Consider the following 60,948-nt stretch of genomic DNA (forward strand, 5'->3'; position numbering starts at 1 on the left):
GTAAGTCCAAGCATACCTACAAAGAATATAAGCCAATTTTTATCCAAGAACATGCTCCTTGTGTAGACCACTCACTATAGACACCTCATTCCCTAGGCATCTTAGGTTATGGAAATAACCAAATAGGCAATTCTAGGTAACAAGTAGCCCCTAGGTGACTTCTAAGAGATGGAAATTAGCAAAAGAACAAAAATTAAATTATTGGTTAATTCGATGTATAAAACATGTATATAAATTGAAAAAAAAATAGCAAATCTCTCTATCAAATAACACTGTATTTTATGTTTGTCCACTAAATTTATTGTTAATTGATTAAATGTTGGTTGATACAACGTATAAGTTTTCAATCCACTTGTGTTCATCCATCATATAGAGATTTGAAATATAACCCAATGTTTTGTAATTGCAGGAGCTATGTAATTTGAGTATCAAATTACATCTCAAAATCAACACAAGTTGTTTTATATATACTTGTCTTGGGAAAGTTGTAAGTGCTATAACACCTTTACATGTTCTATGTTTGTGTTAATACTGATGTTTGAAGGATGTGTTCACTAGTATGTTGCATCCATGTAGGCAAACAAACCAAATGGGAGGTTGTGTGATTATTTTGTGTGGAAAGTTCCCTAAGGTCTTAAGGATAATGACACTTCATCCGTGCACAATTAAGATCTAGAAACCCGAATTGATGAACTTGACAAATTGGTGGCTGACATGGAAGGTCATCTGAAAATATTGAAGGGATAAAGGCCATATGTTTTATAATTGTTATATTTATGATTGGGTTTCTTCTCTTATATATGTATAAGAATTAGTCCCTATGTGCATGATAATTCAATGTAAGACTTGTAGCTTTTTGGATGTGGGAGGTGTTATACACACTTAACAGTGAGGCAACTAGGTATGTTTGTTTAGAGAAACTGAGAGGGTAACACCCTTATTGCAAGTCTCATTATATACCTTACCCCTAAGGCAAAAACCTAGAAGGTAACACCCTTATTATAAAAGAAATACGACTAAAACAAGCTATGATGATTTCGTTTTAAGGTCTTGATCAAAATGGAATGACAGAATAGGACTCGCTTTGCACCTCCTTAATTTCACAGTCCAACTCCATTTTCTAATTTATGGATCATATAGCGATGCTTAGTTAACTTTGCCTTCAGAGCTCCCTGAGCCTGCTTTGGGTATTAACTTTGTGGGTGATGGGATGCAGGAGAAGGATTGGTTGTCTTTGGTTGCAGTTCACAATGATGCTTGGTTGCTTGTCATAGCATTTTATTTTGGTGCCAGATTTGGATTTGATAAAAATGGTAGGTAATTCTCTCTGTTATGAAGTTATGGATATCTTCCTTATTTCTATGCATTTCACTTAGAACCTATCCTACATAAGAAATGGCGATTGTATTGGGAAATTGCTATTTTGTTTGTTGATTCGAATATTAGTTGGGACATAAAAATCTAGATTTGAAGTGTACCAAACAAGCAAATTGCTTCCAAAACTAAGAGCATTGCTCCCCCTATTGTACTAGGGCCCATTCATTGCCTATTTCCCCTGACAAATAGTTGGAGTAAGCCCTCATCTAGAGTTGCATAATTGTTGGGAACAAGAAATTAAGGTGAAGGACTCTATATACAAGAGGAAACTTTCCATTCAGGTTCATCTGCACCATTATTCTTGGCATTCTCACATCCCTTTAAGAATTTCTTGATAGCTTCTTCGTAGTACTTGGTGGCATCTTTAACCATCATGTTCTCTACTAACTTGTGGGGATAAATGTCCTTTCTATGGTCCCCATTTAGTGTAGTTGCCAATTGCACCAATTCCTCTTCAAACTTACTCATTTTAGCCCCTTCATTTGCTTCAACTTCACCAACTACACCAACTCCTCTTGTAAATGCAATCACCTGGGTAGTTTGTTCTTGGACTCTCCTTGTTCAAGACAGTCTCAAAAGAAAAATCATGGACATCTTAATGAGAAAATAAAATAAATGAATACCTACTATGTTGTAGCACAAAGAATCAAAAGAACGTTCATCAAGTTTAAAGGAGACATCATTGTAGCCTTCCCCTTTTATCTCATTACCCAGAATTTGAATATATAAAAAAAAATGGAGAAAAAGAGAGAGAGGAGACATCAGAGAGAAGGAAACATCCATAAATCCTAATATTCAACATCCATAATAAAAAACACATAAGTACTAATTAAAAGTTTTACAAAAAACACAACCATTAATGCACTGGTTAATCTCCTCATGGTTTTCATCCCTTCAAACTTTGTCATCTTTGGGCTGGTTTTCCTACATACATGGAAACACAAATCAGTACATCTAAAGAAGTATGCTTAAACCCCTCAATCCCCAATAAAGGCAAGATTTTATCCTAAGTCTCCACTATAACTAGCTAGAGACCTTATCAACAAGCTAGGTGCCACTTTCATTTACGCTATATTAAATCTTTTGGTATGAAAAGTCTAATATTTGTCAGCCGATAAAGCTCTAGCCTTTGGTTAAGATAATGAAATGAGAAAAACATGGTAATCAAAAAATGACAAATGGCACCACTTTTTAAAATGACAAAGAAATATAATTTGTTATTTCATTGTTCCTTGATTCTTACATTGAAGCCGTGCTTGTTTTGGATCTACTCTCCATTGACAAATATACGATTTTCTCCAATATTTTATATCAAGATACATGGTGCTAAGGAAATAATCTTTGTATGCAATTGCTTTACTGCAACCTCTATCTAGACTTCCAATTAAGGTTCAAAATAGGCTGTATCGGCCTGTATTGTGGCTTGCAAGTTTTTATTAGCTTTTCTTCTCCAATTTGTTCAGATGGGTCCGTTTAAGGCCCTTATACCCCTTGAACTAGACTCCAAAATACCCCCTGTAGGGGTGTATCGAGAAGCCACCAATACGATACGTATCAGCCGATACAACCTGATACGTATCAAAATTTTGAACATTGCTTCCAATTTAATTTCATTCTTCTAACATGCACGAACTTTTATAGGTTGGAATTGTTATGGCAATTTATTTCACTTGCTTTCTTATAAGATGCTTTCAATGAATACTAGGGTTCCAAGCATAATGTATTATATTCCTATATGAATAAGTAAACCTACTTTATAAGATAAGGCATAGAGATAATTGAGGACCATGGGGCATGAAGAATGTGTTTTTCCTGCCTAGTGTCTGTCATACATGTGATGGCATGCAACTAGCCTTTCGAATGATTATTTAGTGAATCAGAGGCAATAGATACATAGGTAAGAAATACCAAGCTTAGCATCCTACTGACATCCACTGAGAAAAGACAATGCAAAAATTCAAAAAGGAATTTTACAAGGGTTTTTAAATTTTGGTTTTGGTCTATTTGTTTCTTTGGGGAGGAGAGTGTGAAAGTGAGGAAAACCTAAAGTATGGAAGTTAGTCTTACCAAAATTAAATCCTAAAAATTTGAACAAATTTCCCCAAATTTTAACATGTGTTGTAGTTCCTAGTTCCATTAGTAAAATTGTAAAATCTAAACATGATATTTTGTGATACTCATCTAAAGAATGATGCTTTTTTTTTTGTTTGCCTAGTATTGTTAGTAGAGCTGTAAATTAACTAAGTAACTACATAATACGGATGAACACTCAATTATCTAAATAAAAACTTTTTTTATTATATAGGTAGTTTATTCCTTTTGTTGCGTTTGTTCAACAAAAGGCTGAAATTCTATATGAATCTTGGCAAGTCTAATTCTAAGTCAAAACATACATAATGCTATTAGCATTTCCAGAATAAATTTGGGTATATTTTTAGAACCCAAATTTCTTTTTAGTATCATTTCCAGAATAATGATGTTGAAATTGTGGTACTCCTTAAATTCTCTGAAAATCGTGGGAGTATAAATCTTTGCAGTTTGTTCAAGAATTAACACTTGTATGCTCAAATGGGGTTTGCTTTGGATCATCTTGAAATCCACATCAAATTCCTTTTGATGTTTATCTTTTACAACTCTTTTAAAATGGTCCAAGAATCAAGACATATTCAATGATGATTTCAAATAACCCCTTAACAAACTATTCATGCTTTTCACTCCTTAAGTGTTTCTCATGTTAGTAGAAAAGTGGTTCCTTACATAAATCAATGCCCACTTCTCTTTCACTACAAACAACCCTTTCAACCATGTATTTCCTTTCAAATCATAATGACAACATTTCTTTCCATGCTATTAGAAATTCATCATCTTCTTCATAATCATATATCAATTTGCTAAAATCCTTCTCAAATGTATTAGAAACACAAATAAGATGAGACAAGTGTTTAACTGCATTCTGATAAATGTGTCATATACAAATGTGATGATTAACATCTAGGAAGACATATTGTATGGCTTTTGCCATTGATACACATTGATCTATTAAGATCGTTATTGGTTTTTTCCCACTCATTTGCATTCAATAGTCTCATCATATATTAGTGTAGCCCCAAATATTGGTGATTAATACCAACAAATGGTGCAAGTGGCTATTTATCTCAATTGATTCTAAAGGTGGTGTTAAAGCATATTACATCCCCAAAAAAATTATAGCTAAGTATTGTTCTTGCATCAACCCTAAAGACATTTGTAATCTTTTTTTTTTCATAATCAAGTTGTATGGAGTGGAAGGATGGGGAATTTTCCATCTGCAACTTCTTAAAAAAATTTAAAATATCTCCTACACCCCCCATTTCTATATTTTTTTGTCTCTTTGTACAAAATTAATTGCAATAATCAACATGAGTGAATCATGGATTCTTAATCTCTCCAACTTGATTGGCCATATACTCCCATGATGGCTTCCAGTGTTATCCTTGACTTGTCTACAAGATCAGCTTGAGAAGTTTGGGTCACTGTCATTCTCCTATGTGACCTTAATATGTATGTCTTGCTTGGAGTTACAACCTCATGATTGTTTTTTTTCCAAATCGAATAATGGAATATTGACCACTTTCTTTTAAAGCAACAAGCATGCTAGCCTAATATCTAATTCTTACATTGTCACGATGATACTTCACATTATCTTGTGGTTTGTATTCACGAAAAACATTGTACAGAACAGTAAAATATCTTATATATTTTATTAACCCACTTTTTGTTTTATGTTTCATGCTCTTTCAAATACTAAACCCCAACCTTCTGGCATATTCATTATAAAAAAATATGCATCATCCAAATTTTCAAACATCATTCCCAACTTTGGTTCTTCTATTGTGATCTGTGTCCCATCATCCAACATTAACTTAGGTGTAGTTTGGCAATCAATATTTGCAAGATTTTCATCTTCACTATAAAACCTACTACAGCCTTCACCTTGAGTATCCATTTAAAATTTTCTGCTATAACAATAAGCTTCCTATAGAAATTCACTTCATGTTATAATAAGCATACAATAATAAAAACAAATCTGATACAAATATTTAATGCATTATCAAAAATTAAGGAAATAATGCAAAAGAAGTTGTGACTCAACATTATGAGTGGTTTAAGAACAATAGTGTGGAAATTCTATAAAACATAAAAGATCAAAGAATTTCATTTCAATACAAAAGGACAATGCTAAATAGGCTATAACATCAATGAGAAATGATATTAGGATAATTTGGATCAATTTAAAGCAACCCTTCATTCATTCATATGTATGTCAATAATGAAAAAAAAAAAAAAGATTGAGAGTCAACAAGTAGTTTTATATCAAATGCTTAGGGTGCCTTCAATTCACTTTCAAGAAAGGTTCCAAGGTTACAAAAAGAATACAACCTCTCTTGCTTTCAACAGTGGATTGAAGCAATGAAATTGGTGGTAAAAAAGTTGTTGAACCAGACAAATGATACTCAGTTTTTGGTGGCCTTTGCTGGAATTCAAGATTCAGTCCACCAATTTTCCACCCAACAGAGGATCCAGAGAGGTATGGAATTTATTGGTGACATGCCACTGGAAATTGCGTGCCAGTGAATATTAGTTCAGATTGACCCAAGATAGCTATCCTTTTTTCTTATTTCATTTTGCAAATAGCACAATGGGCAATTTTTGTAATATTAATTTGTTGTTTTTTAACTACTGTGAAATGTAATAGCCAAAGAAATGTGTGTAGTTTATGAAAATATGCATATGAAGGCATATTTCACACAACTGCACTGAAATGGAGTAATATGAAGTTGTATCCATGTTAGACCATTGGAAACTTATCTATTTGATAAGTAACACTTCATACCAAACAATCCAATGACCACCAAATGTGCCCAATTATTCTTTTGGAGAAATTTAATGCAAGAGAACAACCATTTATTCTTCAGAGTCTATCCATTTGATCCAAGGGTTAACAGGTCTTAGTTTCTATACTTGTCCAAAGTCAATCAACAGAAGAGGACTATCACAATTTGGGGCTAGAATTCATTGAACTAATTGGAAGAGACATTAACCAAGCAACAAACTAGACAACTGGCTTGGTTAGGCCCATAGAAGGAGCATTTAATTCTCCTCATACTTATGAGTGTTTAATAATGTGATCTCTATAAGAAGGGGTGTTTAATCTACCGTGTCCAATTGTGTTTAATCTATTGGAGACATTTCATTCTAATCGAAAACATGGGTTTTTAAAATGATATGATAATAGGTTAGGACTTGGGGAGACTACCTTTGTTTTGATAATTGATGACCGCCAGTGTAAGGAGCAATGGTTCTTCAATTTGTTGAGAAGAGAAGAACAATAATAACATAAGATTTGGAAGAAGAAGAAGAAGAAGATTCGTTAGGGAGAGTACCTTTCTATGCTTAACGTTGCCGGTGGATTCCATGTTCATAGACGCCGATGTGTAGTGAGATGGCTAGTGGGATGCTTTTGTGGGTTAGGGCTCGGAGGAGGGGAGGAAATGGGAGGGAGTTTCTTGAAAGAAGTGGGTTTAAGGTATTTTTGTCCTTTTGTGTCTAGTTGAATTGGGTTTCTTCAACTAACTATTGAATGCCCATTAACGTTAGCACAAATTTGAAATGCAGAAATGCTGACGTGCTTGATTCTTATTTGCGGGTTCACGCACATGGGATGCGAACTCTTGGAGTCTGGATTCAGTGGAGCATTAGGTTCACGAGGCGCGTGAACCCTCCAATAGTAGGCGTGCACATCGACTCTTTTGAACTAACTTCTAACATAACAGGCGTTTGCCACTAACTTCTATCCGTCCGGTTCACAGAATGCGAACTCTTGGAGTCCGGATTTAGTGGCGCATGAACCCTCCAATGGGAGGCATGCATGTCGACTCTTTTGAATTAACTTCAACATGCGTTTGCCATTAACTTCTATCCGTCCGGTTGAACCAGACACTAAAAGACAAAAAAATGAAAAATATCATTTTAAAATTTAGAATTTCATTCAAACTTCAATTAGTGGAACGCCTCTTGGAGCTAGGGGATTCCTTTCAGCTCAAATTTGCCTAGGAGGTTGTTGTCCTTGGTCATTGGGCGCTCACCTGAATTAGGACTCCGAGCTGGTTGTCAGCATAGGTCGAGAATATCTACTCCTTCTTGGTTGGAAAGGTTGTGTTTTGGGGAATCAAAACAGTCATCACACCTCCAGTAGTCTCGATACCGAGGCTAAGAGGAGTGACATCAAGCAACAGTAGGTCTTGGACCTTCTGGTCACCTTCTCTGCTAAGAATTGCAGCTTGGATGGAAGCTCCATATGCCACGGCCTCATCTGGGTTGATACTCTTGCAGAGTTCTTTCCCATTGAAGAACTCTTGCAAAAGTTGCTGCACCTTTGGAATCCTGGTCGACCCACCAACAAGGACAATGTCATCGACCTAACTCTTGTCAATCTTGGAATCCCAAAGGCACTTCTCGACTGGTTCCATGCACTTCCTGAACAAGTCCATGTTCAATTCTTCAAACTGAGCTCAAGTGATCATTGCATAGAAGTCGATACCTTCGTACAGAGAATCGATTTCGATGGTCATTTGTGTGGTGGAAGACAAAATTCGCTTTGCCCTCTCACAGGCCATCCTCAACTGCCGCAAAGCCCTCACATTGCCGTCGATGCCTTTCTTGTGCTTTCTCTTGAACTTAGAAACAAAATGGTTGTCGAAGTCCTCACCCCCGAGATGGGTATCTCCGACAGTGGCCTTCACCTTGAAAATTCCTTCCTCGATGGTCGGCAGTGAAACATCGAAGGTTCCACCACCCAAATCAAAGATGAGAACATTTTTTCACTAGACCTCAAAGCCTTCTTATCCAAACCATAAGCAATAGAGGTTGTCGTGGGCTCATTGATAATCCTCATCACGTTAGGCCCAGCAATGGTTCTGGCATCCTTCATCGCTTGCCTCTGTTAATTGTTGAAATAGGCCCGCATAGTGATGACAATGTTCTTGACTGTCTGACCCATATACGCCTCGGCAATCTCCCTCATCTTGGTCAAGACCATGAGCGAAGCTTGTAGCCTTGAAATGGAAATGCGCTAGATGGGTTGCTTGTCTCTACTAAGGATCAACAAAGAAACAAAGGGATTTAAAAGAAAACTACAAAAAATTACAAAGCACTTGTGTTAACTCAATTTGGAGTTCTTGATTTCAGCCCAAGTTTGGTGAGAAACGTTGCAAGGAATTTATAAGCCTGTTGATGAGGTTGTGTCGTTAATGTTGAATGTTCAAGAATTTTGTGAAAAAGGATCAATTGTGCAAGGAAGAAGAAAAAGGAGCTTACCACCATTTGATTTTTTTTTTTTTTTGTTGTTGATTGATTCCTCGCCATCTTATGTCTGGTCTTCTCACGGGCCAAGGTTAGGCTCGGATATGGGAGAATGGGAGGCAAATCGTTCAAAATGGGATTTTTCTTTTTCTTTTTTGTCTTTTAGTGTCCGGCTCAACCGGACGGATAGAAGTTAATGGCAAACACCCGTTATGTTGAGGTTAGTTCAAAGAAGTCGACGTGCATGCCTCCTATTGGAGGGTTCATGCGCCCCGTGAACCTAAGGGTCCACTGAATCCGAACTCGAACTCTTGATACATGCCCTGACGTGTTTTGACTTTTGAGCCAATGTCAAGTCGAGCTTGCTAGAATAATTTAATAATGTTATTCCTTTTTATAAAAATATTAAATTTTAAAATGCTTTATATATGATTTTATATTATACATATATATATACATGTATACTAATACCAAGGTTTTAAAAACCGACCAAAAAACGGAACCGTTCTAGCGACCGGTTTCCAAGCAGCGGTTCAACCGTCCGAGTCAAACAGTTTGAACAGTTTAAATATTATAACTGGTGATATGTCATCTTACCCATTAAATTGGAATATTAGGGTAAGATGCATATAAATACAAGAGAAAAAAAGGTTTGACTGTTTGAGAATGAGATAAATGTGAGAAGTTGCCATCTCTCTCTCTCTCTCTCATATCTGTCATCTAGCCTGCTCTCCCAGATCTCTTAGATCTCTTTCACTGTCTCACACATCCCTCAACTGATCTCTCTCTCCCTCCCTCTTTCTCTCTCTCTCTCTCTCACTCTCCAGCAGATCTCAAATCAGAGAGATTTTCTCTTTTCATTCTTGCTCTTACTTAATAAACCGATAACCATTCTCCAAGTCGAACGATTCAACGGTCAAACCGTTTGGATCAATAATTCGTTGACTAATTCAATGAATTTTAATCAAAGACCGGGTTTGGGGTAAAATGAAACTGGTCGCCTGAACGGTTTCCGATCCGGACGGTCTGACCGTCCGGGTCAAGGACGGTTCGAAAACATTGACTAATACTATACACTAAACTGGGTTGGGCTGCCATCCGGGCATAAGATTTTAGTTATTAGGCCCTTTCTGCATTTATAAGCGGGCTTGATGCGAGCCCGGGCAAAAAGCCCAGAACAATTGAGTGAAACTGTCTAGCCCGGTAAGGCGGTAACCCCTTGTAGTTGTAGCTTGTAGGAGAGGCTCCGCAGGACTGTTGACCAGAGGGGTTTCGTTTTGGCAGAACGCAGAAAGCAGAAGGTGACGGGCCTGGAGCATCTTTCTTTGCTTCCTTCGAAAGCGGGACCAAAATAGAATTCGGGAGGAAGCGAGAACACAGCAAACGGGCCGAGCGATGACCGAAGTTGATGAGGATTTGCTTCTCAAAAACTTCTTTGCCGAGGTTAGCGAAGTCGAAAGGGACAACGAGGTTATCAGGTCCCAACACACATTCTCTCTCTCTCTCTCTCAGAATTCTTTGCTTTAATTCCTGCAATTTCGTATTTGCACTTTCACCAAAGTTCTGTTCTGTTCTATTTGTTAATTGCACTTAGGGTTTTCCTGATAGAATTCGTTTTGCTTTGATTGCCTGTGTGGTTTTCTGATGGAAAAACCTTCAATCAGATGCTCTATGGCTTTGGAGCTTGTATTAAACTGAAAAAGTTTGGGGGCGATAATCGGAAAAACATGATTTTTTTTCTTTTTTGTTGACATCATATTTAATGGATATTTTTTAGTAGTCGTATTTATGTTTGTATTGCGGACTTATGAGGCAAAAGTAAAACTTTATAACAGATTTTCAGGTCGTATGGTTATACCTGTTCTGAATGCATAGCTGAATTTAAACTTAGGAAAGTTTTGAGTTTGAGCGCTTTATGCTGATTGAGAGGGATGGTGGGGTGATGATGCTCGTCCATATTGTTGTGGAGAATTTTGTGTTTATTTTTCTTTTTTCACTTCTAGCTCCATGTTTGGATTTAAGTTCCTTTGTATGAGAGAAGAACTGCCCAAGTTGTGAAATTACTTAAAGAGGTTTTCATCGTAATATTTCTGGAAGGGATATAGAAGGTAAACATGATTAAGGGTAAGGCAGCAGAGTGTCTCAACAGTTCTTCAAGAAAACAATAGAGAAGATGAGGACCATGATGGTTTCAGGACTGTTATATACCCCTTTCATGGTCGTTTTCTTGGATAGAATGGATAGAATACAATCAATTTGGTACAGTTTGGGGACTATATTTTTCTTGTTTTGTCGAGGTCAAAATGAAACAGTTAGGAGGAATTGTGCACAAAAGAAGAGTGAAAGGTATAGAATTTATGCTATTTTTGGGAGATACTCCAGGCTAGCACTGCCAGATTTGACATTTCTTACCAAATCAGATTTTAGAAAATTGGATAACAGTTCTGTACTGAATACATAGATTTTAACTTGTTTAATATACTTATCTCTTTTTTTCTAAAGGCTTTAGGAATTATATAGATCTTTTAACTTGTATGGTGTAACCTTTCTATGTGGAGGAGACATATCAACCACCTTTTGCATCTTTTAAAGCATTCATAGTTGTGTTGGTGAAGATTGATAATTGAAGATGGGAAGACAGTGGGAGAGATTGGTGAAGACTGAAGCAAAAAAAATTCATATTCAAATAGTTCAGAGTAGGGGGAAAGACATCCCTGAAGGTAGGGGAGTTAAAGAGGGCGGTGGTGTTACTAGTGGGTGGAGAAGTAGTTGCTTGGTTCAAGAGTTTTGTTGTTGAAGCTTTGTTTTTGAGCAAGGGAAGGGAATGGAAGAGGTTGAAGGGAGATAGAAGAAAGAAGATTTGTAGCTGAAAGAAGAAAGTATGGAAAAGGAAATTTCATTGCCTTGTTTGAATTTTTTGGGGAAGGAAAAAAGCAACTAGTCTGATTTCCTGAAGGGAGGGATAATGTAGGATGTGGATTAATATTTAATCTGCTACAGCAGTTTAATGCGAGATTGGGAAGGGAGGGACAAGGCAGATGACACTTTAAGTGAAAAACATTTAATCTCAGAAAAGGAGGTGGCTGCAGAAATTTTTACTGTGATGAAAGGGGCAGGTAAAAGCAAGGTGGAGGGAGGTACAGGGTGGAAAGAAAAAGTGGGAGAAGATGTTAATAGTGGAGTTGAAAGAAGAAGTTTTAGATTGGAGAAAGGTATCAGATGCAATAATCAGGGGTTTGAATCTGAAAGGGCTGAACTGTATGCAGTCCTACAAAGTGTACAGATTGCAAGAGAGATGGGTTTGGAGAATTTGGTGATAGAAGGGGACTCCAAGGTGGTGGTCAGTTGGCTTAGAGATCCAGATTCAGTGATATGGTGCTATAGAAATGAAATGAAGAAATTCAAATGGGCAACACAACATATGAATTTGACTATACAATGGGTGGGAAGGGAGGCTAGTGCATTTGCTGACTTTCTAGCCAAGCATGGAGTAACTATGGATCAGTTGTATTAGGCCCGATTGTAATCTTTGTGCTGTTTTTTTTTTTTTTTTTTAAAGAGTGAGGCCCTTGGGATGCTTGTAACAGTCTTTATCTTTTTGTTGATAATGAGTTTTTAATGAACTTTTATTTATCAAAAAAAATCTGAAGGGGACAATGATACTTACACCTTTTGAAAAGAGCAAAGCACTTATTGAGTTGGTGGATGGGGATTTGGAGTTAGAAGCTGAAAATATGGTAAGTAATGCATTTGCTGACTTTCTAGCCAAGCAAGGAGTAACTAGGGATCAGTTGTATTGGGCCAAATTGTAATCTTTGTGCTGTTTTTTACTTTTAAAGAGTGAGGTTGCACGTCATGTCTCCCTTTTTTTTTGATAAATACCTCACGTCTCCCCTTGGGATGCTTGTAACAGTTTTTATCTTTTTTGTTGATAATGAATTATTAATGTACTTTTATTTATAAAAAAATCTGAAGGGGATAATGATACTTACACTTTTTGAAAAGAGCAAAGCACTTACTGAGTTGGTGGATGAAGATTTGGAGTTAGAAGTTGAAAACATGGTAACTAATGCATTTGCTGACTTTCTAGCCAAGCAAGGAGTAACTGGGGATCAGTTGTATTGGGCCCAAGTGTAATCTTTTTGCAGTTTTTTTTTTTTTTTTCTTTTAAAGAGTGAGGCTGCACCTCACGCCTCCCCTGGGGATGCTTGTAACAGTCTTTATCTTGTTGTTGATAATGAATTCTTAATGAACTTTTATTTATCAAAAAAAAAAAAAATCTGAAGGGGACAATGATACTTACACCTTTTGAAAAAGCAATTCACTTATTGAGTTGGTGGATGAGGATTTGGAGTTAGAAGCTGAAAATATGGTATCTGAATATGGTAATATGTTGGTCTTGAGATGGTCCTCCTTATTAAATGTGAAGAAGTTGTAGGTGGAATATGGTGTAACTATTTGTATTCTTGGGCTTCCTTTTCATCTTTGGAAGCAAGAAGTTTTCACTTCCATTACTTTGATTTGTGGAGGGCATTTGGATGGAATCTTTCCTTATGATCTTCATTCAGCGGCCTTACTTTATTAGTGGAGTGAAGCAAGAGGATATACCTAGGAAGGTGAAGGTGTTGGTTGACTGTATTTTTTATTCAGTATGGTTGGTGACGTCCATTGAAGCAGCCCTTTGGAAGGAGGCTCACAGGGAAGAAGATGAAGGTGTTGAAGAAGAATGGTTGTGTGGTGCTTAAGGGATTGAGGTATTTCAAGTTTTCTGCAAATTTTTCAAAATGGGAGGAACTAAAACTGGGCAGAATTAAAGATGGAAGTTAGAAGGATGAGTTTGGTTGCATGGGAAAGGGAGCCAGACTAGCATGTTAATAGATGGGGAGAAAGGAGCTTGGGAAAAGAAAGTAATTTTAACAACAAATAGAGAAGTTAGAAGGAATAGAGTATCAGTGACCCATCTCCAATTTGCGGATGACATTACTATTTTTAGTGAGGGTGGCGACCTATGGAAAGTGAGGAATCTTAAAGATTTGCTTGACTACTTTGAGAGGGTCTCAAATCTGAAAATAAATATGAAAAAGAGTAGTGTGGTAGGGACAAACTTGGATGATGGGGTTATTGAGTCTATGGCAGAATGTTTGAGGTGTCAGGTTGCCTCTTGATCTCTGTCTTATCTTGGGCTTCCTTAGGAGCTAATCCGAAAGAGAGTGAGTTTTGGACCCCAATCTTGGAAAGATTTGAAAAAAGGTTAGAGGCTTGGAAAAAGAGCTATACTTCTTTAGGAGGTAGAGTAACTTTGATCAAAGCCAGGCTAGCTAATCTGTCAATTTATTATCTCTGTGTTTAGGATACCTTCTAAGGAGGCAAAGAAAATGGGGAAATTAATTAGGGATTTCCTATGGGAACCTGGGGAAGAAAAGAGGAGTCACTTAGTAAGGTGGGAGGTAGTATGCAGGTGTAAAGAAGAGGGAGGGTTGGGATTAGAGAACTTGGTTCTAAAGAATGTGGCTTTATTAGGTTATGGTGTGAGGTGATAGCTAGTATTCATGGCTGCTCGAAGAACAGCTGGGATGCTGGTGTATCTCGGCGGGCTACTTTGACTACTCCTTGGAAAGCGATTCACAGTATCCTTCCCCAATTTCTTAACTTTGTTAGGTATGATACTTGCTTTGGCAACTCTGTTTTGTTTTGGGAAGATATTTGGGTGGGTGCCTCAACCCTCAAAGACCTCTTTCCTTCACTCTATTTCATTTCCTTGTTTAAGCATAAGTTTGTTTCCCATTTTCTCCCCTCCCGCTTTTCCCCTTTGTCCCCTACTTGGAATTTTGGTTTTTGTAGGGGTTTGAAGGATTCTGAACTTGGTATTGTTGTGGAACTTCTTTGTGTCCTAGATAGTTTCTGTTTGGATCCTCTAAAGCTGGACAAAAGAATTTGGTCTCCCCACCCTAAAGCTTCCTTTACTTGTGCATCCTTATTCAGGGCCCTTTGTGCTACCTCCACCTAGCTTATTTTTCTGGTTTAGGAGTTTTGGACTAGGCCTATTCTCCCTAAAATCACTTTTTTTTGCTGGGAAGTGTTCCATGGGAAGATCAAATGATCAATACTTTGGATTGTTTGCAGAAGAAAAAACCTTTCTTGTGCTTGTCCCCTAATTGGTGTATTCTTTGCAAAGCAAATGGTGAGGATTGCTTCCACTTACTAAGTTCCTGCACTTTCACTGCAGCTATTTGTGTTTGGATTTTTGCCTTGTTTGGATGTAGGTGGAACCAACCTGCGGTTAAAAGCCCACTCTCTGATCCATCGACTTTTGTTTGGCCCAACAAAAGAGGGAGAATTATGTGGAAATGTATTAGAGCTGCGTCACTTTGGACAGTTTGGGGAGAAAGGAATGCAAGAATTTTCCAAGAAAAGGAACAAAGCCTTTTAGTCATCAAGGAGTGTATCTTAACAAGGGCAATTCACTGGCTGAAAACTTTGGATTCTTTCCATTTGTTTTCCTTTGATGACCTTTGGAGGAACTGGTTAGCAGTGGTAAATAGCTCCTCTAAGAAGGAAAAGATCATTGCCTCTTGGATCCTACCACCTGATGGTTGGATAAAGTTGAATTTTGATGGAAACAGTCAAGGAAACCCTAATCCCTCAGGCATAGGAGGAGTACTGAGAGATAAGGACAGCAAAATCTTAGCTCTATACTCTGGTCCAGTGGGAGTAGGAGACTCGGTCAAGGCTGAACTGTTGGCGGCTCTACAGGGTACTCAGATGGCAAACCATTTAGGAGTTGAACATCTTCTAATTGAAGGAGATTCTAAGATTATTGTGGGCTGGTTAACAGATCCGAGATCAGTCATTTGTTGCTACAAGGATTACCTAAAAAAGGCAAGCTAGTTAACAAATAACATGTCTGTTAGCTCACTTTGGGTGAGCAGGTCAGCGAATGCTTTAGCTAACCATCTTGCTAAACAGGGGGTTCTTGTAACATTTCTGATATATCATTAATAAATAATTTCTTATTCATAAAAAGATGAAAATGTTACAATTGGGGGGTATCTTGGAGGCAGTCGTGAAGAGATTCAACTTAAAAGATTTTGTGGTTATTAAGCCATTCGATGATTTGAAGGTCATGCTATTTGGAGGTAATGAAGAAGTCCAGCTCCCCACTCCTGAATTGGTGGAGTCTTCAGTTGGCAAGATTAGGGCGGAGTGCTGGCATATGTTGTGTAATCAGAATCCGATCCCTAAATGATTTTTGTGGCTTTTGCTAGTTTGACTTCCCTTCAATCTTTGGAATGAGGAATTTATAGAGAAGATACCACAGGTTACGGGTGGAAGGTTGATAGCTTATAACTTCCAGGACCTTCATGCCGTGAGAATCAGAATCATGGGGTTGAAACCTGAAGAAGTCCCTAGATTTCTAAACCTGTTTGCTGAAGGTCTCTGGTTCAAGGTTTGGGTTCTATTGGAAGTTGAAGTGTCATTGTGGACAAGGTATTCCAAGGAAGAACACAATCGCTTTTTTCGAGGGATGGGTCACACATGGTAAGGAAACGTTTGGCCAAAGGTCAATGGATGTTGGCCAATTGTTAGAGGTTAACGAAGAGGCTCCACACTAGTGATTAAAAGGCGTGGTGCACAAGCGAGGCGCATTTTAGGGTATGTGCCTCGCCCAGGTCCTAGGTGCACCCCTTTCAAAAGGCGCACGCTTGGTGCACCTAGGCATGCACCTGATGTGCCTTGCGCCTCAGCCCAGACATGCGCCTTTTTAAAATTTTGCGTTTTTTGCATTTTTTTGAGCCTAACGTTCAAAATTTTGAGCCTAAAATTTTGTGCTCCAAGAACCCCCTATTTGCTAATGTTGTTCATTCATTCATTCCAATAAAATATCTTCTGAAAAGGCAATTAAAGTTATAAAATCATTATTTTTTATGTGAGAAATAAGAATTTAAGACCCTACCATGGACTTGTTTGGGCTTGCCTTGAGGGGCATGGTAAAAAGGTGATTCAAAATCAAGAATGCAATATGTTTTACATCACATTAGCTACTTGAAGTAATGCAATTGAGGAAAAAAAAGAGATTGTGGGTTTTACATGCTTGACAATGCTTTATACGTTTGCTTTTATTTTTAAATTTTCATTTCAATACGCTTTACATGTTTTATTTATGTATTTTAATGTTAGATAATAGTTTTTTTTAAAACATTTATTTTAAATTTTAAGTTTATATTTTTTAATAACATTATGTTTAATATTTTTTGTTTTTTTTTGCATTTTTTGGCTTTTTTTTTTGAATTTTCTGACTTTTTTTTAGCATTTTTTTGGTAATTTTTTTGGCATTTTTTTGAATGGTTATTCTTTCTATAGTTGCTTGCTTGGATTTCTCTACTCCTTTAAAGATCCTGTTGTATCTTTCTTCCCAGACTGACCAGAGTATAGCTTCTCTTGTGGTTCTTCACATTTACCTCAGTAAATGTTTTGAAGGAAAATAACCTGAACATGCATCCAAATAAAGATATAGAAATGGGTATTGTTCCAATTGGATTATGGAAAATAACCTGAACATGCGAATAAAGATATCTTTCCTGCTGTGTCTGGTGTCTCAAGGTAGAAGCAATCCTGTTTCACGTTTCAGCAATGGGTAAAACTGTCTTTTCATTCAAACTGTCTAAGATAACAGTGAATATATTTAAGTCCATTTGAAAAACTTAGGGAATATTTAAGTCAATTTATGAAAACTCAAGGTATGTTTAAATCTTTTACCCTTTTTATTTTTCTATGGTTTTTAATCAATAACTTTCTTTCTATTCTTCTGTGATCCCAGTTGTAATATAATATTATAAGGGGGAAGGAATAAAAAATTTGATGTCTATGGGTGTATGAAAACTTTGTACGTATCCATTGCTGTCTATATTCAATACAATTTATCGTTACTTATTACAAAAAAAGGGTAATGGCCTTTATGATAGAGATCAGAACACCCTTTCAAGCAGTCCCTAACCCACTCATAGTCAGTTATCCATGTGTAAGTTGTTTTCTGGGTTGATATCAATGCAGCTTCTCCACGTGTCACTTATTTGATTTTCCTTAAGTTGAAATTAGGAAATCAAAGTAGATTTTATTCTGGACCTTCTTTGGTTCAAGCTTATAAACCAATACTAATACTGCTTCTAACCACTTAAAACCATTCACACTCTTGTGAAAGTGGATATTTGTATCTTGAATTTGTCCATTCATAAAAGTGGTACTTTGGAAAATTGCCGAAGCTGATTTAGTGAACCCGGTTATTTTCTTTTGAAATCATACCTAGAGATGTTCTGGTACATATCCTGAGATTGATATGTCTTTCTGCTCCATCATCTTATCTATAGGAGTTCCTTTTTGTTGTTATTCAGGTTATTATGGATTTGTTCTTTGTAACTACTTGAAGTTTGTGCTTTGTGGCCTAGTCCTTTTTTGATGTTAAGGTCCATTCTCTGAAGTTTGGTGCCTTTAGCAAATTGTTGGAAGTTTCTGGAAGGATGAAAATAAAACATTCTTAGAGAGGGGCAATATTGGTTTAGAACGATCTGTCCAGATACATGTTCTTTTATGCTGCATTATGCACATACTTGGATTAGTTCAAAGTTGTAGATTATGATTCTTTGTGAGGATTTTTTTATTTTTTTTTTTAAATCCCAGGGATAGGTTTTCCTTGTAAGAAAACACTTTTTCTATATTCAGATTTTTTTTTTCTGTTTGCCTCTTTTGTACAGTTTTGAAAACTTACTAAATTTTATGATTGATAAACTCTTTGTTACCTAGCAAAAAATGGTAAACTTGACAGGATGGTCTCTGCTGGGAGCATTATGATAAAATTAGATGTGGAAAAGGTGTCTTGTCTGTTATAATGGAATTGGAATTTTCTGTTACTAAAAGGTTTGGTTGCCGATAATTTACTGAACCTGATATTCATAAACAATTCTTCTTGGTTTTCATCAATGGCAGGTTCTTTGGTTTATGAATATAATGTTACACCCCACTGTACTCTCACATTACCTTGCATCATTTGGTAACAGTACACATGTTTACCTTGCATTCTACACTACATCATTATTGTTGTTTCTGTTACTGCTATTATTATTGTTGTCCTTGTTGTGATCGTTGTTGTTATTATTATTTATTACAGTGAGCTCAACCTTCATATACATGTTTTTCATTATTAGTTTCTCTTATATCTAAAGTTAACTAGCTTTTCCCAGATTTATCTTCCCAATATTAGTAATATGGACATGTTAATTTTCTTACACTTGCATAATTGATTCTTGATCATCTACCTGTATGTTATTTGGCTTTCCTAATTTCCAATTTAGATAATTTCTATTTGGAAAATCTGAACATCTGCAGGATCCTTTCATGTTTCAAGTTAAATGCATTTGAGTTTCTTAACCTATCTTTTGATTCAGCACCAGATGATGTTAAAAAGCAATATCGAAAGGTAAATTTTGAGAATGGATATTAATTCCATTTTAAGTGTCTTTTATTTTCATATGTTTGATGTTTGTCATTATTTGCTTTGCCTTATATTATTCAAAATTTGTAGTTGTCTTTGCTGGTTCACCCTGACAAGTGCAAACATCCACAAGCAAAGGAGGCATTTGCAGGTAAGGAAACTCTAAGCTTTTCCAGTCTACCAGGTGGAAGATAGAATGTAACTATTATTTTAAGTTACTTTTTCTCCCTGCTGTTTGGTTCTTAACTTTCTAAGGCATGTCTTAAGCAGGTAAGTGTTTTGGACGTCATAAGAAGTAAAAATGTGTTATCCATATTACCCAATAGACCTTCCTGAGTAGGCTTTGCGTATTTAATTCTTTTTTTAGTTTTGTTGCATCATTCCTTTATTTTTTTTCTTTGTTTTTTTGTGTTCTTTTTTTTTTGTGATGCCTTACTATATACCTTTCATCTTGTTTCCTATTAATTTAATGCATTTTGATCTCGTTGTTGATAAAATAAAATAAAAACAAAAGCATCTGTTAAACATTCTTGAAAGATGTTTGGGTAAGACCAAATTCTTCAAACATCAACTTGGCTGACTTTTGTGCTATTGTTATAGGATATAAGTGAAAAAAATTCATCCATCACAATTTCATGCAGTAACATAGTAGGTCAATATGGAATGAAACGTGTACCACAGGTAATGTTATATCTGATTTGACTCTATGCTTCATGACTGAGTAGTTGCTTCATACGGGCTTTCTAAGTGTTAGAGTATTTGTTGGTTTTGAAAATTTTCCACTGTGCCTTTTCTTCTTTCCTATGTTACAAAAGGATTCTATTCTTTTACTGCCTCTGCATTGTGTGGATGGGAATTAACCACTCTTCATCTTCTTTTTTCCCTCCCTATTCAGGCTCTGATGAGGTCTTAATATGGCAGAGTTCCATCTTGAGGATGGTATATAGAAATACAAAATCCATCATCCATCATCATCATCTAAGCCTTGTCCAAACTAAATACAAATCAGGAAACGTGCTTACAAATGGAAAAGTTTCTAGTGCTGGGTGCCAACCTGACACATCCCTCCTTTATCTGGGCTTCGGACCTAAAATGTAAGACAAGCTCACATGGACACTGGTGTAGTTAAAATCAATCATACATCTTGAACCAACAAAAAGAATATCTCTCTACATCTTTAAGCTCTGGAAGAGATAACACCTGATCCATAAAAGGATTTTCATCAGTGCATAGTTTATTGCATCGTGCTCTTTTCCATCAAAGGTTCTGTTTTCTTTCTAAATATCTTAGCAAACCACGAATGGAATAACATTCCAAAGGATTGTTACCTTCTTGCTACCTGCAAAAGATGGCCAGAAAGAAAATATATAATGAGGATGAACTAACTTGAACATTTCCTTTTAAACAACAAGGAAAGAATCCTCAAACAAATTCAGAAATCCTACAAGAAATAAATAGATATCGAAACATCTTCTTCACTGTTGTTGCACATATAATAGAGGTTAGAGACTAGTCATCTTGAATCCTCTACTCTTCAAATTGTTAACAGGAAGAATGCTGTCAAGAACAAGCAACCATGCAAACACCTGTGCTCTTGGTGGAATTGGATAACCTCAAATGCCCTTATTATTACCCCAAACGTCTTTTATTTGTTTTTGTTTGGTTTTCCCCAAAACTCTTTTTTTTTTCCTCTTAAAATAATCTTTCCAACTGGCAGTTTGCTAAAGCAGGTATTATTAGTGATTAGTATGGTTCCAGTGCTGACAGCAATGACTGTTTTCATGTCCATCTTATATGGGTAGATAATGGGTGCTAGTTAAATAACTGTTTCCAACTCAGTTATACATACTTATGTTGAACTTGTTTGTTTATTGAATTCTGTTTCATTATTGCAAGTATTTCTGTAGTTGAAATCATAATCTGTTTTCCTTTACTTCGTGCATTATCTATCTATTGAAGTCTTGCATATAATGGAGTTGCAACTTCTGATACATTTAAATACTGAATATTAATTCTAATTTGAAGAAATGTCTTGTAACTTCATAATTTGTACAATGAAACTTACATATTTCCTGTGGCAATTTAGTGTACACTAACAAGTGTTTGACTTCTCGGCAGCATTGGCAAAAGCTCAACAATTATTACTTGATCCACAGGAAAGAGAGTATCTTCTAAGCCAAGTAAACGCAGCGAAAGGTGAGCACAAATTTTGAATACCTTTTTCTTTTTGATACTGATAAAAAAATTATCTTTTTTTCCACTGTATACTATCTTTTCAACTTAGAGAATAGAGATTGTTTAACATTATCCAGAGTTTTGTCTCTCTTTTTCTTCTTTTTTTCTTTATTCTCTTATTGTTCCCATTTTTTCAGTTTGTTGTGCTCACTCTTGAATAATTGGCTCTAAATTGGTCTTTTCAAAATCTTCAACATTATCGGCTCTTTGTAAAATTATTTCATCAACCATAATGTTCAGTATTTCATTGTGGAGACAATATCTGCCATTTTGAAGGAGAATAATGCTGAATTTTGTTGGATATAAAAACTACTGTGTTGTTTTTTGCAACTGGCATGCTTGAATTTTGTTAGATATTCATTTGCATATAATGAATTGCAGAGGAACTCAGAGCAAAGAGGAAGAAGCAGTTGAAGAAAGACACTGCATCTAAGATAAAATCATTGGTTGATGAGGTAATACCAAGTGGGGTATCGTCTAGTCATTAATTTTTCAACTAGTTTGCTTTTTTCTCTGTTCCATTTTATTTCTTTTCTTATTTTAATTTATTTATTTTGATCAACTGGAAGCATGTAGAGAAATTTGCAAGTTTAATAATACTAAGATGTTCAAATTTTGACATATTCTTTTCATTTTAGTAACACGAGATTTTTATCTTTATATCTGTTAATCTTTCTTTTCATTTAGTTGTTTTTTAACTCCTTTCTGGTAGAGGTTAGAGTTTTAATGGCATTGCATTCCATGGGAACTTTCCAAACCCCTTGGATGCTTGGACTTTTCCAAAACTATGCAACTTGTCATGGGGTTTGGTTGAGGGGCTTCATACAAATATGACCTTTTGATGCATCTACTTCTGTAAATTGTATGTTTTCATCTTCTGGCAATTTATCCTAGCAGTTAATTTTCCCTTCAACTATCCCCTCTTTGCAATACAAGGAATTTATCCTGGCAGTTAAATACTAGAGCATGGTTTGTTTTACTAACTTATGAATTCCAATCAAATTATCAATACATAACTTGCATACTTTGCAATACAGGGAAAATCTGATAAGCAATATGAACAATCAGAAGAGTTTCAGCAGCAACTAAAACAGAGAGTGCGAGAACTATTAACAGAACATGAGTGGCGTCGAAGAAAGATGCAAATGAGGGTATACTTGGAGCTTATACAGTCTTATGTCTTTTATTCTGCGTAATCTACCGCCTTTTCATGTTTTTTTACATTCATGATCAAATGCATAATTCTGCTGTTTAGATATCAGAAGAGGAAGGAAGATTAAAGAAGGAAGAAGAAGAAGCCAAGGAAATGTGGAAAAGGAAACGTGAACATGAGGAGCAGTGGGAAGGCACACGAGAGCAGAGGGTTTGTTCCTCTTCATTTTAATTTTTAATGCTTTAATAACATACTTGGTATCTAACTATTATTATTATTATTTTTATGAATACTTAGTATCTAATTATTTGCTATGTTTCTTTTTGTTGTGGGGAGGTGCTGGAACCAACAAAACTTGAAACCAGTCCTAATCCAACTTTAAGTTCTGGAATATTACACATGCAGTTCAGAGAGGCTTGAGGCAGGGTGACCCTTATCTCCTTTCCTCTTCACCCTTCTCGCAGACATTTGAGTTACCTATAGATGTAGATTTGAGCCAGTCTTTGGTCTTTACTCTCTCTTCATTAGAATGTCAGAAATCTAATTCATTATTATCTCCATGTATTGGAACTGCTTCCATATACAACAAACTATCTGCCACTGGTAGCAACCTCACATATCCCAGGATGGCTGAACCTATTGCTTATACCTATGAACTTGCCCCAGGCCAAACTGATATGCCTGTCAATTGGCTAACACGAGATGTGGACCCTGGAAGCTGAAGTGTGATGTAAGAACTCCCAAGGCTCCTTGCTGTATCCTGCATCCATTCAATGACCACCTGTTATTAGAGGTGTAAATCAGGTCGGGCTGGGCCACCATGACACGACTTTGCAGGCTGCCCATGCTTTAGCGGGCCATGCCATGCCGACCTGCAGGCCTAAGTGGGCCATGCCTGCCTCCTCTGGGATTACTAAAAAATCAGGCCTGGGCTGGGCTGGGCCATGGGCTAGGCCATTGGAGGCATTTTTTTAAAAAATAATGAAATTTTAAAATAAATTAACAAAATAGACATGACATTGAAAAAAAAATCCTAAAGTTTTATTCTATATGAATTTTGATGTATACAATTGTTTATATATGAAGTAAAAAAAAATACAATACAATTAGAATAAAATAGTATAATAATGGACCTAAAAATCCAAGCCCTGGGGTATGTGCCGGCCCGTGAGCGGCACAGCCCGATTTACACCTCTACCTGTCATTCCCCCTTAACCACCAGCTTGGAAAAGCTAAACAAGTATATCAGCCACAAACCCTGAATGTATCCAACTATAGATCATCATCATAATCACCATTAATTGAGTTAGATAGGGTTTAGAGGAGGAAAAAAATGTCTGAGAGAAGAAGATAATGTTGAAAGGAAGACAAGGCTCATGCTTCAGCCTCTCTCTCTTGTTTCATTGAGAGAAGTAAGAGAAATTACAATGCTTCCCCTAAAAGATTAAAGTGTAGACAGTTCTACAATAATAGTGTAAAAATATTCCATCACCCACAATTCCCACTAGAATTGGTGTATAAATATCCACCATTACCCAACTAACTAATTAAATTCTCCAATTGAGTTTACTGCCTTCGTCAACACATCAGCTAGTTATTCACTGGTCTTCAGAAAAGGTAAGCAACTTTATTTGGAAGCCACCTTTTCTTCAATGAAGTGCCTCTTGACCTTAATATCCTTAGTCTTATCATGCTAGAGCTAGACAGGATTGCAAGCAATGCTGATGGCAGCTTTATTGAGGATAACCAAGCTCAGAAAAAATAGTTTTCAACCACAATAGTTCACATAAACCAAGAGCCATGGCAATATGTTGCTTCTGCACTTGAATATAACACTACAAATTTTTTCTTACCTCTCCAAGTGACTAAATTAGAACAACATGAGCAATATCCTTATTTTTGATATACGATCCAGGAAGTATTAGAATGGGAGTCATTAATAGGCAACTAGAACTATTGCTGGATCTTTGGTCTCAATGGTGGGTGGATTAAGAAATGACAGGTTTCTGGTAAGAAAAGCAGCAGGCTCTCAAAGAGTCCATATCAAGAGTCCAAGGCTAGCAGTCTTCTGGTATGAGAAAAATGTTGACCCATAATGGGGATGCTGGGGTGAAAAGGGTATTCTAGATGCTTATGGGGATCAACAGCAGGAGGACAAAGAATACCAAAGTAGTGCAGGCATTGAAATGGATATAGAAGGGTTTGTTTGCACAGATACCAAATTGAATTCCTAAAGAAGAGGGTTAAATAGGTAATGTTGTTAAAGAGGAGACGGAGTTATTATTTTGGGCTATTATCTTTTCTTTCTCATGAACTTACCCTGACTTTTCAATACCTATAATGAACCCCGTGTCTGACATTTGCCATTAGAAAGCTAACTGTGTTTGCAAGGTTACAAGCGATGCCCCTCTATTCAACTCCAATGCTTTGAACCATATTACAAAAATAGGTCCTTTCTTTTTTGAAAAAAGTAAAGGTCCATTCCTTCACTTAAATTGGACTGCCGGTGAGTAACCGGACCATTGGGGGTTGTGAGGTGAGCATAGTTGTCAAGGCGACGCCTAGGCAACAAGGTGCCCTTGGAGGCTCACCTTGCCCAGTCGCCAAGCAGTTTTGTGCATTGGGTTATAAAATACTTTTATATTTTTAATTTTTTGACTTTATAGTTATAAAATAAACATTATTAAACTAGAATATTCATTTTATGTTCTTTTTATTATTTTCTTATTTTGTTAGGGTTTAATCAACACAAACATTGCTAACTGTTGTATTGAACCCATGGTTCAAAATATCGATACACCTCTGTATTGGCAGAGGTGTATTGGTACTTATAACGATACTCCCCCTATTTTTTGTTTCTTTGGTTTTCAATTTCATTTAAAATATATATATATATATATATATATTATTTAAAAAAATGGGTCCCCGAAAACACCTGTAAACAGGTATCAGGATCCCAAAGATACAATATAGTACACCCGATACGGGACGTACTGTATCGAAATTTTGATCCTTGATTGAGCCCTCAATAATTTCAAAACCTGAACCAATAAGCAAGGGAAGAACTTAAAATTGTCTAATCAACACATTTTCTTCTTCCACACCTTCTTCCACCTTTTCTTTTCTTCTTTCCTATACAAAAGTAGGGGTTCAGCCCCTATCTTTTTGAATTTTCTTTTCTTTGTTCTTTTTCTTCTCATAAAATGTTGATTTTCTAGACTTAAACATGAAATTTATACTTATCTTATGAAAATTATGAATAATTATTAAGGAAAGATGGTTATGGAACCTAGGGAACTACCCTAGGATATATGGTTTTACTTAAAAAAAAATCCATCGCCTAGGTGCCTGCCTAGGCAACTAGACGACAAGGCGCCCCCCCTGTCGTCTAGTCTCGCCTTGGTGCCTTGAAAACTATGGGGGTGAGTGAACATGAAGTAGATGGTGAAATGGGGGAGAGGAATAAGCCAAGGTTAGTTTTCTATTAAAAGATAAAAATAGTACATGTGAATCTTGTCTATTATAATCACAACATAATTTTTTTAAAAAAATTATTGTATTAAGAAGAATAAATGAACAACATTAGCCAAAAAGGGGTTCTCAACCCTAACATGGAAACTTGTTTGGGCTTGCCTCAAGGAATTTGGTACAAAGGCAACTTATAAAATTAGGAATGAAAGATGTGTTTAACATCACATTAGCTATTTGAAATAATGCAAGTGGGAAAGAAATAAAGAAATTGAAAGTTTGACATGCTTGAATTGTTGTTGAGTGCTTGGATATGTTTTATATGTTATGTTTGATTTAGTAGAAATAACTAATTGCAGATTTAGTCGAGTTTCTTGTGAAAGGAAAGAGGGGGAAGATGAAGATTTCAGCAGTAGAGAAGAAAGGAGAAGAAGAAAAGAGTAGGAAGTTAACCAGGATTCAGAATTAACCCTAGCCGCCTACCTCTCATTATATTTATACTTAACTTAAAGGATGAGATATTACAAGGATGCCCTTAGTAGGGCGGCTACTAATATAGCTGAACAATCACAACTTATAAAAACATAAACTAATGGGCCTAAAGCCCAACAACTTCCTAACTAAATAAAAAACAACTTGGACCAACTCAACAGATTTTATTTTTGCATTCTATGATTTATGTTTGTGTATTTTAATTTGATCCAATAGGCTTTTTAAAACATTTAGAATAAAATTAATGTTTGCATTTTTAATTAATACTATTTTTAATATTTTCTTGTTTAAATTTGATTGTTTACAATTTTTTGATTTTTTTTTTTTAAATTATGCCTTCTTCAAAAAGGCACGCACCTCACCTTGCACCTTGGGCATGCAAAATGTTTTTTGTGCTTTTAAAACACTCTAATAATTAGACAAAAGGGTAGTTAAACTAGTAAACCATTAAAGCTTCACATTGTTGTGTTTATCTGTAACCATTTTAAAAAGAAACATTATATTATGTCTACATGTTTTTTTTATCAGTTTATATATGCCTACATGTTTACATGTGCTTGTGATGCTTTCAAGCATGGTTTTCAAAACCAGACTGGACTGGACGGTCAGACCGGAAAAACTGGGAACCGGTCAGGTGACCGGTTCCGTTTTCCCCAAAAACCGGATTTCCCCCAAAACCATTGATTTTGGTCAGCGAACCGCTGAATTGGGTGGTTAACCATTCGAACGGTTTTGACCTTTTATTTTTTTTGAATTTTTTATTTTTCTGTCAGAACGGGTCTAGCGTTTGGTTCGAATGGTCAGACCATTTGACCCAGTAACTGGACCCCTGACTGGTTCGGTCACTGGGCCAGTTTTAAAAACCATGTTTTCAAGTGTGATGGGACATGGTTGGGTGAGGGTATGCAAAACACAAATAAGTGATAAAACTAGGAAAACTGGAGTTCTTTGTTTTTTTTAATCTGCATTATACTGTTGTTGATAATTTTCTAGGAACAAGTGGACCACATCAGGCAGTCAAGCTCTTTGTTTGCCTAAGCTTTATTATATAGTTCTTAATTTCTTATCGAGCTGTGAACTATTGTGGTCTGCATGTGATTTTTTCCACAATTTTTTTTTCCAACTCTCACCAAATTAAGTGTACTTTCTTCATTGGTGATGATTTCCCATTGTTCTTCATTCACAGGTTTCCAGTTGGAGAGATTTCATGAAGACAGGAAAGAAGGTGAATATCTTGATTGGTTTGTTCCTATAATGTATTTGAAAGCAGATACAGGATTATCTGAATACAACTTAATCATGTCTCTTTAGGTTAAGAAAGGGGAAATTCGGCCTCCAAAGCTCAAAACGGAAGACCCCAACAAATCGTATGTCCAGAGACCAGTGAAGCGAGGTTAAATGACAAGATCAGGTTGATCGTTTTCTTGTGGTCAGACTTGGCAATATTTGGAGACCACAACTATCTTGTGGATGAAAATTTGCATCAACCACCGTCTAAGGGGTTTATATGATTATTATTGTCATCTATACGTGCAACCTTCTTGTAGTCCCTTAAAGGGATTAGTTTTTAATTTTAATGAGATTGGCTCAGAGATGGGAATTAATGTTGTAATTCTTTCTTGTGTTGTAATCGAAATTACGTTATTTGATTATTGTCATTCTAGTTAGCCAGTTAACAAAATGTTTTAAAAATCAACTCGGAACCGGAAAACTGCTTTAGCCATCACTCACCAGTTTTTGAGTCGGTGGTTCGATCATCCGGTTTGATTGGATGGTCCTTTCAAATTGAAATATTAAAAAAATAATTAAAATAAAAATGGCCAAAACCGGTGTTTGGGTCAAATGAGTTGATGATTTGACCGCCTGGGTCATAGGTTGCAGACCAAGGCAACATTCTTGGCCAAGAAACGGGTTAGGGGTGAAATAGAACGGGTTGCTTGAACAATTATCGGCGGGCCTAACAGTTTAAAGACAAAAGCACTAAAACTGCACATGAACAAAATACAAACGCTGAAGCGCATTAGGTTATGGCAATAAACTCAACTGAGACTCTAATTTGGATTAACTGAACGCGTATAGTACGCTGTGGAACCAATAAGAACGCAACGAGGTAGTTTGCAAATGTCTTGAATGGTGAATGGTGAATGGTGAAAAAGTGTAAGTTATACTCGACTTTGGATCTCTGACGTGCAATTATACTCTTCGATCCGTCTTCTAGATCAGCACCCAGTACGACAATTTCTGAGTTTAAATGTATGCAGGGTCAGAATTTGTAGGTCCGAAGTACCTTGGGGTAGGTGCCAGTTTGGAAATAATGTCAATTTACTGATGCATAGAATGTGGATTGTAGACATTTTGAATGTTAATAGTTCTGTAGTGAAAATCAGAAATCTATATTAGGCCTATTCATATTTTTCCGTTTTTTAAATGGTTTATGCAAATGTTCCCATGATGTTACCTGGATCAATTACTGCTTGGAAAAGATTCAAAAAGAAAAATTGATGAGAGCATCTGGTCTTTTGTTTGTATGCAATTTACTAATGGATAATCTTGTATAGATTTTGTAGAGGAAGGTAGGGTGTCTACACAAGGTTCAAAATGTTGATACATATTATATCGGGTGTCTACACAAGGTTCAAAATGTTGATACATATTATATCGGGAGTTTCCTGATATGCCTTTACAAAGGGTGTATCGGGGTTTTGATCGATTCAAAGGGTGGATGGACTTTAAACCGGCCCCTCTAAATCGAACTTGAAAAAAAAAACTACCAATACACTTCTACTGGTGTATCGATATTTTGAACCTTGTGTCTTCATCTCTTTGCTTCATTAGGTTTAAGTAAAAAGAAATAAAAGAAATACAAAGGATTTTACATTATCAACCTTCTTTCATGAGATTCTAAGTCATTAGACAAGGTATTGGGAACTACATCCAAGTTTGAACATTAACAAGTGTTAATGTTGTATACTTGTATCTACCGTGTCAATTGATTTTTATTTAAAAAAGGGGAATCTTTGTTATGTTATAAGTGGGTTTCAATAGATTTTCCCTTTAAAGAAACTAAAAATGTTATTTTATAAATCCGGATACTTGAAACACATTAGGCATTAGCATGATATAAAAGGTTTACTACTAACAAAAGTTTTAATCAAAAGAAAAAAGTGCTCCATCATCAGAAAGGCTTGTGATAATTGAATCTGCATTTTATGTTAAGTATAATATTGGAAAACCTGCCTCCCTATTTCAAAAGCAATGTTTCATTGGTAATGAACTTGTGTTCTTCTTTATTTCTAATAAAAGATCTGAAAACCGACGTTTTGTCATTACTTTAATTACCGTAAAGACATGAAAAACTTAGAAACCCTATTTTTCTTCCTTTCTTTCAAAGGAGAGCCCTCTTCAAATGAGGAGTAGAACAACCACTCTCCCCACTTTCAGCAACCAATCCATGATGAATGGCGACCTGATAAGATTCCCATTTGAAAGTCATTATTTTTGTTTTTTTTTTTTTACAAATTTTTATACTAAAATGATCTCGCTTCCCTTTGTCCCTTCCGATAACCTATCTTTGGTCGATGGCAACAAACAATGACCCGATAAGATCCCTCTCTAATCCACTGATTGTTGTTTCTCCTTTTTATTCATACTTCTATTTTTTCTATTCACATATTGGCATGTATATGACTTGTAAAAACAATTTTGTTCATTTTCGTTTTTATTAGTAAATGGGCATGTCAATTACACGTGGAAATTTAATTTACAACAACAACAACAATTATTATTATTATTATTATTATTATTATTATTATTATTATTATTATTATTATTATTATTATTATTATTATTATTATTACTACTACTACTACTACTACTACTACTACTACTACTACTACTACTACTACTAGGGAAGGCTCGAGTTTGAGCTCGAGCTCGGTTCGACCTAAAACCTTGAGCTTGAGCTCGGCTCGAGTAAAAAATTCATAAGCTCCAGTTCGGCTCGGCTCGGCTCAAGCTTGATTTTGAGAAAAAAATATTTTATAAAAATAAGAATTATATATAAAAATATTTTTTATTTGATATTTAAAAAAATAAGAATTATAATATTTTTATTATATATATTATTTTCTATAATTTTATTATATATCATATATATATTAAATATCAAATATATATATATTCGAGCCAGCTCGCGAGCCGAGCTCTAGTAGGCTTGAGCTTGGCTCATTTCATAATCGAGTCAATGAATTGGGCTCAAGCTCGAGCTCGAGCTCGATTGAAATTGAGCCGAGCCGAGCTCGAGCAGCTCGTGAAAAGCTTGACTCGTTGCCACCCCTAACTACTACTACTACTACTAAAATATTGATACGCCGGTAGGGGCGTATCAAGCGTTTCGATACTTGTTTTTTTACTTATTTTTTATTTTTTTTCAAAACTGGTTCAGGGGAGCCGGTCTAGGACTCCTCCATCCCCTGAACCGGTCAGACCCTCGATACACCCACTGTAGGGGTGTATTGGAAGGGTCCCGGAACGATGCGTATCGGCCAATACGAGCCGATATGTAACGATACTTTGAACCTTGACTACTACTACTACTACGAAATTTTGTATTCCATTTATGTCATAAATGAAATAATTTTTATTTAATATGATGAATAAATAACATTAGAAATGATCTCAAATATTTTTGACAAAATTCTCTATTTTTTCATTTTTTGTGTTCTATCATTTTTTAAATATTTATTATTCAATTATAACATCATGAATTTCTTTAAAAAATTGGATCATTGGCCCACCATGTAGATAGGAAAATAGCTTTGGTTTTGAATTAGTTGTAAATTATATATTTTCATCTACATTATATAAACAATATTTACTTATCACACTTATTTGTTTGACATAATTAATATATAATTTTTTTATATATCCTTTTAATTACTTATACTTTTTTATTTTTTAACAATTTATTATTTAACTATCATGTAATTGGTTAATTCATCTGACCCAAACCACGAACCCATCACCCAATAAAGAAAATAGTTTGATTTCTAGGTTAGCTCTAAATTTTTTATTACATTTCCATCGTTGATAAAATTATTTCTTATGTATAATACTTATTTTTGTTCCATATAATGGATGTATAATATTAGATGTGTACCACATATTTTATTTTTTATAAATATAACATTAGATATGTACCTAACATTTTCTCTATTTTATTTTTTATTTTTGTGTCTTTGTATTTTTATTTTTAAAAATTTATTATTTGACTATTACATCATTTCATTTTTAGGCTAATTTTAAATTTGGCATTCCATTTTCATCATTAATAAAAATATTTCTTACATTTCATACTTCTTTTTTGTTTAGTATAATGAATAATATACAATATTAGAGATATGCCCAATTCCTTTTTTTATATATTTTATATTTTGTTTATTTTATTTTTTTATCATTTAATTATGAAATTTTAACCCATTTGACCACAAATGGTTGAATTGCATACCCGCCACTAGGAGGGAAGAAAATGGTTTTTGTTTTTTAAATTACTTTTCAAAATGTTTATTTTTATACTATTAAAACCAACGTTGTGGATTTAAATAATATCATTTAATAATGATAAAATATCATAAATATAGGATTTAATAAGAGAATATACCTTACATATGAGATTTAATGAGAGAATAGAAAAATAGTTTTATTTCCAATTGGTTTTAAATTTTATATTCCATTTCCATCATTAATAAAAATATTTCTTATTTCCCATGCTTATTTTTATTTAATATGTCAAATATATGATGTTAAAAATGTTCCTAATTTTTTTAATTTTCATATTTTTGCATTTTTATCTATTTTTAAAATTTATTATTTAATTGTGGCAACATGGGTTGGCCCATTTGACTCAAAATGGTTTAATTTCTTACCCCACCTAGATGAAAACACTATTTTTTCTAGTAGATTTTAAAAGTATAAGTTTTTATGTTATTGGGAGTTAAACATATATGATTCAATAAGGGTGAATGAGAGTTAATACATTAAATGTTGGATTAATGATAGGGAATAAAATACACTGAATAACTAGTATTCAAACTACATTTTTTACCTTCACAATAAAGAGGTGATCATATTTCAAAAAAAGGGTATTTTAGTCAAGAAAAATTTCAAAAATTTTATAGGCTATTCGTACTTTTTATAGTAGTATAGATTTCACATATAAATATAGTGACAATATTCATCAACTAATAGCATTCTAAAAGTCTAGGAAAAAAACAACAATAGTAATGAAAATTTTTAGCAAGAAATAAATATTACAATAGAGTAAATAAAAAATTGAGCAACGTACAATGATTAAAAAGCTCAATTAAAAATTTTGGTTATAGAAAAAAAAAATAAGGTTTCATTTGCTTTAATGTAGGAGGATTAGAAGATCTCCATTGCAAAAATAAAATTCTTACCTCGAAACAAACATAGCACAATAAAAAAATGTTAACCAAGAAATAAAATATCCATTGAAAATGCAAAACCACACCAATACTGATTCATAAAAATTCATAATGCATCCATTGAGAATATTACAACAAAAGGTCAAATATGTAGCACATGTTCTATTGATGAAACCATCTTTATAGATAAAATAGTTACCTCCTTAAATGCAACCATCCTTATGGACATAAAAAAGAGTTACCTCCTTAAATGTTTAGAAGTAATATTCAAAAACCACATTAGTTCTAACATTCTCAAGACCCATAATATAAAAGAGCAGCTTAAAGTAGGGGTGCTCATTGTTTGGTTCAAATCGCAAAACTGAATCGAACCGAACCAATTTTACGGTCTGGTTTGGTTTCTTGGACTTTATAAATTGAATCAAACCGTAAGCCAAAATTATAAATCTATAAATATACAATATAATTATATAAATAAATGATGTATAAATATTATATCTATAATATAATATATCTAAGTTGAATTTATAAAATTATAAATACATAACAATTCTTTTATTTTATAATAAAATAATAAAATAAAAAAGTTTAAGTTTTAATTTTTAGGGGTGCTATTTGGATTTTTCTAATTGGGTTAAGCCCAATAGAATCAAAGAATGGTCCAAAGTTCCCCAAACTGTATTAAAAATCACACCCAACCATAATAAAGCAATTTGTTCTGGTAATTTCTCAAACCGTAATTTATTAGTTTGGTTTGAGATCTTCTCTAAACCGCACCGAACCGGACCATGAATACCCCTAGGTAAAATGAAAAAGAGGATTCTATGATTGCTGTGTTTACAACTCTTGATCTTGGTGAAAAGAATAATGATAAAAACATCATGATTTTTCCCAAATGATACAATTTTAGTTTTTATATTAAGTTAATACAAAATCAGAATCCATGTATAATAAGGTTTATACATTAGTATATTTTGTATTCTTACTCCGCAACCTTGATATAAGTCTGGGCAGCATGGTATAATTTGTACTCTCACTATTGATTACCAAAAAAATCTTGATATAAAGCATTGCAGTTATATTTTTTTAGAAAGGGACTACGATCTTCGCTATATTAAATTTCAACAGAATATTTCATACAAAGTAAAAGGCTTTAAAAGAGCAATAGTAATACCAAGATGAAAGAAAATGTGGGCAAGTTTAGTGGTCAAAGGGATGGATTGTATAATTAAGAATTTTGAAGACTAATAGATGTGTATAACTTGAAACTTTAACAAATAGCGTAAGGAATTGAATGAGGAAGTATCAATCAAATGTTTTAGTCAGTTCTATAATATACTAAAAAAATGAGTTCTAGCTAGAATAGAATAGCCCTCTCCCCTTGTGGTGCCAATGGACCCCGGTTTTGGATTGGATTCCATCCAAACCAAAATCCATTTGAACGGATTGGACGGACCAATAAGACATAATGAATTTGGATGGATTGGACGGACCAATATGACATATTGGATTGGACCTGATCCATCCATCCATAATGAATTTATATTGGATTGAGCCAATATGATAGAAGATAAGAACATAGGTGTCAATATGGACCAGGTTTAAGTTGAAACCAATCTAAATTAACAGGAATTTGAACAGATTGGACAGTCTCTAAACCGGTCCAAAATATTCATCGGACTGGATTGGACCAAGTCCATTTGTAATGGACTCGCATTGGACCGGACCGGATTGGATGAAAGTTGGAATGACAGTTCAGTATCCAACCATCCCAACTCTCAATTTTGAGAAGAATCCAATCCACCTAAATAGCCATGTTTTTTCGAAAAAACAGTTTCGCCAAATTTTCTTGACGTGTCAACCTCCAATTGGGCCCATATTTTACAGGTGGCAGAAGTAGCTTTAACACAAGTGGTTCTGATTTGCCACGTGGTTATATATGACCATATCCGAACAAGGATGCTAAATAAATTCACAGGAGCTGGACTATGAATTCAACGAGGGAAAATCTAAGTGGGGTCTAGTGAATTTGTTTTCTGCCACGTCCCACCAAAAGACACAGAAAAAGCTAAATCGTGCGTACGGTCATGGGCGACTGCCACTCTCTTTCTCACTCTCTGAGCTTTCTGAGAACTAGAAGAAATTTGAACCCAATAAGCAGGCGTTCCGTTGCGAAATGCTATTCGGTTTCATTCTCAAACCGAAAATGTCTCTTCTCTCCCTTTCAGATTTCAAATTTCCCTCACCGTCCGCCTTTCCTTTCCACTCTAACGCCCTGATTGAATTAAGGAAGAAAAGCTGAAGCTACAGACCCAAAACCCTATTCATGAAGAGAGCAGGGAGAAACGTGGCGATTCGGAGAGGAGAGATGATGATGATGACCGTTCTCCGTTCTGCCGGTGTAAACACCCTTGAAGCGTCACCGTATTCCGGCGTTATGGTCCGCCGGATCATGATGCTTGCGCTTCTCTGTGTTGTTGTCGCATTACCATGTGTTCTTATCTATAATGCTGCCTTTACTTTCCGACTTCTCTCTCGCCCTTTTGATGGTTATTCTATGTTCAACCACGTTTTCTCCTTTGATGCCATTGAGTCTGATTTATCTTCGGTGAGTTTCTCCTTTATTGTTTATTCCTTTTTAACACTGATTGTTTAACTACATTTTCTTTATAACTCATTTTTAGCTATCCAGGTAATTTAGAAATTCTTTATTTTTCTTGGACTGGGACTTCGAACGTTGTAGTGGGCCTTAGTATCAGCTAAATAGATCAGTGGAAGTTCGTTGGGAACGTCGATTTTTTAGTAATGTTAAACTATCAAAATGGCGTTCTAGATGTTTTACTGTTTTTGATTTTATAGTTGCCAAAGACTAAAAATATCATATCCCTTCATTATGTTTCCTTCATCTTGTAATCTTGCTAAAATTTTGTAGTAATTGTGGATTATTGATCATCCACTGTTAAGTTTTCACTATTTTCTTCTCTTCCCCGTTTTTAATCCCTTTTCTGTCTTTTTTGTTTACTTTTTTGCACTTATTTTGGCAGAAACCGATGGGCTTCTCATTCTTTGAAGATTTTGTTTTAATCTGTAACAGAACAGAGGGAATACTGTATTAACATATTAGTGTAAATATACAAGGATGTCAGTATAAGGCTAGGAGCCCAGTGCAGAATATTGAGTTTGGGGCTGTCCAATACCCACATCAGATTGCCAATCTATATTATAACCAATGTTTAAAATCCTAGAAAGAATATCAGAAAGGAAATTTAAGGATATCTTTGGCAGTATGCTTTGGATGCACATGGGTACGTTAATGAAATTCAAAAAAATCTTAACAAGTGACATTAAATCTAAGGTTGAAATTACTATAAATAAGGTATAAGGTGTAAACTCATAAAAATCACATAAGAAGTAGCACATTGCAATCAACATATAGGACATCTAGATGTCATACAATAACTTCACTGATAATACATAAATCAATGTCCCGACTCTTAATATACTAAGAACTCAATATATGACACGATAAATATGACAAGATTTAAAAGGTTGGTGTCGGTGAAAATGCCGGTCATCTAAATATAGGAAACATGTCAGAAATGTTGGAAATATTGTAAAAGTTATAGGCATGGTGGAAACATTGTGAAATATGCAAACATATAAAGTGATATTTTATGAAATGAAAAAAGCAAGTTTAGGCACACCTTTTTAAATTATTATCTTGGAGTAAGGGACTCTCCAAGAACAGAAATATCGGTCTTACATCAAGGATTGAATCTAGCAAAGCAACACAGTTTTAAGAATCTGGAGATTGAGGGCAACTCAAAGTAATATCTTGGATAAATGATGGAAGTCCAGGTGTGTGGATGTTCAGACATCTAATAAAAGAAATCAACTTTTTTGGGCAGATCTGTGATAGGGGCTGTAATAGCAAAGGAATTAGAGGCAAACTTCATTTGGGCAAAGAGAACAGCTACTGGGATGGCTGATGTTTTGGCAAAACAAAGGGTGTATAGGGGTCAACTTTTTTTGGGCAGATCTGTGATAGGGGCTGTAAAATTTGAAAGGTTTCTTTTTATTTTTCTTTGTATCAGAAACTTATTGTAATGTTTTTGTCTTAAGTTAATGAATTGGTTTACTGGTTACTGATAAAAAAGCTATGAAAGTATGAAACTAAGGTTATAGACAAAATAATACATTGTGAATCACTAGGATGGATGGGATTCTAGTGATTGCATGGAGATATTTGGCTTCGGGCCAAAGAGTGAATAGAAGCATCAAAACAAAAAACAGTTGGAGCTGTGTTCCATTAATTGTATGTTGGAAAACCTGGAAAGAAAGAAATAAGAGAATTTTTTAAGGCAAATCGAGAAGACAAGAGCAACAGAGAGTTAGGGGCTGTCATCAGTTCAAGGATTGTAGGCTGGGTCTTAGTTCTGCCAGAATTTGAAGGTTTAAGCAAAGCAACTTAGGAGATGACTTCTGGAACACTTATTACTAAGTCTAGTTTTTTTTTTTTTTTTTTTCTGTTTCTTCTTTGCTTCTCCTTTGCAAAAGTTGGGGTGACTTCTTGTCACCAAAACATTGTATTTTATGCCTGATTGAATGAATTTTTCCTTTATTGATCTTCAAAAAAAAAAAAAATACATTGTGAATCTCAAAATCTTTATAACCCATGAATATCTGTTTCAGCTCTTTATTATTATTTTTTTGTTTATTACTTCTTGTCATGCATTGATTATTTCATGCATGGCTTTATTTTCTGATCTCCGTGGGCTGATGCCACCTTAGGCCTGCAACCATACAACTCTTACAAAAGGACAAGTAAAAAAGAAGTTATTTTCTGTCTCCTTTTCTTGGTTACACATAACACAATCAATGCAAAAGAAAAGTTTTATTGAAAGTGGAAAAATTTGTAGTCGTATCTTAAATTGTAGAGAAAGTTGAATCGAATCGAAATCGAATCATGGATTGTATAAAAAATCATAAGATTATTTGCATTTTTTAGAAACTTGTCAAAAAATTAAGGGATTATAGCTGATAAGGGCAACTTTTGGGTCTTATTATCAATAAAAATAAATTTTTAACGTAATTTCTAGAATAGGGTAACTTTTTTTAAAAAATATAAAAAAAGGGTAGAAACACTGTTCATCTCCTTCCTCTTCAGGCCACTGAATCCACCTCTGGTTTCTATCTTTATCTTTCCTCCTCCTCCTCCTCCTTCTTCTTCTTCTTCTTCTTCTTCTTCCTCTTTCCTCCACACAACAAAATTAATTTCGTAAATTCCAAGTATCGATCTTCTTTTAATAAAAAAAAACAAAAAATTTGGAATTGGAAGCAAATCTCCATTACCCATGGATTAGGCGTGAATCTTTTTCAGGTGATAGCAATGCGTGGAATTTGTCTTACAAGCTTCCCTAATTTCACTGGTTAATTGGGCTGTGTTTGGTAACTTTGGTTATAGAAAATAGGAGAGAAATAGAAGGATGGAGTTCTCAACTCTCAGAGTTCAATAATCTACTACTGTATGGAATAGGGACTCCTGCTCATCCTCATCGACTCCCAAAACCCAGAATTCACAGATACAGGTTCCTCTTTTCACTTAAAAATAAAAGAATAAAATCCATATTATATATCATCTTTTCTTTTTAATCTGTTTGTAGGTTGCATATATCACTTCACTAGTAAGAAAGAAAAGTGAAAAATCGTTTCCTCACAAGGAGAAACATTAACAGAGCATATATGCTGGAATTCGATAATAGTTCTTGCCTTCTTAGTACAACGATAGAGAACTATTATGTAAGATGAAAACTAACAAGATGTTTTATTAAGTGGCAACAGGATGAATAGCCATTAGCTCTTTCAAAGGTACATAGTTTTTCATACATTTCAATTATGTAGAGCCACTACGCGCCCCTGCAATAAACTAGAGAGCACCTGGAAATTGGAATTTGGGAATCTAGAAACAGAGTAAAAGAGAAATGGCGCTCAGTTGCTTTCACTTGTTTCATTCTTTCATTTGGTTATATCATTTACTTTCTTCACTAAGTGATGGATAGATCGGAATATTTGAAACCAGTTGTTTTTCTTGGGATCTATTAGATTTAGAAGAGCCACCCCGGTTGTTCTTTGTGATCTAAACAACTAGAGATGAACGTCGGTGGTTGTAGCATGTTCAGTTGAATGAGAGAAAAGTGGGATACAACGCAGGAGAGAAATGAAAATAAAAAGGATGGAGGTGGGTTAGGTGCCTAAACACCGTTAGAAGAACTGAGATCGGCGATAGGCGCAGTTCCACGAGTCTTGGAAGCCTCTACTTAGAAGAGGCTGGGAAGAAAGTGTGGTGTTTTCAGGAGTTCAAAGTTCAAACTGTAAAAAGAGAGAAAAAGCTTTGGTGGTTGGGAGGTTCTATAAAAGAAGTACAGAGAGAGAGAGAGAGAGAGAGAGAAAGAGAGAGAGAGAGAGAGGGACCGGAGGTGGAGAGATTTGTTCGGTGGTCTAAAGAGGAAGGAGATGAACAGTGTTTTTACCCTTTTTTGATATTTTTTAAAAAAAGTTACTCTATTCTAGAAATTATGTTAAAAAAATTATTTTTATCAATAAGACCCAAAAGTTGCCCTTATCAGCTATAATCCCAAAAACTAAAAATAGATATGCTAAAAGGAAAAAATATATAGAAAAGTGATTGTACCCTATTTTTATTCCATATCTACCATATATGTACCTAAAACAATAGAATTTACCGCTTATATAATAGAAGTCTAAGACTCTAAGATGATATAATCAAGTTTGACTTGAAACTTGAAAGTCAAATACTCCACATACAATATGGAAAATAAACTCAATGTATGGTCTTAACAAACATAAATAAATCAATTTCTAGTAAGGTCTTGAAGAAAAAAAGTGACCCTTGATAAAACTAAATATAAACAAAACAAAATGATCAAGAAGAGAGCTAATTCTTAATTGAATTTATTTTAATCTCAAGAATTGTATAAATAGTAAGATTTATGAATCAAATCATATGATTTAAACAAAAACCGTAAGATTTTTGCCGAAAAGGATTCAAACATAAGACTTCAAGCTTGGATTTCAGCAGCAACATTAAAACAGTTACTATTAATGTGTAATTTGATAAATGATTTGGTATAGCATCTTATTTTAACATTGTAAGCCCATAATATGAAGGTATAAAAATAATATAAAGCACCACCTTTTCCATTTAGGTCACCTAGTCTCCCAGTTTGTTGCATTGGTGAGCACTTAGCATAGTGCACCTTATGTAATAAACACAAGGTGTTTGGTCGAGGTGGTCCTCCATAAGCACTTATTTGCCTAGTAGATATATATGAATGCAAATTTGAGTTTTGAGAACAGCCACTTTGTGCAGGATATGCCAAAGGTTTGGTTTGTATAGAGTCCATCCCTCCTAAGACCCCAAATAGCTAGGACCAATTATCAGGCCTCTTTTAATCCTTTTGCATATTTCTAGAAACCAATCACAAGTTGAATTTTGCCCTAAATCAGTTTGGTATCAGAGGAGTTGGTGTTACACCACTTACAGTTCCTGTTACTAAGTAGATTTATTTTGATCTATCATTTAGTTAAGTCAAAGAACTTCCAAATTCTTGCTTCTTATTTGTGGCACTAAACATGAAAAATATCTTTAGATGTTGGTGAGAAACAATTCATCTACTGCTGTTTCGACAAGGATTCTGAATGTGTAGAGTTTACCTATACAGTAGAATGTAGACTGTAGAGTTACTAGGAGCCAGGGATTGGTGTCTAGTTAGTCAGGTGAATACTTGAACAAACTCATTTTGCCACGTGCAATTTTAAATATGGTAGTGTGCCCATTTCGCCACCTTTAAATTCCAAATCTCTTAGCATTTCAGTAGATTGAAATGGAACGCTTATGCTTATGGATTCCTTTTTCTTCTTTCTTTTCCATTAAATTAATTGTCATTTACCCTAGATTACTAGTTTGTTTTCCTTAAGAGGAAGTTTCTAAGTTGCATTAAATTAATTTATAAATTCTCTTAGCCGTAAATCATTATGTTATACAACTCATAAGATGGATTGCTATTCATATACTTCATCAAGTTAATTTTTTAACAATATAGTTTTAACTCTAATTCTATATTTATGTCTCATCATGTTCTGCCTCATGGTAAGAAAGACATGAGGATCTGGCAATATGAAATAGCAAACCGCATCTCACTATCTCAGTTGTTGAGTGCCTGACAAAGGTGATTATATGATGGATACCTTAAATATACCCTCTTTGAGGAAAAGAAACTAATTTTTGTTCTTTATCTATTGTTGTGCTAATTAGAATTATCCATCAGAAGGCATTGTTTTAATACTTGATGAGGGAAAAAAATGAATTTAACAGATAATTCCTATCTATTAAAATTGGTCATTTTTGTAGGATAGTGAGGAACTGAGACTGGAAAGAGTTTTAAAGGCAGCAGCCATGGAGGATAGAACTGTTATCTTAACCACTTTGAACGAAGCATGGGCAGCTCCAGATTCCATTTTTGATCTCTTCCTTGAGAGCTTCCGGATTGGGGATCATACACACATGCTTTTGAATCACTTGGTGGTTATTGCCTTGGACCAAAAGGCATATACTCGTTGTTTGGCTATGCATACCCATTGTTTTGCTCTTCTCACTGAAGGAGTTAATTTCTCCGGAGAAGCATATTTCATGACCCCCGATTACTTGAAAATGATGTGGAGAAGGATTAATTTTCTACAGTCTGTTCTTGAGATGGGATACCACTTCATTTTTACAGTACTCTCTCTTTTGCTCTCTCTCAAATACACACTTAATCACATGCAATTTTGTCTCACTTGTTGAATAACACATGTTTGAGACCATTCTTTTTATGTTATGCATGTTTTGGTTAATAGGATCTTGCTTCATGAGTTAGTTTTAACTGTAAGTTTTTTACCTTTATATTATCTTTCACGATGTTGCTTAAATTTTCCTTTTTTTTTTCTTGGGTGGTGAAAGGTGAATATTTGAACTTTAATGTGAACTTGGTATAGGATGTGAAGGAGAAAGTCCTCTTTGGTTGTATATGGTGGTTAAAGAAAAGGAATCAAGGATCTATGTTGACTTATGAGAAAGAGATTTAACCATTGTAGAAGTGCAAACAGCATGGCTGATGCTTTACCTAGGCAAGGGTTTAATAGAACTCAAATGTATTTGGGGAGGTTCCTAGGGAATATATTGTATAAATCTATGTGGGTGTAGGTAACCTGCCAAGTTACACTTCCTTTCTGTACTTGTGCATGTTGTTCATATCCTCTAATAAAACTTCTGATTGTTACTGAACAAAAAAGTTGTCTCTTACTCACTGAAAAATTGGGACCTAGGTTTCGAAAGAGGCCTAAGGGAAAGTGAATATGCTTCTCTTACTCACTGAAAAATTGGGACCTAAGTATCTTCAGAATCCGAATCGTTACTATCTTCCTCTACAGACCAGTTACCATCTTCTTGTTTTTCCACCTCACGTCTCAAGCATCAAGGGTTGCATCTGTCATAAGAGGTACAAATCGTTTTCTTTAAAGGAACCCACTGCAAAGAGACATTAGAGCTCTGCCCTCCTTGCACCTTGCTGAGAAGAAAAGCTCGAAGAGGAAGATTATATATTGTTTTTATCGTCCATTGATTTCCCCCCTAAAATGACATGTGCATTTAAAGAGTTGTTCAAATTAGTCTTGGCCGACCCAGGATGATGTGGCTCAGAGTTTCTAAAATTGTTACCCTCTTCCTTAGAAAACACATCCATGGGTCCATTCAATCGGGCAGGCCCACTAGAATGATCTTGTGCTCCCATGTGACTACTTGAAGTGTCATGTGCCAAAACTTGATTCACTGGTTCACCCAGGCCCTCTTAATCTATCAATTCGCCCTTTCAACTCCTCACTGTTCCTCTCCAAATTTAAAATATTTCTTTTGTTTATGGTGCCATTAGTGACCACCTGTGTGAAGGATCTGTCACGTTCTGTATAACTTGCTCTAAATGTTTAAAACTTTCCACCTGCCCCATATCTTTTGCATTTCCCACGCCTAGTTTACCCATATTGGTGAAACTTCTCATCTCATTTGAAATTGCCAATACCTGCTTGCCATGCAAGGCTTCTTCTTCTTGAACCTTCTGATCTTCTTCCCTGTGAGTTCCCCTTCAAAGAGCTGCTTCAATGGAAGATGTTAACCACACTGAGTAAAAACACGTTAAACACCCATCCACTAGTACTTTGATTTTTCTGCGATTATCTTTGGGCTTCACTTTGTTCAATAACAGAGCTGCAGAGTGGAGATATCTCCAGAATACGCCACCAAGGCAACTACCACACACCATAGTGTTTGATTCTGCTAGTTCCTGCTTCCACGTATGGAAGGCAGCCCAATAAGACACACAGTCACCCCGTCCTCAACAAGGATATTCTTCAAGTTGGACAGTGGACACCATTTAGAAATGGTTAATGTGACACAATCAGTATGAAAACTCACAGCCTCAATCTCAATTATCTTACACCAAATCAAACACTGCTTTACAACTGTCAAAAGGGGTTAAGATTAATAAACCTTTTAGTTTCAAGTTCACTATCAAGAGATCAACAATTCTTCTCCAATCTTTGATCGGTTCCTTTTCTTCGATCACCGGTTTGCTTTCTTAATCTTTCTTCCCTGAGTTGAATACCATTCTGCAATTATCACAGACTCCTGTCCAACCACATCTGTGACCCCATTCTGAATATTATCTTCTAACTCATTTTTAGCCTCCAGTTGTGCACTGTCCATTTGATTCAGGAAGTCGCCCAACATTCTTCCAATTTCCTTCCAACCAAAGCACTTTCTCCCTTCTGGAAAGCACACTAGTTGCTTTCTCCCCTTGCCAAAGAATTCGTACAGCACTATGAATGAACCTCTGGCATTCCTCTTACACTCTGCCACATATCTTCTTCCATCTTCTACTCTCATGTCCTTTCAACCAGCTTGCCTACTCGAAGAAACCACTTCAAACATAAAGTCCCTCAACCATTCGTTTACTTCTTTCCCTACTAGCAGCACTATAGCCATTTTTTCTTTCCTAATCTTCAAGCTCGGCTTCCTCTAATCATCACAGCTCTTCTCCAATGTGCTACCTCCACAAAACTCTCCTCTATTTGCTGAGAGAGAGATGCCCAGCTGTTGTCACCACTGACCAGTTGCCATGTGCTACTGCCACAGGTATCTGTCTCTCCCTCTCCTGATTTCTCCTCTCTCTCTCCCTCTCACACACACACACACACACACACACACACACACACACATATCTGTCTCTCTCCCCACCCCTTCTCTCTTTCTCTTTTAAATCTTTTAATAAGATTACATTACATTTTTACAATGGATATGGCATTAAATAGAACAGAATAGTGAAAGAAGATTCATCTGTGAATGGTTTGAGCAGTATCAGTTTGACTGTCTGTGTTGATGGTTTTCTGACCGAGTGATGGATCAACTGGTTCGACCATCTAGGTCAATGATGGGTTGCAAACATTGCTTTTTACCCCTGAAAAAAGGTTTCAAGAAATTTGATGTAGCTTTCAAAATTCTAAAACCTCTAATATGATTCTTTAAACTACTTTGTACCTTTTACGACAATCAACTCAAATCCTAAAATAGCAATAAAGTAGGAAACAAATTTATAAAAAAAAAACTCGTAGTTACATACCAAAATCCATAAGAAATCTGATATCTTCCATGGTTTCTTTCCTTGCTCCCATCCTCAATTGGAAGTAAAAAACTTTTTGTTTTGTTTTTTTTTTTTTTTCAATTTTAGACTTTTAGTTGATTAATTTACTATAAACCTTGGCTCTGGTTACAACCTGCCTGATTTAACTTCATTTGGTAATTATATGATTGGAATTAACCAAGTTTCATGTCAGTTGGCTTTTCTTTTCTTTTTTCTTTTTTTTTTGGCGAAGTGGTGCATTGAGTTCTTTTGATGCATCTAGTATGTACTAGGCCTTCTATACATTATCTGTCCAAAATTAATATAAGACAGATCACTTGGGTACCAATTTGGTGTAGGTCTAATAGCCTCAATACCAAACTGATGTAAGGTGGCAATGATGTAGAGATTAGTTTAGCAAGGTATTAATTATCTAGGATAGGTTTTAGTTACAAATCTTAAGACTGGGTAGAGATTGACAGGGTTGGGAAGAGTTTTTAAACTGCCAGAGTCGCAGATTTATCCAAAAGCTAATAAGTTTCGAACCAAGGAAAATTGGTCTAGCAGCCGAAATTTTATATGAAGTTTTTCTGTGTAGCTTTAGCATGTATGGTTGTACTGTTGTACTTGTAGTAAGTATACAATCTTGGTAGGGTATGGAGTACGTCTTACTTGAAAGGACAAAAACAATTCTGAAAATTATGGAATCTGGGATTCTAGATGGAGTTTTGGGATGAAATTTGGTAAGATAAAGGGTAATAAAGATTTATGTAGGGTATCCAAATATGAGAGAAATTAGACATGATTTAGGTTAGCACAAAAAGACAAATTACTGAAACAAGAAATTTTAAGTTTTTATTTGAACTTGAACAAAAATTCCCTTGTCCAAATTAGCCCAACTCCAAACAATTGTCTTCTCACCATATCAGAACATGTCTTATTGATTGGCTTCCTTCCATCTAGAGTAGGTCTTCAAAGGCCTAGAATGATCCCCATGGAAAATTCTGAAGAAAAGTTTCATCCTCTTGTTTTGCTTGTTTTCAATTAGGCAGTTTGTTCTATTATTTTCTCTGATAATCATTCTATATTGGCTTTCATCAATATATAATATTGCACCTCACTATAAATGGAGTTATGTCTACTTTGGTTATGTGGCTATTATGATGGTCTAAACTAAAAGTAGTAGATGCTGAACTTAGTATTAAAGGTTGAGTTTCAATCATTTGTAGGAAATTGCTGGATGGCTTCTTTTTCACTAATAATTGAAGCCTCATGGTATCTTGGGTTTTCCTGCAATGATATGTTTGTTATTGCAATTAAAGTGTATGTGTCTGAAAATTTAGATTTTTTTTTTGTATTTATTGCCTTTCTTTTTCTTGGTTTCATCTTTATCATCATTGAAGTTCTTCTTTCATCATTGTTTGCAACTTTTTCAAAACCTTTTTGGTTGGTTTCTCTTTCAGGATGCTGACATCATGTGGTTCCGTAATCCACTTCCACACTTCTATTCAGATGCAGATTTCCAAACAGCATGTGATCATTTCATAGGTAACTCATATGATGTACAGAACAAGGCAAATGGAGGATTTAACTATGCCAAATCCAATAACCGGACAATAGAGTTCTACAGGTTCTGGTACTCCTCAAGAGAAACCTATCCTGGATATCATGATCAGGATGTGCTAAACATAATAAAATATGATCCTTTCATTATTGAGATTGGATTGCAGATGAGATTTTTGAATACTGCTTACTTTGGTGGATTATGTGAGCCAAGCAAAGATTTAAATGAAGTATGCACTATGCATGCAAATTGTTGTTATGGTTTGGATAGCAAGCTCCATGATCTTAAAATTATGCTTGAGGATTGGAGAAGATTTTTGTCTCTTCCAGAAGATTTGAAGCAGTTGAGACTATCATCCTGGAGGGTACCACAAAATTGCAGGTATGGTGGAAAACTTCCTATGTGTTCATTGAAATTCAAGCATCTTTTTTTGGTTATCATTAGTTACTGTTCTTTGAGGGTGGATCTTGGCACAAACAGTTGGGTTGCTCCATTGCGACCTGGGTGACCAGGGTTCAAATCTTGGAAACAGTCTCTGTATGTGCATGGGTAAGGCTGTGTACATCTCTGTCCCTCCCCAGATCTCATATTGGCAGGAGCCTCATGCACTGAGCGCCCTTTTATTAGTTACCATTCTTTTTTTCTCAAAGACATTGATCAGATATTCTTTTATTGATGTTTCCTTCCAGTCTTACATCTCTCCGCCATCATGGTTTGCCTCCAAAGAATATTGAACAAGAAGAAAGTGATTGACAGTATTAAGTCCAGTTTCAATATATTTGAGGTTTTCCTGGGACCAGTTTTCTGAAGGTAAAATCAAAGGTTATTTTGTCAAGGCCTTTCATTGATTCACTTGTGTTGTGTATACCTGGAATAGATGACAAAACTCAACATAATTTTAGATAGCCATAACCATACAATGTTTATGTAAATAATATAATTTGTAAAAGAAATATTGAGCAAGTATTGTTTGACAGTTAAATCTTTATCAAGTTGACTTTATTCATAATGAGTATTTGTAATAGAGGTACTACTTTATTGTAAATAAAATATTGTTAGCTTCATATACTTGTTTGGATTTGATGGCAATTGGAAAACTTGACCTCTATCAATAACTTCATGGGATTGGTTTCCTTATAGCTGATTTTTGAGTCATACTACTAACATAGCTTGTTGACTATGGTACATGGATACCTATTCAAGGGCATCAAAAGTTGTCTTGGATACTTCAATTTTCAGTGCAAATTTTGCATCCAATACCACATCCAGTGTTCATGCTGTTTCTGCATAATATAGCTGGTGATATGAAACCTGTAAGCAAAACTTGGTAAATAACCTAAGGCTGTGGTTTTCTCTGTAAAATGGGCATAAAATCCTGACTGAAATATTTTAACTATGGGTTCAACTATGATGTTAGAAAGACATGATACCTGAAAAGCTTACAACCAATCAACTGGCATCATAAAAGTAACCAATCAGGTAGGTTTCATCAAAATTCACTGGGGGTTTTGATTGATCAAAGCCTTTCCAGTATCATAGGTTTTTCCTTTCAGCTATTATTTTTGCCCTTTTTACAATGAATCCATTTTCCCACCCCCTTTTAGTTTGTGTTGGTTTATGTGGCAATGAAAAGATTATCATCATAAAAGAGACAATATGGCTGAAATGTTTTCAACCTAAACATCTTCCAATTCAAAATGAAAGTTGGATGTGCTGATTACTTCCTAGATTCAAATTGAAGTTGACCTCCGGTATGAAGTGCCAAATACTAACTTTGGCCTTTGCATCATCTTTAAATATCCCAGATGAATGACTGAGCCAAGTGATTTTGCCTTAAGAAAATATTAATTTACCTGAATCATGATAAATTCCATGTAAAATGTGCTAGATGACATGGTCAATTGCAGACCAACTTTCATGAGTTGTTATGGAATGCCATATCTGTCACTGTGTATGGGTCAGTGCAGTGAAATGAAGAAAAGTTTCTTCACTTACAAAACACATCTTTCATGAATCATGGATGAAGGAATTGTGCAATTCATTTCGTTCTACAATAATGTTTCATTTTGTAAGTCCCAATTAGAGTTGCAGACTTGCAGGTCACATGCTACCCACTCTCTTGAAGATACTGGGGCCGAATTATTTTCAATTATCAAAAAAAAAAAAAATGCTGGGGCCGAATTGTCTCTTTCTCTGCATTGGTTGCTTCTTAGAAGGCATAAAATTTGAGTGGTTGCTACTTCGTGGAAATGCACTTGACCATGTGAAGTTCTGTTCGAAGTGTTCTTATTCCATATTACTGGGAACCTGACGTCTCTGAATTCAGCTTCTCCTTTGTTGTATTTCTTCTTTCTGTACAGAAACATTGAAATTGGACATGGTCATGCAATTGTAAATTCTCTGAGCAAATTCTTCGTTATATGCTATCTGGTTATACTTGGAAAACATTTGAAAATGGTGGGAAAATTAAAATATCAATGTATTTGCTTAGGATACCGAATTTTATTAATATTTAAAGTACTAATTTAAATTATCAATTAGTTTTTCTTTCGTTTACATTTCTTTTTTGACTTTCTAGTTGATATCGGCATGCATTATTGTGGTTTATTTTGCTTGAAATATTTCATATACATCAAATATTTGCAGGCCCTCCAACCTGGATTAGGCCTAAGGTATTGGACCCACACCCAGGCCCGGCCTGGAAATTTCTGGATCTGATGTGGGCCCAAATTTCTAGACTGAGCTGGGCCGGGCTGAAAATGATCATCCATAAAAACTTTATTAATATGGGATCTTAGATTTGAAAGCGGAGGTTTTTATTTATGTATTTATTTATTTTTTACCCTAAAATCCTACAACACAATACTTAGTGCCCAACCAACTTAATAATGCCAATTTTTCATGCATTTTTGCATTTTTTGAGACATGCAAACCAATAAAGTGTAAACCCCCACCGTCAAATATCTAAATCTCTACCATCCTTTTTTTTTTCTTAAAATGCATCAAAATATTTTTTTTATAAATAATAAATACACAAAACAAGCAAAATTTAAAATTTATGCCTTGTGGAAAGTATTTGTGAAAATGTGTAGATTAAAGCAAGGTATCATGATGTTGGGATGATTTTCAAGGCTATGCCAACCAAGTGTAAGAGATTGGTAAGGGTACAATTGAAAATCAAGTCGCAATTATTTCATCCAAGGTCAAATTGACCATGAAGTTTCCCAAGCTAGAAAACTCCTAAAATTGAGGTAGAGAAATGTATTTTGGTGGGTTAAATTCAAGGTTTAAACTTTAAAGTATTGGAAATACAATAAGTATGAAAAGGCAGTTTTGGGAGATGTATTTAGATAATACTTTTTATATGTATAGATATTTAGATAAGATGAAAAAAATTAAGATACACATGAATATATTAGGAAAACTCAATTAAATCCCAAAAAATATATTAATAACAACCAAATCAAAGTTTCAGAAAACGTGAAAAATTATTTGATAGGTTACGTGAAATATGAACTGCAAGAAAATGTTTTGAAGGAGTTTGCTAGGGGTCCCCTGATGTGGTTTAGGATTACGTGGCAATCGTAAACCACTCAAGCTGTTAGGTGTAATCTGAATTAGAAAAAGATTACACGAAGTGCCAGTTTGATCTGGTTCTCTGGAATTTGAAATTGCAAAGGAGCAGAGAAAAGAGAATTTTGAAAGGAAGAAGAAGTATAGCAATGTGTTTATTCATCATTCTGCAGAGGTAATACAACCAATTATATAGCCAATGAAATAAACAAAAATGGAAATGTCAATAACAACCTAAAAGGAAACAATGACCTAAAAAGCAACCAGCGATTCCTTGCCAAAATTAACATTAGCTCCAATGGCAATTCACTGTAATTATGCCGGATTTGCAGAAATTCCAAGGATACTGCATCAAATCTCCCCTCCTCCAGAACCTTTATCCTCAAAGGTGAAAGAAGGAAACTGTTGTTTGAGGTCAAAATAGAACTCCCAGGTGGACTCTTCAGCAGGGTGATTGAGCCACTTGACTAAAACTTGAGTAACGGAAACACGACCTCTCTTAACCATGCGCTTATCAATAATGGCTTCAGGAACCTTAGGAACACTTGGATCAATCATAAAAGGAGGCAAAGGAGAAGCTGAAATTGAGCCATGACATTTTCAGAGCTGGGACACATGAAAAATGTCATGAATCTGGGCACCGGCAGGCAAGCGCAACTTGTAGGCCACAACACCAATCTTATCAATGATCTGATAAGGACCCAAGTACCTAGGACTTAATTTTTGTTGAGGAGAAGAATTAAGAGTGCTTTGGGGATAAGGTTGGAGCTTTAGAAACACCATATCTCCAATTTGGAAGGTGCGTTGACTCCTGTGCTTATTAGCTTGTTGTACTATGCGGTTCTGTGCACGATGTAAATGGAATTTCAGAGACTTAAGGATGATTTCTCTGTGCTGCAAGCTTCGATCAACCTCAGCTATCTTAGACTCCCCAGGAAGATATGGCAGATGTAGAGGAGGTGGTTGGCTGTATAAAACTTCATAAGGAGTGGTTTGCAGAGAAGAGTGGAAAGGTGGTATTATACCACCACTCTGCTAAGGGCAAGTAGTCGGGTGTTCATGACACATGCACCTAAGGTAAGTCTCTAAGCAACGGTTGACTACCTCATTTTGTCCATCCGTCTGTGGATGGTATGCAAAAGATCTCAACAATTCTACCCCTTGCAGACGGAAGAGATCAGTCCAGAAATTGCTAAGGAAGATAGGATCACGATCAGAAACAATGGAATCAGGGAGCCCATGTAATTTAAACACTTGATCCAGATAAGCCTGAGCCACTTGGAGAGCAGTGTAGGGGTGAGATAGTGGAATAAAATGGGCAGATTTACTAAATCTATCAACCACCACAAAAATCACATTCTTGCCAAAGGAAGGAGGCAAGCCTTCAATAAAGTCCATGGAAATTGAAGACCACACTCTCTCGGGTATAGGCAAAGGTTGGATAAGACCTGGATATGCTGAATTGTCATACTTGCAGGTTTGACACACCAAACAATTCCGAACATACTGCTGCACATCCTTGGTCATTCCCTTCCAGTAAAACAATGATTTAACTCTTTGCAAAGTAGTTGCCCTACCGGAATGTCCTCCCACCGATGAATCATGCATCCATTTGAGTATAGATTGGCGTAAAGAAGGAATGGCTCTAATGACTAACTTCCCCTTTCTCCTTAGCTGATTATTCACCCATGTGTAATGAGGATAAGTACTGGAATTTCCCTATAGTGCATGAATAAGCTGTTGCAGATCAGGATATGTAGACCAAGATTGTTGCAATTGGTTGTGCAGGTCAGTATCAATACCATTAATCACCATCAAAAGAACCTCTGCTCCAGTAATTCTAGATAGAGCATCTGCTGCCTTGTTTTCTTGGCCCTTCTTATACTGAATTTCAAAATCATAGCCCATCAATTTGGCTAAGATGTCTTGCTGAGCAGGAGTAGTAATCTTCTGTTCTAAGAAGAATTTAATGCTTCTCTGATCTGTCTTGATGATGAAATGTCTATTGAGGAGGTAAGGACTCCATTTCTGTACAGCAAACAGAACAACCAGAAGTTCCCTTTCATAAACAGATTTAGTTTGATTCAATGGGCTTAGAGACCTGCTGATATAAGCAATAGGGTGGTGGTCTTGCATAAGAACAGCCCCAATGCCACGACCTGATGCATCAGTTTCAACTATGAAGGTCTTATTAAAATCGGGTAGAGCTAGCACAGGTGCTGAACAAAGAGCACACTTGAGTCGATCAAAAGCTTCCTGAGCTGATTCTAACCAAGCAAACTGATCCTTTTTTAAAAGATCAGTAAGGGGCTTTGCTATAGACCCAAAGTGCTTCACAAATCTCATATAATATCCAGCTAATTCCAAGAACCCTCTCAACTGTTTCAGGGTAGTTGGAACATGCCACTATTTAACAGCATCAACCTTAGCTGGGTCCGTTGATACTCCAACCGCTGAAATGAAATGGCCTAGGTACTCTACCTTAGGAGCAGCAAAGGAACACTTGCTCCTTTTAAGAAATAGGGAATTGGTTTGTAGCAGTTGAAAAACCAATTCCAAGTGATGCTCATCATAGCTATGTCTCGGCTATATATAAGAATATCGTCAAAAAACACCAAAACAAACTTACGGAGATAAGGTTTGAGTACATGATTCATGAGATGTTGGAATGAAGCAGGGGCATTTGTAAGACCGAAGGGCATAATAAGAAATTCATAGTGCCCCTCATGAGTTCTAAAAGAAGTCTTGTAAACATCTTCCTTGTGCATTCTAAGCTGGTGATAGCCTGACCTCAAATCCAATTTTGAAAATACACTAGCACCTCCTAGCTCATCCAGTAAATCATCAAGAAGCGGAATTGGAAATTTGTCCTTTACTGTCTTGCGATTCAAATCTCTGTAATCATCGCACAACCTCCATGTACCATCTTTCTTTCCCACCAAAACTATAGGAGAGGCAAAAGGACTAACACTAGGTTGTATTATCCCTTTAGCAAGCATTTCATTCGTTAACTTTTCAATTACTGTTTTCTGTAGTGAAGGGTATAGGTAAGGCCTCTTATTCACAGGTAAAGCACCATGCTCAAGAGGTATTCTATGATCAAAACCCTCTCTAGAAGGAGGTAAATCGGTGGGCTCAACAAATATACCAGCATACTTCTCCAACAATTGTGCAATAGCAGTAGACAAATTATCATCACAAGAGATAGAAAAAAGAGATGGCATTACCACATCATGATTAACATCTGTAGGGGATAATTGCAAAAGCGCAGGCTAACTCCCTTGAGCTAAGATTCTGGACATTTGCTTACTATCAGCAGATTTAAGTTTGTGAGGAGTGGCACCTCTAAGCCCATGTCTCCTGCCCTCAACCTTAAATTCCATCATGAGCTGTTGGAAATCCCAGAGTATGGGTCCCAAAGTAGATAACCATTGTATCCCTAGTACCACGTTACAAAATCCCAACGGCAAGACCATACAATCCGCTGCATAGGTAGTACTATGGAGCTGCCAAGTAAACTGTCGGCAAATGGCTATCGCAAACACTCTATTCCCATCAACAGCAACTGCCATAGGTTTCATAGCTTCCAATCTGCACCCTATCTTCTTTACCACATGCTCATCAATGAAATTATGAGTACTACCACTGTCTATCAGGATATGCAGTGGTTTCCTTCCATGATAGCCCGTGACCCTCATCGTTTGAAAATGTGGGGTTCCATTGATGGCATTAACTAAGATATAAGGTTCGGCAGTTGCCTCACCTTCATTAACATCAACTACAGCAGTTTCCTCCTCCTCCTCACCTTCTAATTCCACTACATACAGCCGTACTCTCTTATGCTTAAGTTGATGGCCAGGGGTAAATACTTCATCACAAAACATACACAACCCCTTAGCTCTCCTCTCTGCCATTTCAGTTGTTGTAAATGTTCGGGGTGGTCTTTCAAGAAGGGGTAAATTTTGGGGTTTAGGGAAAATTTGGTTATGTTTTCTTTGTGGTTCAGGTAGGGGTAAACTGATTTTGGTTGTAGATGGATTTGTAGGATAGTGGTTTAGGAAATGGATAATTGTGCTTTGTTTGTGGAGGCTTTGTGTGTTTATAGTTCTGAGATGTCTCATAGAGCTTGGCTATTTGGCTAGCTGCTTGGACAGATTTGGGATTGAACATGCAGACTTGCATCTGTGTTTCCATCTCAAGACCAGTAAGGAAGCAACTAAGTTGATACTCAATAGTTAATTCGACTCTGGTGAGAATTCCTTCAAATCGATCAATATATTCCTCAACTGTGCCAGTCTGTCTTAAGGACATGAGTTCAGACATCGGATCCTCATAAATGGGGCCAAATCTATCCGACACTACTTTGGCATACTCTTCCCAATTCATTGGCTCTATAGTAACTCTAGCCTTCATTAGAGCATGATGCCATTGGAGAGCTTTTCCCTCCATGTGAATTGAAGCCAGCTTAACCTTGGCCTCGGGTGAGGTATTATCAAGGGAGAAGAACTAGTCACATTTATAGAGCCACCTGTTGACATTTTCACCACTGAATTTAGGAAAATCTACCTTAGTTAACCAAGTCAAGAAGGAGGAGTTCTGAACTACATTACCAGGTAATTGTTCCCCTTGCTCACTCCGTTGAATTGCCCTATCGGAGTTTTCACCAATTTCCTCGCGTCTTCCGCTCGATTGTTGATTGGCCAATGCTACAATCATATCCCTCAATCCAGCGATCGTGTTCTCTATCCAGGCATTGGACTCATTCATTCTTCAGGTTAAGGATTCTTCTACCTCACGAATGGAGGTCTGCTGGTGTGTTGCATCTACCATGGTCAGGAGCAACGAATCAAAGGGCTCTGATACCAATGATGTGTTTTAGGATTACGTGGCAATCGTAAACCACTCAAGTTGCTAGGTGTAATCTGAATTAGAGAAAGATCACATGAAGTGCCAGCTTGATTTGGTTCTCTGGAATTTGAAATTGCAGAGGAGCAGAGAAAAGAGAATTTTGAAAGGAAGAAGAAGTATAGCAATGTGTTTATTCATCATTCTGCAGAGGTAATACAACCAATTATATAGCCAATGAAAGAAACAGAAATGGAAATGTCAATAACAACCCAAAAGGAAACAATGACCTAAAAAGCAACCAACGATTTCTTGCCAAAATTAACATTAGCTCCAATGGAAATTCACTGTAATTATGCCATATTTGCAGAGATTCCAAGGATACTGCATCAAATCTCCCCTCCTCCAGAACCTTTGTCCTCAAAGGTGAAAGAAGGAAACTGTTGTTTGAGGTCAAAATAGAACTCCTAAGTGGACTCTTCAGCAGGGTGATTGAGCCACTTGACTAAAACTTGAGTAGCGGCAACACGACCTCTCTTAACCATGCGCTTATCAATAATGGCTTCAGGAACCTTAGGAACACTCAGATCAATCATAAAAGGAGGCAAAGGAGAAGCTGAAATTGAGCCATGACATTTTCAGAGCTGGGACACATGAAAATTGTCATGAATTTGGGCACCGGTGTGATTGTAAGCTTGTTTTAGAAACAATAAAATTATGACAGTTACTTAGGTACGGTGTGATTGTAAGCTTGTTTTTTTAGCTCCAAGGGGGGCGAGGGCGGGGGCAGAGGACTCAGGTGTAGGCAGGATTCGAAATCAAATCTCTACTATAACCAATAGGAGACCTTACCAATCAACTGGTTGGCACCTTGCTGATTATGGACTTGTTGGCTTTCAACTTGATGGCCCAGGTTAGAATCTTCTAGCTTTTGGTTTAGGATAAATTGCTGAAACCTCCCTTAAATTTCTGACCATTGCTGAAACTTACCCCGAAGATTAAAGAATTCAAATAAGTTGGGAAGTAGTGGGTTATGCCAAAATTCTCTAATAGACAACATTTTGGCATAACCCACCACTTAAAATGCCTGAACCAGATGGATTCCAGGTTATTTTCTATTAAAAATGTTGGGAAGTGGTGGGTACAGACCTAGTGAACTACATTCAATATCTTTGGCACAACCCGACATAGATCCAATAAGTAAATGATACTCAATTAGTGTTGTTTCCAAAGAAGCAAGAGGTGGAATTTCCATCAGGTTCTAGGTTGATAGGTTTAAGTAATGTTCCTTATAAGATCCTGGCCAAAATAATGGGTGGAAGGCTAAGGGGAATTCTACCCTACCTTATAACTCCACTTCAAAAGGTTTTTGCCTTTGAGCAGCGAAATTTTGGACAACAAAGTTACAACAACAGAAGTCATCCACACCCTAAAGTGGTTCATCATATGCTATAGCACAAATAAGTAGTTAAAATAAGTGGTTTGGGAAAGGTCCTCCCAAACACAAATAAGTACAAGTACTTATGAAGTAAGTACTTATTTACTTACTAAACCACTTTTTCGGCAAACATAGTCTAAATTTAAATTATAGGGGTAGAAGAGTAATTTCTTATCTCATGGTGAAAAAAATAGTGTTGTTAAAGAGTATAATAGCGGCCATTCCTTCTTACTTTATGGATACAAACCTATTTCCAAGGAAATGCTACACAACGATAAAGAATTTGGAGAGACTTTTAGTGAGAAAGCATTGATGAGAAGAAAACCATCCCTATGAAGGGTTGGAGAGACATGACCATGCCTAAGGTTGAAGGAGGGTTGGGTCTAAGAAATGTAGAGGTCAAAAACAAGGATATATATATGGTAATGTGATCAGGATGAGACTCAATTGAAACTCAATTTGGAGAGAGACTTTTATGGATACAAATGTTGTATGCAAAATATACAAGAAAAGGAGAATCCTTTTGGAAAGTGAAACTCAATTGAAACTTCTCATCAATTTGGTGTAGTATATTAAGTTGCAAAGATGAGCTTGCCATGGGATCTCATTGGTAGGTGGGCTCAGGGTGGAATATTGATAACTACTCCGGGTTCATTTGGTTTGTGGGATAGACACCTAGAATCAGAATCAGAATGACCCATTCCAATTCCAACCATTTGGTTGATTAGAATGGGATTCCCATTCCCATTCTAGGCAGAATGTGATTCTCTCATATGGGGAATGGCCAGTCCATCCCCCTTGGGAATGTGGTTCCCATTCCACCTCCCTATTTTTTTTGAGAAAATAACCCCTATTTCAATCCAAAACCCGACTCAACCCCAAGTCTTCATTGTCTCACAAGCCTTCCTCCATCCACGTTAAATGCTGACAACCACCATCCCTGATGAAGTAAGACCAATCGTCCTCCTATATCTCCCTCTCCTTTCTCCCCTCTTCTCTCTTCTTCTGCCCTCTCTTCTTTCTCTCCCTCTTCTTCCTCCCCTCTCTTTTCTTATTTTCCCCCTCTTCTTCCAAATCTATGATCAATTGAATAGACTTGGAATCCACCCTCTAACATTCTCCTCCTCCTCCTCTTCTTGGCTGTGCTCAAATGCTTTATATTGCAAATCCACCCTTACAACCATTAACAACCTACTACAGCTCAAAAAATGTATGCTTGACAATAACCTTACTCTTGCTTTTTTTTTTTATTTCATAGTTATTTAACCAACTTTTTTTGGAAAAAAAATCATTTGTTTTACCATTTGTCTTGTTTACAAGAAAACCATTTTTTGAATATATATTTGTTAATGAATGTTAGGAATGATATTCTAGTAGTAGTTTAAAATATCATTTTGATTGTTTCAGTCGAATCATTTGTTTGATATTAGTTTTACTTTTTTGCTTACCATGTGTTTGCTTGTTTTATTTTTTATTTACTTGTAATATCCATCTACATATGATTATGTTTAACTCCATTCAAACTTGAAGCAAGCAAGGATAATGAATTGGACATTTTCTCCATGTATGTACTTAGGTTGCCAATGTGTATTTATTGAAAAACACAAATGGCTTGTTTTTGAAATTCTTTTAACAAGAGCAAAATTAAAAATTTTAGTTGATTCCAATCCTGCCTTCTAGTTGGACCAAACAACAACAATCAGAATCCAATTCTGATTCTTGATTGGACTAAATAGGCACAAGAATAGGTGATTTCGATTCTGATTCCAATCCTGACTATGAACAAGCAGACCCTCATATCCTTGGATTCCAGGCTTCACTTGGATAAAAGGAAGGAGACAAGAGCAGGTGGTTATACTCATTGATACTAATAACCATAGTTGGCAGAAAGAGGAGGTGGTGAGTTGTTTTAAAGAAAATTACTAGAAATCCATGTTGGGAATCCAACTGATAGACCAATCCATTCTGAATGAAGAGAAGTTATGGGTTGATTCGAGAATAGGGGAGCTAACATTAAGTTAGTTACGTTAGTCCCATTGTGCTTTGAATTGTATCCAAAAAGACAAGTTGCTAATCAATTAATGAATTTGCCTAGTAAGGCTAGTAAATTCGGACTCCATTTTAATGGTAGGAGAAAAAATGCCTTATATACATGCATATCTATTCTATAGTGGCATTTGGAAGAAGAGCATAGATTGAATTATCTTGGTGTATTCTTTGAAGAAAATGATAATGATAATGAAGATGAAGATTAAGAAGATCCATGAAGTGTGATCTTTTTTTAGGGGGGATTTATAAGATCCCAAGAGAGAGGCACTAGGGATTCTATTCTTCCTAATATGTAAAGAAAGGACAAGGGAGAAGAGAGAAAAGAGGAGAGGAGAGGAAGCCATAAATGGAAGGGGGAATGACAGAGAAAGAGATAAAGGAAGCAAAAAAGAAGGGAAGGGGACTAAGGGAAAATGGGGGAGAGAGGTAAAGAGAGAAAGATGAGTTGGGGATTCATTTACAATTCCATCTCCCTTTTAATAATGTTTTTTTTTTATGAATAAAATGATCATTATCTTATTTACCTGGGAAATAAGAAAACATGGGTAAATGCATTGTAAATGAATCCTTATTGAATTCAATAATTCAATTGTAAAAAATTCTATTCAACCCTAATAGGATTCAATTGAATTGGGGCCTCATCGTCACTATCAATATGCCTTTTTCATCCCATGCCCTTTGTTGTTCATAACAATATTCTAGTGGCAAGGTTTTAAAAACTAACTCAGAAATGTAACCACTTTGATCATCGATTTTCAGGTCATCGGTTCAGTTGTATGGGTCAAATGGTTTGACCTTTACATTGGAAATTTAGTATATTAGGGTTCCTCCTCTCTTCTTTTCTGAGAAAAGAGAGATCTAGAGCTAGGTGGCTGACAACTGAGAAGAGAAGAAAAAAGGAAAGAAGGAAGGAAGAAGAAGAAGAAGGAATTGAGATCTCCTACCCACAAGAATCTTGCCCATGCCTACCCACAAGATACTACAGTTGTACATTGGGAACATCTCCCCATGAATGGTAACCATGGTTCCATTTTACCCCAGAACTGTTATTTTACCAAAAATCATTGGTTTGGTCAGCAAACCGCTGACCTAGGTGGTCGAGCTGTCCAACGGTTTTGGCCATTTTTTATTTTTATTATTTTTTTGTCAAAATGAGCCATCCATTCGGTTCAAATGGTTGGACCGTTTGACATGGAAATTGGATCCCTGACCTATTCATTGTTTGGTTCGGTTTTAAAAACCTTGATGGTAACATGCAAACTATTAGACAGTGTATGCCCTTAGCTCCAATCAGAATGATGCACATTATGACATTTATTGTAAATGAATAAAGTACATATTTGATTCATGTTATTGTGGTGTGTTTCTGTGTAATACCCTTAAACTGGACACATATGAGACTCGTGTTAGTTTAGAATCTTCACAACCGTTGGATAGATCTAGGGAAATTTATCCTACCAAGGTTGACATTGATGTGCCGCCAAGTTGGTTGGGGTGGCTTGTCTCAGCTGCCAGGGTGAGACCTGAGGTACATACATTGTGGGTTTTCTTGAAACCCTGAACCGGACCAGAATTTCAGTATTGCCCTGGACCTTAGAGATTGATGGGCAAAACTGGAATGTTACACCTGACCCTTAGACTCGATTATGATACTACACTAGGTGTTGGATTGGGTTGTCTTTGATATGCCAATCAGTGAGATCCTTAGAGGGGGTCAAAACCTAGGTATGTTGGGACAGTCCGAGAATTCATCTGAGTGGGTGATCATAGTGACAGGATCAACCCCTTTGTCGGACAAAGTGAATGATCAGGGATGCACTCTCTCTGATGGAAACCAAAGCTGTCGACAGCTAATTTCAATCGTTGAAATTTGTTTTTTGCAAAATATATTTATATATATATATATATATATATGTATATCTCTATATACATATTTATGGTTTCAATATATATATATATATATATATATTATGGTTTCAAAATGTTTGCAAAAGGTTTTAATTCCCAAGATCCATGTGAGTAAAGAGTGCAGCACTGTTTCTTGCAGCCAAGGGAGAGCTCATCTCTTGTCGGGCAGTGTTTGATTATTATGGGCTGAAAGGTTAAGTGTAAGACCATTGAGGGTAATACCTAATGGGCTAATCTTGCATCTGCCCACAGTCCTTGGGTTTTTATAAGGTGGCTTGACCCAAGGACCACTTAGTGTAAGTGTTGGGCCCATTAAGAGCCCATGGTGATAGACTCAGGGGTTCACTATTTCCTACAGTGAATTCGGCCATGCCTTGTAACAGATGCTGAGCTGAACCCATGTGGCTGATGTGTAGATCAATGTTTGGGTCCCACGCCAGACAAGGATGCACAACTGGGCAGTAGTTTGGAGGATATGTGAGCACATGGAATTAATGGGCCTAAAGCCCAATTCGAACTGGTTTAATATGATTAATTAAAAAGGGGTGGTTCTGGGATTTAGATCAACAGATAGAATAGGGAGTTGTCCCTATCCACTCAGAGAGTCCAAATCCAAATAAAGATTTAGATTAGGAAACTCCTAATAAGATTATGAGGGTTGATCTTTATCTGCAGATAAGATAAGGGTTTATCCTTATCTCTTAAAGAGAGTCTAGATCCAAATGAGATTTGGATTAGGAAACTCCTAATAGGATTAGGAGAAGCTCTCTTTAAGGCTATAAATAGAGGAGGGTGAACCCTACGACATCCTACAAGATTACAGATACAAGAGAGAAGACAACTCCAA

The 60,948-nt window shown here is 35.9% G+C and overlaps 2 protein-coding genes, 1 long non-coding RNA gene and 1 pseudogene across 8 annotated transcripts; 2 read left to right on the forward strand and 2 right to left on the reverse strand.

Moving 5' to 3' along the window:
* Positions 1–1,978: 1,978 nt before the first annotated feature.
* On the reverse strand, positions 1,979–6,975 carry LOC104601417 (uncharacterized). Its single transcript, XR_735870.3, has 2 exons — positions 6,801–6,975; positions 1,979–2,301 (listed from the first exon to the last, which is right to left on the reverse strand). It is a non-coding gene; the product is annotated as an uncharacterized LOC104601417 (long non-coding RNA).
* Positions 6,976–7,405: 430 nt separating this feature from the next.
* On the reverse strand, positions 7,406–8,455 carry LOC104601418 (heat shock cognate 70 kDa protein-like; annotated as a pseudogene).
* Positions 8,456–9,921: 1,466 nt separating this feature from the next.
* Positions 9,922–28,210, forward strand: LOC104601419 (J domain-containing protein spf31-like). Of its 2 annotated transcripts, none has more exons than XM_010264729.3 (9): positions 9,922–10,161; positions 19,099–19,189; positions 19,295–19,355; positions 21,323–21,400; positions 21,821–21,894; positions 22,477–22,590; positions 22,695–22,802; positions 27,739–27,777; positions 27,864–28,210. In XM_010264729.3, the coding sequence occupies exons 1-9, from the start codon at positions 10,127–10,129 to the stop codon at positions 27,948–27,950; spliced, it is 687 nt and encodes a 228-aa protein (XP_010263031.1). In that variant the 5' UTR covers positions 9,922–10,126; the 3' UTR covers positions 27,951–28,210. The 2 variants fall into 2 exon arrangements, with proteins under 2 accessions (XP_010263031.1, XP_010263030.1); XM_010264728.3 differs by having other exon boundaries at positions 9,928–10,196.
* A 6,869-nt stretch (positions 28,211–35,079) lies between these two features.
* Positions 35,080–48,825, forward strand: LOC104601420 (uncharacterized protein At4g15970-like). Of its 5 annotated transcripts, none has more exons than XR_016083155.1 (5): positions 35,080–35,603; positions 41,427–41,792; positions 46,188–46,669; positions 46,978–47,098; positions 48,372–48,825. XR_016083155.1 is itself a non-coding variant. In XM_010264730.3 (4 exons), the coding sequence occupies exons 1-4, from the start codon at positions 35,322–35,324 to the stop codon at positions 47,039–47,041; spliced, it is 1,194 nt and encodes a 397-aa protein (XP_010263032.1). In that variant the 5' UTR covers positions 35,080–35,321; the 3' UTR covers positions 47,042–47,357. The 5 variants fall into 5 exon arrangements, 2 of the variants coding, with proteins under 2 accessions (XP_010263032.1, XP_010263033.1); XR_016083153.1 differs by having other exon boundaries at positions 48,380–48,825; XR_016083154.1 differs by having other exon boundaries at positions 48,388–48,825.
* The last annotated feature ends 12,123 nt before the right edge of the window (positions 48,826–60,948 follow it).

Source organism: Nelumbo nucifera, chromosome 2 (assembly GCF_055504915.1).
Source record: "Nelumbo nucifera cultivar China Antique chromosome 2, China Antique-T2T, whole genome shotgun sequence".
Lineage (NCBI taxonomy): Eukaryota > Viridiplantae > Streptophyta > Magnoliopsida > Proteales > Nelumbonaceae > Nelumbo > Nelumbo nucifera.

Coding starts and splice junctions, on each gene's coding strand:
- LOC104601420 (XM_010264730.3), top strand. CDS start 35,322: ATGAAGAGAGCAGGGAGAAACGTGGCGATTCGGAGAGGAGAGATGATG. Junction 35,604..41,426: donor TTGAGTCTGATTTATCTTCG/GTGAGTTTCTCC, acceptor TCATTTTTGTAG/GATAGTGAGGAACTGAGACT. Junction 46,670..46,977: donor AGGGTACCACAAAATTGCAG/GTATGGTGGAAA, acceptor GTTTCCTTCCAG/TCTTACATCTCTCCGCCATC.
- LOC104601419 (XM_010264728.3), top strand. CDS start 10,114: ATGACCGAAGTTGATGAGGATTTGCTTCTCAAAAACTTCTTTGCCGAG. Junction 21,895..22,476: donor TAAAATCATTGGTTGATGAG/GTAATACCAAGT, acceptor TTTGCAATACAG/GGAAAATCTGATAAGCAATA. Junction 22,591..22,694: donor GAAGAAAGATGCAAATGAGG/GTATACTTGGAG, acceptor TCTGCTGTTTAG/ATATCAGAAGAGGAAGGAAG.